Source organism: Benincasa hispida, chromosome 11 (assembly GCF_027475165.1).
Source record: "Benincasa hispida cultivar pf3 chromosome 11, pf3_genome.v1.1, whole genome shotgun sequence".
Taxonomy (NCBI): Eukaryota; Viridiplantae; Streptophyta; class Magnoliopsida; order Cucurbitales; family Cucurbitaceae; genus Benincasa; species Benincasa hispida.
In genome coordinates, this window is record NC_143488.1 from 16,755,511 (window position 1) to 16,827,599 (window position 72,089).

Consider the following 72,089-nt stretch of genomic DNA (forward strand, 5'->3'; position numbering starts at 1 on the left):
AAACCGAATGCCACCTCCAATCAATTTTGGGATGTTATAAATATCATCCGGAGAAATCAAGAGGATTTGGAGTCTAAGTTGGATTCGTTGAATGTAAGTTTAAATAATGCTTTTGTTGTTCAGATTTTTCGGGTGCTGAATAATCGTAAGATTTCTGCCTTTCGTTTTTTCAACTGGGTTAGAGTTCAATCGTGTAAATTTCCTTGTAACTCTGATGTTTATAGTCTACTTATTGATAATTTTGGTAGCTTAGATAATTATGAGGGGATTCTTCCTGTTCTGATTGAGTTCAAGCGGAAAGGAATTGATCTAAACCATAAAGCATTTGAGTTTTTACTTGTTCAACTACCAAATGAAGATTCAATTAAGATTTCTGTTGAAAGACTGGTGAAGTTGTTGAATGAAGTAGGAGGATCTTGTAGAATATCTGGGGTCATGGCATTGATTGAGATGTTCTGTTCTCGTGGTTCTTTCGGATTGGCCAAGTTTGTGATTGAGATAACTGAGAGAAGAGCATCTTTCTGCAATATCATTGTTCGAGAACAGTGTCGACGAAGCAATTTCGAAGGAGCTAAATGTACACTTGATGAGATGAGGCAAGTGGGTTACCCAGATGTGGGGATTCTCAATTATCTGCTTAGTAGTTTGTGCAAGAATGACAAATTTGGTGAAGCTCATAAACTGTTTGAAGAAATGCTCGAAGGAGATTGTCCTCCAAACTCTTTGACATTTGAAGTCATTATCTGCCATCTCTGTGAAATTGGTAATATTGAATCAGCACACAGCTATCTTGACATGATGGTGTCAAGGGGTCTCGAGCCTCGCCATTCGACACACGCTGCCTTCGTGAAAAGCTACTTCAATTCACGGAGATATGAGGAAGCATATCGGTATGTGGTTGACTCTAGCTTGAAACATGTCATGGCACGGAATACAACATATAGTTTGCTTGCAACTCTTCATGAGAAGAGAGGTAACTTAGTTGATGCTCAAAAAATTCTTTCTGAGTTGATAGATGCAGGTCTTAGACCAAACTTTCCACTGTATATGAGAGTTCTGAAGAAGCTTCAGCTTCAAGGCAAGGAAGATTTGGCCAATGATTTGAAGGGAAAATTCAACAATGTAAGTTTTCAAAGTTGCATTCAAACTGGATAATGTCCTTGTTGTTTGATTGTTCTGATTTTGTATGCCAAGATGGAGTGAGAAATAAATGAAGAGCTTAGTAGTTTGTTTACTAATGGAACTTACAAACACGTCAAATGCTTTCCTTCTCTCTTTTTTTTTCCCCTTCTAGACAGATTTTTGGACATTGTTAAAAAAAGTGAGAAAGTTTAGTAATATTGTTGAAAATAAATATTTGCCCTAGACGCGTTTTTGTAATTTATCATGCACCTAGGGCTTCTTACTTGTCTATTTATTTGAGCAATTTCTTGTAATCAATGTATCAGAATAATAATAAAAAATCAGTCATCTATCGTAGTTTTTTCTTCTTGTATTAGGGTTTTCTAGGTAAAAACTGTCTCTTTCTCTCTTTTTCATCATGGTATCAGAGCATGGCGACGAAACCCTAACCATCACTAACGAGAATCAGCCACAATCTTCTTCAACAACCTCTGTCGGAATCAGTGGAACCGCGAATGTCGACATTAATGCAACGATACAGGCAGTCATTAAAAGGTATCTCCAAACCGTGTTGCCAGAGCTCCTTCAGTCAACAGTTCCAGTCGTCCAGCCGATCCAGACCAGTCGATCGTCGCGGCGCTTTCGTCAATCGACGTCGTTCCAGTTGAGTCCTCCCGTCGCTCGCAGTCAACGCTCCTCTTGCTCGCAACCAAGTCCTCCCGCTCAAACCTGATTGGTTTTGCCCAGTAGCCGACGCTTCTCCTGCTCAAGCCGAGTCCTCCTGCTCGTAGCCAATCGGTTTCGCACAGCAGCCGTCGGCCTTCAACCAGTCAATCGGTGTTGGTTCTCTGCAATTGGGCTGAGATGCCTCCTTCGATCAGCGTACTTCAGTCGCGCCAAGCAACAATGGCGCAATTTATGGCTCAAATGAGGTCCAACATCGATTTGCTCATCTTCAGCAACAGATTGTGAATTTCGAAACAGTTCTTGGCAGAAACTCGCAAACAGTCCAACCAGAGTTCTCTGCTATTCTATCGTTGTATTCTAAGCATCCGGTAAATTCTTTCCCTGTTTTACCTACAACAAATTTTCCGTCTAGAAACTTTGCAGGGTTTATTATTGGAGAAAAGTTGAATGACCAGAACTATTTTTTCTGGTTGCAATCAATCAAGATGGCTTTGGAAGGACGTCATAAATTCGGGTACTTGACGGGAGAGATATTGAAACCAGGGCCAGGTGACCCACAAGAACGTATCTGGAAAGGAGAGGATTCTTTGTTGCGATCAGTTCTGATTAACAGCATGGAACCCCAGATTGGCAGGTCGTTACTTTATGCTACAACCGCCAAAGACATTTGGGATGCTGTATAGAAATTATAATAAAAAAGACAGAATACGTCTTGATTGTACACATTACACAAGCAGGCCCATGAGTGTAAACAGGGATCAATAGATGTAACATCCTATTTTAACAAATTATCCCTACTGTGACAGGAAATGGACTTGTGTCAAGAAATGGTGGGATTGTCCTTGTGGGGGAGTTCAACACTACAAAATTGAAGAAACTGATAGAGTATATGACTTCCTAGCTGGGTTGAATTCAAAGTTCGATGTTATTCGAAGTCGGATATTGGGCCAACGTTCTGTACCTTCCCTCATAGAGGTATGTTCGGAGATATGTTTAGAAAAGGACAAATCGAGTGCTATGAACAATCTAGTAATTACATCAATAGATGCTACTACGTTTTCTACGAAGTCTTCCGGGTCTAACAGTGATAAGCAAAATAATAGACCCCCTCCCGTTGCACTACAAGAAGCCCTAACATACGAAAAATCAGTGTTGGAAGCTGCATGGGAGACCTCCAAATAGCAGACGACGTCAGTCACATGACAAATCAAACCCTTGACGTGCTCTTGTGAGTGACTCGACAAGTGGAAACCCTCAGACTCAATCTCTAGCAGATGGCCAAGATAATTCAAGTTCTATTGCGCAGTTAGGTACGGTTCAGTCCTTTGGCTTGCTTAGTGTTCATGGTAAAAAACCATGGATTGTTGACTCAGGAGCTACATATCATTTAATTGGCTCATCTGACCAGTTTACTCCATACTGTTCGAGTGCTGGTAATGAAAGGATTAGGATCGCAGATGGGTCATTTGCTCCAGTTGTAGAAAAATGTCATCTCTCTCCGTTTGAGGGTTTAGTGTTGCGTGATGTGTTATATGTTCCCAAGATTTCATATAATTTATTATATGTCAGCAAAATTCAAGAAATCTAAGTTGTCAGGCTGTTCTCTCACCCGATTATTTTATTTTAGGATCTGAGCTTGGGGACGACGATTGGCACTGTCTGGTGTCACAATCGCACTTTCAAAAGCTTCACTTAGCATTTGTGCGACACTTGTTTTTGCTCACAAACAAGTCAGCCAATTCGAATACGGAATGTCGATAGCACACCAGGTGCCTTTCGCAACCTCCACCCCCATTTTAGAGAAAACGGTTTTAGAAAACGGGTTTGGAGAAAAGGTTTTCACAAATAGTTTGAATGTAAGAATGGAGAAAAGAAAGATTGTAGTAGGCTAGAAAACAATAAGCAAACACGACGACTTTGTAACATACTACTCCGGGTATGAGGAAGTGATGATTAGTCTTATCCCCATATAGTGTATTATGAACAAAAACACATCCGTCACCCTTGCATATGGAAATGGGCGAGCGGTCACTCACTAAGTACATATAAAACTAACTACCTAGCAAAAGGAAATACATAGAATGAAAGCATAGTAAAAAGAGGTGGAGGCGGACATGCAGCCATGGGCAACACACCCTGGACAAGCATGACTGTGACATTCTCCCGCACTCCATTGGTTGATGTCCCCGTCAACCAACTCTGCTTGAACTCAGCATACTGTTGAGTAGTTGCCTTTGAGGCCTTCCACGCGCTCCCAACAAACTTCTCTGTCTTGGAGGCTTATCCACTTCTCCAGGAACTCTTCCCAGCTTGGTCCTGGTCTTTCAGCTCTGTCGCTTCTTCCAGTAAGTCTCTCGTGGGTTTCTTCTCCAGCCATTCTCTTCGTTGTGGCATGCGGACGGGTTACCACCCTACATCTCTCCTCGGCATGGTTGGGATGATAAGGTTTCAGTCTACTTACGTGGATGACAGGATGAATCTCCATCCACAATGGTAATTGCATCCGATAAGAGGTTTTCCCAACCCTTTCGATAACTTCCATCGGTCCTTTAAAGCTGCTCATGAGGCGATGTTCTCTTTGCCCTCAATTTCGAAACTGTCCCAGGCACAAATTTACTCGAACTCAGTCCCCTAGTAGGAACTCTCAGTGTCTAAGCTTCCTTCCTCTCCTTCTCCTCTTTGGAGTCGAGGACTTGTGTAAACTGTCTAACTCAACAACACGACACTGTTCCAAAATACGCAGAATGTCTTGGGGGGGCCTTCTCTTCCGCGGTTTCGACTGACTCGTGGGTAAAGTCCTCTAATTGAAGAGTCAAGATCATCCTTATCCCATTCGGTCGTTTGATCTCAGCATGCACAACGATGGGCGTAGACCCTGTGATCACTAAACACTTTATGAAAGGTATCAGTATTACCTTGTGCTCAAGTAAGAATTCCATTCCCAACACCACGTTAAAGTCATCCATCTTGACGATCATGAAATTGGCAGGGCCACTTCAATCCCCCAACTTTACAACTGTTCTCTTTGTCATTCTTGTAATCGGCAAGGCCTCAGAGTTCACTGCTTTCATTTTATCTACGCCTCCTTCCTAGCGGAGATTTAGTCGTCTAGCTTCTATTTCGAACATAAAATTATGGGTGGCCCCTGAATCGACCATGGTACTTTTGGCTGATCTATGGTTGACCCAAGCATCAACATACATCAGTCCGCCTCCTTGGGATCCTTTTGCTTCTCCTACATCCTTCTAGAGGGTAGCTAAAAATCTCAGGGCCCAACTCGTGGGGTTCTATCTTCTTCTATTTGCACATTCTCGTCTTCTACCTGAACAGATTTGCCTTTCCAGTTCGAAGTTAATGAGGCTTGGAAAGCATTAAAGGTTGCTCGTTCCGGACATTCGCTCGCCTTGTGCTGTCCCTTGCATATATAATAGGATAAGGATCGATAAAAATTCTTCTAATTCTGCCCCTACCACGTATTTCCAGCGTCTGCTAGAGGGGTTTACTATCCCCACTATTGTCTTTATCTCCCCCATTGTTGCTCGATGGACTCGAATCGTTGCACTTTCTCCCTTTATTAGGGGATCTCGAGTGTTGCCTCATCTCTTAAGCTTCATCAATCAAGTCAAACAACTGTTCGACCGCTGCGTATACGGTTGGGAGATCATGTATTCTCTACTCATACAGTTTTGTTTTTGCCCACGATTTCAGACCTTCGACAAAACAGAAAACTGTCTTTTTCGGGCATATCTCTTATGTCCAACATCAATCCAGCAAATTGTTTCACGTAGTCCCTAATAGTACCAATATGTTTCAATTCCCGTAGCTTGCATCTTGCCAAAATCTCAACATTTTCGGGGAAGAACTGAGAACGTAACTCTTGTTTCAGTCTTTCCCACGTGTCGATGGTGCACCGACTCTCTTAGACGTCCATGAAATGGGACCTCCACCATAACTTGGCATCCTCTGCTAGGTGCATCGTCACTAGGGTGATCTTCGACTCTTTAGTCGCTATGTTCATAGCTCTGAAGTATTGTTCCATGTCAAAGATCAAATTTTCTAGCACTTTTGCGTTGCGAGCCCCACATAAGGGTTTAGGCTCAGGTACTTTTACCCTGTTGGGTTGTACCCCCGGCTGGGGCTTAATTTCCCACCGCTATCATGGTGAGGTTAACTCTTGCACTAATGTCCGCGATCTCTGCCCGGATGACATCAATGGTGGCTCGAAAGTCATTGGACAATTCAGTCACCATCTGAATTATCACTCTCTGCGAGCTGTCTAGTTCTTTGACACGCTCTTCTACCGGGGCAACAGAGTCCAACGAATCATCCCCATGCTCGAGAGGCCCATTCATCGTAGCTTTTGCCTCTAGGGTCTCAACCCTTGTCAACAATTCCCTGACGGGCATCCCATTTAAGTGGCCAGCCACCGCATCAATTTCATCGGCCTTGTCAGTGAATTCCTATAATCGAGTCTCTAGGAACCGAATCTGATCAAGGACTTCTATTAAATAGAGCATTTGCTCTTCAATCTCGACCAATCGATCAACATGGGACTTGCCCAACTGCTTCGTAGCAGACATGATCACAGCTTCTCAACTCTACGAGCCGACTTGGCTCTGATACCAACTGTCATAATCACACTTTCAAAAGCTTCACTTAGTGATTATGCGGCACTTGTTTCCACTCACAAACAAGTCAGCCAATTCGAATACGGAACGCCGATGGCACACCAGGTGCTTCTTGCAACCTCCACCCCTGTTTTAGAGAAAACAGGTTTGGAGAAAAGGTTTTCGCAAACAATTTGAATGTAAGAATATAGAAGAGAAAGCAATAAGCAACAACAACGACATTATAACATACTTCTCCAGATATGAGGAAGTGATGTTAGTCTTATCCTCATATAGTGCATTATGAACAAAAACACATCCACCACCCTTGCATATGGAAATGGACGAGCAATCACTAAAAAAAAGTACATATAAAACTAACTACTTAGCAAAAGGAAATACATAGAATGAAAACATAGTAAAAAAAGGTGGAGGCGGACATGCGGCCATGGACAACATGCCTTTGGATAAGCATGACCGTGACACCCAACACGATAGAAGACTCTACTTCCTAATTGATGATACTTCCTTTAGAGATTGTTATAGTACTAGTTTCATTTCTTTGAATTTTTCTACTTCTGAGAGTGATCTTATGTTGTCATTTTCACCTTGGGCATCAGGTCTTCAGTACATAAAATATTTGTTCTTGCATTTGTTTCGTAATATTAATATCTCTTCCTTAAATTGTGATGTGTGTATCCGGGCCAAACAGAGTTGTCTCTTTTTACTCTCAGTCTTACAAACCATCCAGACCTTTCACTCTTATCCACAGTGATGTTTGGGGTCCCTCACTAATCACCACCTCTGCGGGTAAACGCTGGTTTGTCAACTTTATCGACAACCACACTTGGCTTACTTGGATTTTTCTTCTTACTGAGAAGTCCTAGGTGTCATCTGTCAGCAATTCTATGCCATGTGGAAACCCAGTTTAACACAAAAATCACAATTCTGCAAAGTGACAATGGGCATGAGTTTTTTAACAACTCTTTTTGGGATTTCCTTGCTTTTAAAGGAACTGTCTACCAAAGCTCTTGTGCCTACACTCCTTAGCAGAACGAAGTGGCCGAACGGAAAAATCGATATTTGGTGGAAGTCGTTTGTTCTCTCATATTGTCCACCTCCCTTCCATCCTACTTATGGGGGATGCTATTTTTACTGTCGCACATTTAATTAATCGCATGCCTTCCCATGTTCTAAACTTCCACAATTCTCTTGATCGTTTTAAAGAGTCGTATCCGACCACCTGTCTTATCTTTGATGTGCCTCTCTAGGTGTTTGGTTGCGTTGTCTTTGTCCATACCCACGGACCAAATCGCACGAAGTTTACCCCTCGTGCTCAGAAATGTGTGTTTGTTGGGTATCCTCTTCACCAACGTGGATATAAATGTTACCACCCACATTCTCGAAAATATTTCATTTCCATGGATGTTACCTTTCTTGAGGATCAACCGTTCTTCCTTATTAGTCATCTTCAGAGAGAGAATTCTAGTGAAGAGACTAATTGGTCCACTTATTCAGTACCCTTAGAGTTGTCTCTTGAACCTGAACCTATCCTGTTTGTCCTTCCCACCAATCAAATCCCATGGATAACATACTATAGGAAGAATCTCAGGAAGGAAACAGTATCATCTGTCGCTTCTTTGGCTCCGGTCCATGAGTCTGACCAGCATCAGATCCAGGTAGTTATATTCCCGCCACTAATGATATTGGTACTTGTGTTGAGACCAATACTTGCAGAGAGGGTAAAGATGAAAAAAGGTGTTGACGAGGCTGCCAAGGACACCATGGGAGATCTAGAGACAACTGAAAATAACAGTGCTGAGGAAACGACTCCAGAGAATGAAAGTGGTACTAGTAAGGATGAATGTGTGAAAGGTCTTTCAGAAGATGAACCCCTGGAGCAAACAATCGAATATGGTGAAAAACTAGACAATGTGGAGAGTCATGACATTTCTCTCAATCTTCCCATTGCCCTGAGGAAAGTTACTAGATCATATGCATAGTTACATGACGTATAGTAACCTGTCACCTGAGTTCAAGGCTCTTACTACTAGTCTAGATACAGTGATGATACCAAGTAGCATACATGTAGCAATGGAGACTCCTGAATTGAAGGCTGCAGTTATGTAAGAAATGAGGGCTCTTGAGAAAAACGGGACGTGAGATTAGGTTATTCTCCCCGAGGGGCATAAGAAGGTTGGATGCAAATGGGTCTTTACCATAAAATACAAGTCTGATGGGACAATTGACAAATACAAGGCTAGACTGGTTGTCAAAAAGTTTCCTCATACCTTTGGAATAGACTACTCTGAAACTTTCTCTCCTGTGGCCAAGCTTAATATTGTCTATGTGTTGTTATCAGTAGCAGTGAACAAAGATTGGCCTCTTCATCAACTAGAGGTAAAAAAAAATGTGTTTCTTAATGGGGAATTGGAAGAGGAAATCTACATGAGTCCTTCGGGATTCAAGAGTCAGTTTAAGCACCAGGTCTGCAGATTGAGAAAGTCGTTGTATGGGTTAAAATAGTCTCCAAGGGCTTGGTTTGACAGATTCACTACTTTTGTAAAATTCCAAGGGTATAATCAAGGGCACTCATACCACACGTTGTTTGCAAAGAAGTCGGTCTCAGGGAGAATTGCAGTCCTCATTGTTTATGTTGTTGACATAGATTTATCTGGTGATAATACTACTGAGATCATGAGACTAAAAAATAAAATGGTCGAGGAGTTTGAAATTAAAGGCCTTGGAAAGTTGAGGTACTTTCTCGGGATGGAGGTTACTTGATCAAAAGAGGGTATTTCAGTATCTCAACGAAAGTATACTCTTGACTTACTTAAAGAGACAAGTATAACCCGGGTGTAAACCTGTTGACACCCCTGTGGAATATAATGCAAAGCTTAATAATATGGATAACAGAGTTCCCGTCAACAAAGAGAGATATCAGCGACTAGTTGGGAAATTAATTTACTTATCCCATACTAGACTTGATATATCTTACGTGGTGAGTGTTGTCAGTCAATTCATGTAAGTTCCCTACGAGGAACATATGACGGTTGTTGAGCGTATTTTAAGATATCTGAAGACAACTCCTAGTAAGGGCTTGATGTTTAGGAAGTCTGATAAATGTTGCATTGAAGCTTACATCAATTCTGACTGGACAGGTTCTGTTGTTGACAAAAAGTCAATGTCTGGGTATTGCACCTTTGTGTGGGGGAATCTGGTTACTTGGAGGAATAAAAAACAAGGGATATGTGAAGAGATCTGGTTGAAGAAAGTTATGACGGGATCTGGTTGAAAAAAGTTAGGACGGGATCTGGTTGAAGAAAGTTATGATGGATCTTCATAAAGACAGTGAACTCCCAATGAAACTTTTCTGTGACAAAGTCTATATTAAGTATTACAAATAATCCTGTTCAGCATGATAGGACCAAACATGTGGAGATTGATAAACATTTCATCAAGAAGAGACTGGACAATGGAAGTATATGCATTCCTTAAATTCCTTCAAATCAGCAAATTGCAGATGTCTTTACAAAAAGGTTGCTTAGGCACGACTTTGATCATTGTGTTAGCCAGTTGGGTCTTACTGACATTTACGCCCCAACTTGGGGGTGTTGAAAATAGGTATATAGGACCAAAAGGGCAAAAATTCAAATCTTCACTAACATATATTGAACTGTAAAGGAGGAAGACTTAGTGTTATGCACAAGAGAGTACGGAAGAGATAGTCGATTCAAGTTAGTGAATTTAGATTTTGTGCACCTTTTGAAATTTAAAATTTTGTGGACTCGTATAAAAGAATGAGTTAAATAAGTTTGAGTTTGTAAAAAGAAAAAACTTGATAAACTTAGTAAAATCATAGTTAGAACTAACAAATTTATTTAGCTCACCCTTAAAAAAGAATTTGATAAATTTAGCCAAATTGATCATGCTACAATCACAATTTAAAGAATATCTAAACATCTAAATATTTTTGTGATTAGATTTCATCTAATCTTTCATACTACTTATGCTCAATGTTTAAAATTTTGACATCGATAGAATATCGAAGTCTTAATTTTATGGAAATTTCAATAGAAATATTGATAAAAATTTCGATTTCGATGGATATTTCTAGAAAAATTATTAAAGAAAATAAAAATAAATAAAATTTAAATTTAAATTAATAAATAAACATTAAATGATTTTTAAATAAATCAACGTGTCTATTGTTTATATTATATATACATTAGTGATACTTTGTTGTTTAATTATTGTGTTTCATACATTTTCTACAATATAATAGAAATATCGGTCCACCCCTTATGTAGATATTGAACTCATGGAAACATGAAAATATCGATGGAAATATTGACATGTCAACAGAAATTTAATAGTATACTTATTCCTAGAGTGTTGTGTATCTCTCCACATATTTGCATTTGATTAATTCTTTTCTTTATTATATGTAGACTTCCAGATTATTTAATGGTAAATTACTAATTTTTGAAAAATGCCTCAAATGCAAAAGATTTAAGTGATTTTATCAAGATTCCACGATTTTAGGTACAAAATAATTTGAAGGTTAATCACTTTTGTCTATGAAAAGTAACAAGTCAATTAATATAATCCAACATATATTTATAATTATTATTCATCTTTATTGAGATATGCGCTCCATCGGTTACAAATTTATTCAGTGTATCGTCGTCCTCATCATGTCATTTGCAAGTATATGATCAAAATATACACAAAATATATATCTCATATTATTAAATATATTCATACATTTAAGAAAATATATACTTTATATGAAACGACTATAAAACCATAAAACCCTATAACAACCATAACACCCATGCCTAAACCAATTTCTAGGTCATAATAATTGTAATTCATAGCCAAATCCAAGATTTAATTGTATGAAATACTAGAATCTTAGAAAATGATGGGTAAGGTGACAAATGCCCATGAAAAAAAAAAACATCGTATAATGGAACAAAAACTTTCAACTATCTCCACAATAGTATGATATCGTCTACTTTAGGCATAAACGTTCATGGCTTTGTTTTTTGTCTCATCCCAAAAGACATCGTATCAGTGGAGATAGTTATCCTCATTTATATACCAACGATCATCCTCTTATTTAACCAATGTGAGATTTTGGTTGCATTCTTAAAAGAATTAAATTGTAATTATACTGAAAAAAAAATTATGAAAATCTCTAAACATATTGACCATGGGGAATATGGTCACAATAGGCAAATAAAAGTTGGATCTCATTTAAAGGTCATCTATGCATGTCGAAAAATAAAATGGACTTTTCAAAAAAAAATAATAATAATATAAAACAAAGTGGACAAAATGATGAATGGATTGACGAAATTTCTTTTATCATTCAATAGTTAAAAGGAAAAAGAGTCAATTCTATAGGCGTAGTGGCCAAATTACTTAAAAGAGGAAATTTCCTTGTTTGCGCAAAATAGTTGACATAAGAACTTGCCTCCTTACCATAAATATTTTATCCACAAAAATTAATTTATCGAAAAGAATAAGTTAACTTCATGGATTCATCCAAATTAAACGTATTATTAATTTTTCAAAAATATATTTTTTTTCCTTATGATACAATTTTTATTTTAATTTTATTTAATTTTTATTTTAATTTTATTTAATTTCATACCTTTTTTATAATTTATTGAGTTCTTAATTTTAATTCAATATATAAAAATAATTAAATAAGATTTTTACATATTAACCTTCTACTTATTTTTATAACAAAAATTTAAATAAATCATCTATATAACTCGAACCAACTAAATCAAAATGTCTTATGGTTGGATTCATTATTTAATGAAAGTTATTTGGATTGAAAAAACTTATAACCCTAATAATGGGTCTACAAAATAAATCCAACCTAACCCACAAACATCCCAAAGGATAAATCCCTTCTTACTAATAACCAGACTTTGCTTCTTTTACTAGCAGAATTAACCATTTTTGCTTCACTCAGCTATGACAAGTAAAAAATATATATGTATATATTATGAATCTCGGTCATTTAAAAAATGGCACATGTCTACAATACAAGGGCACCTCTTTCGTTGTGAAAGCAGGGCATGTGTTGTTGATACAATAATATACAAACAGGGGGTCGGTCCTGAGGGAGAAAGGACTTAGGGATTCATATGGGGTATGAGAAGAAACGACTTTAAATTACAGTCACAAAGAAGAAACGAACTGGGAGTATTGCTACCTACTTCTAAACATTTGAATATTGGGACATTCATCCATCAACTGGTTCTTGCAAGGTTGGACTCTGTGTATCAATGCAAAAATTTGAGAAAGGTTTATAAGTGAAACAACTAAAAATGAATACATATTATGACATAAAAAACACAAGAAAGTAGCAAGAAGCAAGAATGTTTTCCAATACGGCCTGATAATTCTACCTACTCTCATTCTACAGAAAGACTATCATACTCAAAAGTTCTAGAAGCAATTAAGCGCAATAGTCTTCCGAGGTCTAGGTGCAAGGCACAAAGAAAAAAGAAAAAAGAGCCACGGGTTATTTTTGCAAGGCGCAAATATATGTAAAAGTACTACCTAAAGAAAAGAAAGCATAGATGAAGTGGAAATATACAAAAAAAAAAAACAAAAAACAAAAAAAAACAAAACAAAACAAAACAAAAAAACAACAAAAGAAACAAAACAGAAAAATAATAATAAATAAATGAACACAAGAAATTTTGCATTTAGGCCGACTAAAATTGACTTTTTTTTAGTTAATAAAGGAAAAATTCTAATTATAACTAATTTTTAAAACTAAAGCGCTTGAGCCGCGCCCAGCAGGGCTTTTTAAAACACTGGCCATACCACAGGCCAGCTTCAATTGGAATTTGTCACACTAAATCCATTTTAATGGAGAAATCAAAAGGTATTCTTCACTGATTAAGAACATCATAGCATTATAGAGTGCCTTCAATTGGCACACATCCTGAGTATGACAGCTTGTTTACAGTTTACAAACAGAAGAAACCAATTTGAATGGATGAAATATAAATGGCAAGCTATGACCAACAAAGATCTTAGAACAAATGGCGACTAATAAGTCCATTATTACCTGCGTCACTGAGAAGTTTTCACAGATGGCGCCAGTAAAAGGTACAAATTCCTTGTTAGCTTCAGTATAAAACCATCTGCAAAACCATATTTTACCATAATGAAGGAAACTCGGCAAGCTAATTCATCCTCTAAGAAGAAATCGGTCACAAATCATCAACCAATACACATTCAATAAAGGAAAAATGTTTCATATCGGTCTGCAAAAGCAACAAATGGAGTAGAGAATTGTTCGAGGAAATCAACGTACTTGCACAGGAAAATTGGCTTTATTCCATTGTCTGCCCCAAGACCCAATTGTTTTCGTCTTTCAAGTTCTTCTTTATACTTGGCAACAGGAAGAACTTCACATGGGCCTCGAATTAAGCCCACATCTAAACAAATATAGCCATCGGACGTATATACCTACAGACAATTACAAATATGAAGTCCATATATGAAACTCTCTAAACCAACCAGTGCAGAAATTAGTAGGTTTCCTGGAGTGATGTTAGCAATCACATAGAAATAGGCCACAACAATATGTACGTTAGATCTGAGTATAACTTCTTGAGGTGCGTGCAAGAAACATATCAGAATGAAGAATCTCATAAAATGCTCACAAGAGATGGCCATACAAGGAAAATGGTGAAATTAGAGAAACAAAAGAAGAAACAAAGTGTACCTCATCTTGTTCAGGGGAGCTCAGGTGGAGATGGGCAACTTCCTTTGGCAAGTCCTCATAAAAGTAACACTTCTTAAGAATAGCCCAGTTCAACCCACTTTCATATTCATGGCTGAAGGACTGCATTAAGAGTAAAGGCTTCCCCATATTACTTCCATGCAATTTTCATAAAATGTAAGAAAACCATATGAATTCGACAATCAACTTAAATACTCAATTAGAATTTTTAAGAGGTATCAAACTATGTTTAACAATTTCCTCGCCTGAAGCCTATAGGGCATCAATTTCCCATTGCTGGATTGAAAAAGAGCAAATTCTTCAACTTTATATGTAACACCATCAACCCGACAGGATTTGTAGTATGCCCTCATATCTAAAATCTGATATGAGTCTCCGATCCATTCAATATTATGCAAGTCATTGGAAGAAGTCCCGGGCTGCTCTCTATTTATGATGCTAGCTTCAAAATTTTCAACATTATTCTCCTGCAGAACTTCATGGCCATCTTTCTTCACATTTGAAGTATCATGAGCACTTGCTGTTGAGGAGGGTATCTCCGGACCTTCAGAAACCATTTGCTGATCAACAATTTGAGGAATGTCAGGGGGTTTAGGGTTACTAGAATTGTCGGCTGTTGTTTGGGATTCTTCTAGAGGCTCTGCTTTCGCTGAGGATTTATCTTCACCTATTGATGCTAGAGAATTTTTAATTTGCTGAGCTGACATTTCACTTGATAACTCAGCAGAAGAGGGTTCACAAACCAGCCCCAAGGATTTGGCTGGAGTATTCAAGGAAGTCGAAGAGGTTGGTTTCTCATCTATGTCTTTTCTAATTGGTAAAATATTATTTCCAAGAATCTCATCCACATTTGGAATTTTGATACCAGATGATTCATTGACATTGATTCCATAGTCAGCAGGCTGAGGATTTGGCAAATCTGAACCTCCATTAGAAACCAACTTCAGCTGACCAGCACTGGCCTTCTGTTCTACGGCTCCTGATCTCTTCTCTGGTGGCTGAGTTCCACTGGTATTGACCGATAATTTTGGTGGTGGGTTACTCCTCATGACACGCCCATATTTAGGAGGTAAAGGCTTCCCATTGCTTATAGTTAAACATCTTGGGCAGTGCCATTCGCCTCTCGGAATTGCTCTCTGATTAGGTGACTGTACACATTTCAAATGATATCCTTTCTCACAAGCATCACATATAAGTACAGTATCAATCTCATTAATGGTAACTTGACAAGTTTGGCAAGTCACAGCCTTGTTCATGTAATCTCTTGAAGGAGGATTCCAAGTAGGATGATCAGGAAGCTGTGGCTGTAAGAGCTTCTGAACAATTTTGACAATTTCATTGTGGTTATTAGGAAGTGAAGGTCCTTGCACAAAATTCATGCTCTGTAAAGGCGGCTGCAGACCAGTAATATTTCCTGTACCAGTTTGAGAAATAGGTCTAAAGCTCTGGTCCCTGGCTGCTTGAGAAGACGATCTTAATGCTCTTGAGTCTGTGGTTCCCTGATGAGCATTAACAGCAGAATGATTGGGAAACTTGTGCTCTGGCCCACCTTTAGCTGACAAGGTGGATTGAGTTTGAGCAGACCAGGTTGAAGCACTCGCCAGAGGTTGATTTACCAAAGAATTAACTGAAAACCACCAAAACATTCAAGAACATTATAAATCCAAAGACAAAGCAACAAACTGTGAGCAAAGACTTTAACTTAACTAGCCACTTGATCATGTTTTATCCCCACTCTCGCTCAAGAAAGAAAAGAATATATGTATATATATATATAAAATAAAAAATATTGAAAATATCAAACGTGAGGTTCCTCGAGTTCAATAAAAAATCACAGGAGTATGCTCTTACACTCACATGTAGGGGTGTACATAGTCCGGGTTGGGCCGGGTTGGAAGATTTTTGTGGACCAACCCAAAAATTCGGGTTGGCTAATAATGAATCCTATTAGTTCTTTTTTGGAGGGTCAACCCAACCCAAAATTTCCGGGTTGGGCCGGGTTGGGTCACCGGTTCTTTATTTTTTTTTTTTAATTTGACTGTTTTTTTAACTTTTATTTATATATTCGGGTCGGGTCAGGTAACCCGAGACCCAACCCGAATTTAATATTTTTTAACATTTTTAACCTAACCCAACCCTTGCGGTTTGGGTTGGGTAATCCAGGTTGGTCGGGTTACCGGGTTTTTTGAACACCCCTACTCACATGCAATACCTTATTGGTTGTGCAAAATTTTTTTTTTTTAAAGAAACTACTTTAATTGAGAAAGATCGTAAGAATACAAGAATGTAGAAAAGAATAAGCCCACAACACCTCACTTAAAGAAAAGGGGTCAAACAAAGCAAAATGTTGCCTAAAGAGTAATTACAAAAGGTCTTCGAAATCGAAGTCCAAAGGGAGACATGAAACTTCACCAAGGACCAAATATCATTGGGTCTCTCTCCAACTCTCTAAACACTTGTTATTTCTCTCGCCATAAATCCCATTACAAAGTGTACACCCAACATAGCAAAGAAAGTGGCCCTTCTCACTAAAAAGCAAAAAAGCAAATGGAGGAGAAACTCCCCAATCAAACCACTGACACTCCTTTTAGGAGCAAACATGAAACCAAGCTCCTAGAAAGAGTGATTCCACACCAACCTCCCAAACTCACTTCTCTAGAGAAGATGATTCAGGTCTTCCTTCACCTTGCAAGGAAAAAATTAGCAAAAGGAAACAACTAACAAAGACAATTTCCACAACAGTCCATAAAGTCTACTGAGTAAAACTTCCCAGGAAAAGAACTTAACTTTCTTAGGAATCTTAATCCTCCACAAAGCATCACAGACAAACTTATTAATGGGAGAGGGATCCAATCCATGCCAAAAGAAATAGTTTCGAGTCGACTCCAAACATGAACATTTTTTTTCCCAAGCCTAGAACCAAACTCTCTAATCAAGGATAAGAAAAGTGACAACCACGGTCATTTCCCTATCAATCAACAATCGAAGAAAACCAAACGAGGAAGAAACAAAGCTCCCTAACCAAACTAGAAAGTCTGAAATGAAACGATGCTTAAGGGAAGACAAATGATAAAGACGAGAAAATGAAGAACAGAAGGGTCTATCCCCCACCTATTGATCCTCCCAAAAATATGTTTCCTTACCTTCCCCCACCACACAACGAACAAGACGGGAGGAGGCGAGCTCTAAAGAAATGTTCTTCTAGAGGTTCTAGGAAGTGCCTTTAGTCCCACTCGAAAACCAGTCAAAAGGATGGGGGTAATGTTTGGTTACAATACTTTATGCCATGAAGATTCAGACTCAAAGGGTAAACACGATATCCAATTTGCAAACAAGGCTCTACAACAAAAGCATATTAAACTCTTCCATCGTTGGGCAAAAGCATATTAAAAAAAAAGAAGAAAAGAAAAAAGAAAATACCTTGCATTTGAGATCCATATGTCCCATTTAATGGTCTTTCAATGCCATGCAAGAGTGAAGACGAATCCCTTCCTTGATGACCAATAGGATATCCACTTGAAAGAATATGTGTTCTGACTTCATTGCTCGGTAGTTGTGCTTGAACCTGTATAGATGTAGAACCAGCGACAGGAACATGACCTGAAGGCAGAGTACCCACAGTGCCTCCCACAGAAGCCGGAACAGGACTTGATTTGTCTGAGGTAAACATCCGTACTGTAGGCAATGGCCCACGACTCTCAACTGATGAACTGAAATTTTTTTGGGTCGGATGGGATCCATAACCTGGAGGTGGGACATATTTCTTGGAATCTTCCATCTAAATGAGAAAGCAAGAAAAATCTCTTGATCATTCACGTTCTTGGACATTACTAGAACATACATTTATTCAATAATATGCCAAACAATTTTGCAGATTATATGAAGTTGAACAAAAGAATAAAAGTTAAACTCCATGCCAAAGAAGATTACGAAAAGCTCTTCAAATTAACAAAAAGAATATTTAAACTATCAAGGTTGTTAACTCGTGAAACGGAACATGTATCAAAATAGAATTTGTGTCTCATGTATCGGAACATATCGTGTATTGTAAGTTTCAATTTGATAAGTAACATTGGAATACAGATATAAATAAAAAAACCAAAAATAGAGATATAAATAGCTAAATTTTGTATAACTTCATAATATTATGGCTGAATGTCATCTTTATTTTTATAAAAAGGGAGAACTTTCAAAGAGTCCACACTAATGAAGTTAACTCTACGCTAATGAGGAGAGAAAAAAACTCATTTGGAAAAGGCAATAATAAAAATAAACAAGTAAAAGTGAAGGTTGTAAACCACTTTTAGTCCCTAAACTTTTATAGAAGTAACAATTTAGTCCCTAAACTTTGATTTGTAACGTTTTAGTGCTTATATTTTCAATTTTATAATAATTTAATCTCTGAACTTTATTATATAACAATTTAGTCCTTGTACTTTAAAATTTATAACGATTTAGACCTTATTGTAGAAATTAGTGCTAAAGTTTGAGATTTCTTGCATAAATAAACGGATAAAATAATAGAGACTCAATATTTTTACAAAATACAAGGTGAACATCATAAAATAATAAAAATTGACATCTAACTTTGATATTTTTTTTTTTTACGCTAGGGACTAAATTGTTACAAATTTGAAAGAACAAATACTAAATTGTTACATACTAAAGTTCAAGGATTAAATTGTTACAAAATTGAAAGTACAAGGATTAAATCGTAACAAACCAAAGTTCAAGGACTAAATTGTTATTTTCAAGAAAGTTTAGGGACTAAAAGTATTTTTTAACCAAAAGTGAATATGGTCAATAATTTTTTTTTTTTTCTATTTATTAAAAAAAACAAGGCCCTAATTTGCAAGGACTTTGTCCCTTTCCTTCAGTTTAGAAGCACCTCCTCCAACAACAACCTAGCACCCCTTTCCCATGCTCCACACAATCCAAACAAGGTTCTCCAATGGTCCCAAAGAAACTGAGCAAACTGAAGCCACTGTTTCTTGGGCCTAGAGTGGGCTCTCTCTCTCACCACATCCGAAAATGTTTGCCAAAATCAAAGTTCTCCTTATATGTTGTGTTGTGTTTTTCTTTCCTTTTATAAATTGGAGAGAGTTGCATAGACCAAGACACAAATCACTCGAACAAGAGTTTTAAGCTCTCAAAGAATCATTCTCTCTAATCTTCTTTGCTTAGAATTTTTTCCTTTTCTTCCTTCAAATGCTCATACACTTCTTCTTTACATAGGCCTTGAGTTTGGCTTTTACTAGTGGAAATAATCTCCATTATAACTCAAGCCCCTGATTCTTGAGTTTGGAAACTTAATAACAGGAGAGAAGACTTGCTGCACATCCATCGGACATTCAAGACTTTTACCAAAGGGTATGAAAGCTCAATTTCCAGGGTATGAAAGCTCAATTTCCCCAAAAGAATCAAATTCCTTGTTTGGGAAGTAGCCCATTCTTGACTTGACACCATGGACAGACTTCAAAAACGCTGTCCTTGGATCAGTCTATCTCCCTTCCGGTGTTGTTTTTGCCAAAAGAAAAAGAAAAAGAAAACCATGAAACACATTAGCTGTATGTTCATCAATTGCCCCTTTGTGGCCGATATATGGTTGGGAGTGCTAGAAGCTTATCACTGGCCTCTGGTATCCCCCAATGACTCTCTTAGTTTGCTAAAGTTGTTGTTTCTTGACCACCCTTTCAAGGCCAACAAAGAACGTATTTGGGCTAGTACCATCTCAATGATTTTGTGAAAGGTTTAGGAAGAAAGAAATGCAAGAATTTTCCAAGACAGTCAAATCATCCAAGGATGTTTTAGAATCTGCCATTAGCAATGCTTTCTGTTGATGTAAAGACATACAGGCCATGAACAGCCATAGTTTCTCTTTTCTGAGAGCAAACAAACAATTCCACAACAAATGATCAAGGCCTTCCTCATGTCTCTTGCAAAGAATGCACCATTCCAAATACAAAACAAAGAAAGAGAGCCTAGGCATTCTTTTTTTTTTTTTTTGATAGGAAACAAGCAAATGTATTCCAACAGAAATGAGAGCACAGCCTAAGGGCAAGGGGTTGAGAGGACCCCTCCCCAAAAGACTAATACAAGAGGGCCTTCCAATTGTTAAAAATCATCGAAAGGCTGTAATTACAAAAGAATTTGGTATAATTTGTGCACCACCAAGAGGCTGTATTTTGAACAAAAGCCCAAAAAGAATAAAAAAAAAAAAAACTTATCTTAAAAAATTCTACTATTTTTTTCTTTCCAAAGACACCAAAGAAGAGACCAAGTGGCACATCTCCAAAGGATCTTTTCTTTACCGCTAAAAGCATAGTTGTCAAGCCCATCTAAAAGCCAATCATCCACCTTTTTTGGAAAACCGCACTGCAACCCAAAAATGCTATATATATTTGACCACCCCTTAAAAGCATAATCACAATGTAAGAAAAGATGGTCCAAAGACTCCTCGTCTTTCATACAAAGGCAACAAATAGAGGGGGAAAGACAGCTATTTTTCAGCTTCGTTTGCAGCTTGTCATGAGTATTTAGACTTCTATATGCAAGAGACCAAAGGAAGAACCTGACTTTTTTGGGAATTTTCAGCTTCCAAACAAGATTAACCAGAGGGAAGGTAATATGCAGGGGCTGTTTCGTAATGTTTAAGAAAGTAGCCTTTGTGGTAAATTTCCCCGAAGCATCAATCTTCCACTTAAGTCTGTCACAGTCCCTCTACAAAGTCAAAGAGTGAAGGACATGTAAAAGCGCAACCACGTCATCCATTTCTCTGTCAAAAATATTCCTTATGAGGCCCACGTCCCATGAGTGATTCGAGGCACACCAACAATCCGCCACCCTAGCCTCCTTGTAGGACAGGGAATAAGTATTATGGAATTTGAGAGCAAAAGGTTGAGAGTCACACCATTTACTCCCCCAATGAGAACCTAACCATTCACTCCCCCATATAAAACCTGTCACGCAAAGACCTTAACTTTCTTTGGGATTTTAACCTGCCATAAAGAGAGGAAATACAAAGGTAATCGAGAAGGGAGAAGAGACAAACAAAACATGGAAGAAGGAATGTCATGAAACCCCTCTAGAAGGATTAGGGGTACGAATACAAACATCTCTTCTCCTTGGCACAATTGTCGCCTCTCTATTAGGCAGAGGCTGTCAGACATCAAAGGAAATTAAAAATGAGGGATTAGAGGAAGCCAACACTGAAGCTATGGAATGCAGCCTTTGTTTGAAATATGATATAATGCAGAAGCAGGATACACAGGCTTATCCCCCACCCAACAATCCTCCCAAAAGTAAGTTTTCGAGCCTCCTCCAACATTATGATGCATACATTGAGAAAAGGAAAGAAAACCCAAAGAAACAACTTTCCAGAGGCTTTTAATAAGGCCTCAAAACCACCGTTCACGCCACTAAAAAAGGTGTGAGTCATGTCACAGCATGTCAATGTCCCTCCTAGATCCACTAACCACCTCCCACTTGATCAGGTGGGATCCTCCCCCTATCAACTCATTCCCAAAAGAAATTCCTCATCACTCTCTCCATGGACTTACTTATCAAGATTGGAATCCTAAAGATTGACAAGAAATAGTTAAGGATCCCTCTTAACATAGATTGAATTAGCATTAATCATCTCCCTTTAGAGAAACAAGCATTTTTTCAAGATAGAACAATATTGTTCTACCTTGCTATTTCTTCACTCTTATGAAAGCCTTTGCCAAACTTATATCTTTAGTGGGGAAGTTCGAAGTGAAAATTGATTAATGGAAAGGCTTGTCTCTATCGAAAGGTGGGCAGCTAACCCTTGCTCAGGTGGTGTTGAGCAGTCTTCCTTGTTATTTATTCTCTCTTATGAGAGACCCAGCCAAAGTTACCAAATGCCTTGATAAGATCGTTAGCAATTTTGTGCGAGATTGGTTCATGTTCAAACTGACTTCCCACCTGTTGAGCTAGAAGTGAACTTCCCTTCCTTTAATTTATGGTAGTTTTGGGGCAGGTTCTTCTCATCAAAAAAAAAAAAATTGTTTGAGTTCATTATGGGATGTGGGAGACGAATAATGTTTTGGGAAGATAAATGGTACAGAACAGAAACCTTAGCTCAAAGAAGAATGATGATTGCTTTTGGAAGCAGTTTGATGGAAAGATTTTTGGCGGAAGGAAAAGATGCTTTAGAGATATGCAACTTGATCCCTTCTTTGGTATGTTATGTTCAGAGGGAAAGAAATAGCAGTTTTTGAAGATACCCTTTTGATTCCTTTTGGCTTTCGGTGCACCACTTGTAAAATAATTGGAGAATGCTCTCATATAAGGCCTTCAGAAATAATGGAAGGAAAGAAACAATAGAGTTTTCAAAACTACAAGAAAAATACTCAATCTATTTGGAAGGCTAAGATTGCCTTTTATAGCAACTAAATTACTTACAACTTGACACAAATTCAAGACTTTCTAGGTAATCATGTGCCTGTGTTTTTCTATGAAACCTTTTCATTCTATATTTCTATTTAATGAAAAGTTATGTGGATCTTCCACAAAAAGAAAAAGAAAAACTAATGGATCTCTACGAGAATAATGAGTCAGAGAACTCGGAAGCAGACTGGAGAAGTACATCATTTTGTCTCTTTCATCGGAAGAATTGAAGATTTCTAGGTTATCAGTAACCAAATGAAGACTAGAATTACCTATCCAGTCTCATCCTACAGGTTTCATCCAAACTAGTTTGGACATAATTAACAGTCAAGCAGAGTAGCATTAAACTGACTTCACGAAGTATCCACAATCGAGCATCAAATAGTATAGGGCAGGAAAGATGAAGAACCACAATGATGAAAGAACATTGGCCTCCTCAGACAAACAAGAGAAAGAAACAGAAGTAGATAAAATTGAAAACCCAGGTAGCAAAGTTAAACACAACAACCCACAATCCCAATAACCCCGAGACAAGCATACTATACCTTCTTCTTTGCCTGCGCCAACTTCTCCGCTATCGTCAACCTAGGACCCCGAAACCCTAACTTCTGATCCCTAGCATTACCATGCAACCCCAAATCTTCAATCAAAGAGCTAATACCTTCCCTTCCCACAATATCCTTAGGAGCCAATCCTTCACAAATCTGAACTAACTTAGCCCTAGCTTCAGCCATTAATTCAACCTCGGCATCACTCGGCTTCTTCCCAGCACGCAGCGCCGTCATTGTGGACATAACCAACACAATCTCAGCGACCCTTCTGAGATTCGGACCCAAGTCGCAACCATTCCGGGGTTTCTTCCTCAACTGAGGCTCCGCAAGTTCATCGTCGCCATTAATCTCAATTGGTCTCTTGTCGGCGATGGGAAGAGTGGGTTCGGCATCAACAACCGCGTTTTCCTCCATGGGTTCGGCCATGGGAGAAGAGGCAAGAGAGGAAAACGAGGTTGAAGGTGGGGTGGAGGGGGAAGGGGGAAGGGGGAAGGGGGGAATTTCAAAAAATTGAAAATTGAGACGTAAGAAATAGAGGGTTTTGGCGGGTAAGTAAGAGAGGGAAGAGTAATAAAAGTGAAAGAAAAAGGAAGGGCGTTGAGTTTTTGGGGGGAAGAGGGAAGGGGTCTGCGGCCGTGTCTGTGGCTGATCTGAATGATTTTAGACGACAAAGAAAGGGTTTGGTTTGATCTTGTTTGGTTTCTACTTTAACTAAACCTGGACCGGGTTTTATATAGACGTCAAAATCGATATGCAATTGTCAATGTCAGAACCGAACCAAACCAAACCTTTTTTTTTTTCCTTTTTTGAAAAATTATTTTTAGATCGTTTTTTTTTTCTTTTGTAACTATTCCTTTTTTTTCTAATTTTTTTTAAATTAACTATTTTTTTATCATAATTTACATCTTTCTTGTGTATAAGGGTTGAATTATTAGTAAAATTCCAAAACAAAAGAAACTTTTTCAAAGCTACTTTTTTATTTTTCAAAATTTTCCTTGTTTTTTAAACCATTAGTAAAAAGTAGACAACAAATGAATAAATTTAGGAGAGGAAGTAGTGTGTATACGCTTAATTTTCAAAAACAAAAAACAAAATGATTGACAAACGATGTCTTAGTTTTTAAGTTGTAAGTTTGATTTTAAATTAGTTTTTAGGTTTCAAATTATTATAATTATACCCTTGAGATTTGAGTTTTGTTTTAATTTGGTATCTAAATTTTAAGATTTATACTTTTGACCTCGATTTTTTTTTACTAAATATTCCTACTTTAATATTTGACGTTAACGTTTATTAAATTTAAAATAATTATGAAGTGAAATTTTAAAATCAATCTTAAGGGCGATGGGAAAATAGTGAGACTTAATTAATTATATTTTTTTATTGTTTAAGTTAATTAATAGACATTAACACTAAGGAAATGTTTTGGGCGAGAGGATATAAGTTACTATGAGTTGCCAATTCAGTGTTTGGGGGCTCAATTTTGAATGTCATTGATGCCCCTGTTGCTAACTCCCATTGGCAACCAACCCCGGCCACATCCGATCACCACGGTCATTGGCCAACTCTGGAAATCTCCACTGATGGCCATTTCTACCAAATCCAACATCTATTATTTTAAATTATTAGTTCATAGTATTTGTATAGTCGTCCTTTATATTGATTTGACACTAATAAAAATACTTTTAGCATAAAACAAACCAAACAAACTTGTATATAAAAACACTTTTGAGAAAGAGTTGCCAAACACATTATCAATTTTCTTTTAAACGGTTTTTATCAAAAGTGTTTAAATGAAAATGACTTTTTGAAAAACGTTTTTTTTTCCAAATTAATTCAAATATAACATTGTATTATAGTAAAATGATAAATATAAACTGAAATTTGGGAGGCGAAAGGAAGTTGTCAAACATATCTACCAGATATAGAATTTGGATGAACGTTTATATTTATATATATATATATATATATATTTTGTAAATGGACTTGGTCATTTGGCGACCCATACATATATAATTTTTTTCCTCGGTTGGTGTCATATAACTGGTCCAGAGAATGTAGCCATTGTTACATATTTTGTGTGTCAAGCATGTAGCATGCCCGTTAATAGGATCATTATTGTATAATTACATTTTGAAAATATTTCACTTATAATGTAAATCCAAATTTGTTTTGTTCCAACAAATCCAATATAATTTTGTTCAACTTAACTAAAGTGTCACATGCAAAGTTTTATAAAGTGATTCATTAAATTTTTTTAAAAAAAATGAAATACATGATCCAAAAGTCAACCCTAAACTCTTCCCAAAACTCTCAAGAGTACATGTGTAATTTAAAAAATAATAATAAAACAAAGTGCACTTTATAGTTTATTAAAAAATATATATATGTAGCATACAAAAGTTTCCCGACAAGAATACTAACTATAAAAATATATTATTTATATTAGGAAAAAAAATTGCATGAAATATCTCTGACATATGAACTTAACTCAACACTCTAAACATAGACATGAATTCAACTCAACGCCTCAAATGACTAAGTAGCATATCCACAAATTACAAACCACCTCTCCAAATTTCTCAAAAGCATTGTAACTTTGGGCATTTTACATCTAAAAAATAGTAATAAAATCAATCAATTTGGTAAACATGCAGCATAAAAAGATAATGTCATTTATTAATTTCATTCACATTCTTTATTCTTTTGTGTCCCACTACCTTTTCATTAATAACTTTACATTCCTACTCTTGATTTTGCATACATAAATGTGACCCACAACTTTTTATCAAATATTTTACAATTTCTCTTCCCTCTCTTATTTCTAGTAATATTTTTCTATTCATCTATTACATCTAATCCTTTTATAAAGCAAGAGCAAAGATTGCAAGTGATAACAATCGTCTTGATATATCTGCAATGTTTCTATCAAGCATGAGATTTAACATGTTTTTGTGACCTACTCGAACTAGTTGTTGGACAACGTTGCTTCATTACATTGGTTTCTAAAGTATAGCGTGAGTTTAAATTTGTATTAACATACTTGATTAAAGATGGTAATTTGTTTACTTTATTTATTCAAAAGTTTTGAGGTTAATCGATATTCTTGCAAAGCCCACATGATGTTGTACTGTCATCTTTGTGTCAAATCATGATTTTGTCATCAATTTGTTTGAAGAAGAATGATTACTCTCCTCTCTATGCAACGAGGGCATAGAAAAAGGTGAAAGGGGACTAGAGTGTGAGGGATATGCCATTGTAATGTCTCCTTCGTGGTTTGTATGAAGTTGTGTGATAGAGTGTTTGAATGCTAGTTTTTTTTTTTCTTTCCTCTTTGTATTGTACTCTATTCTTGGTTGTGGATCATCTATTTTGGTTAGCTGAATAAGCCTAAAAAGAAAGAGAATGAACATCTAAGATATCTTTGTTGATGAAAATTTGTTGGTAGTTTAAGGAAAAGAAGCACAATAGTTTACTGACATAGTTAAACTACTTTGTCAGTGGAATAACTTCGTCAAGTGCATATTACCAACCAACCAACTAAATCATTTAAAAGGCTTAAGGTGGTCTCGAGGCTTTCGCTGATAATGAGAAGAAGCAAGCTGAGACTCTAACCTATGTCAAAATGTACCACCTTCTACTATTTGCATGCAAAAAACTGTAAAGTCAAGTAAAACCATGAATATTAGATCAAAGAAATGGAGGGAAATGATCAAAACAATGGAAGCTCATTGCAGTTAAGTCCTGACTCAAGTGACTGTGGAGGAATTAAGTGATGAAGAATCATAGTTGACAACAAAAGAATATTCAAGAAGTGAATGGCATTCCACGCACACGTCCAAGGTCTTTTTAGATAAAAATATAAGTACCTCGCCCATCTTCGGAAAGTTCTAAAGAGGTTATGCTTGCATGTGTATAGGCACCAAAAGAAACAAGAACAGCTCAAAAAGGGCTAGGCACCAATCGACCAAGACTCTAATTTCAAAGGCAAAAAAAAGTTGGTTGTCCAAGTGAAGAAGGCAACATCTGACCTACCTAAACCTGTGAAAGAGATGATCCCCTAAAACCTTTGGCAGGCCATGATCCTTGAAGCATCGAAGCAGGCGACTAAGGTAGTCATTAAGTATGAGGAAGAAAAAGATATCAAGAGACCAAAAGATCTTTCCATAGTGCTAAAGAGGAAGATGAGAGGAACCAAAAAAGAGGAGGGTGAGAGAAGTCAAAAGAGAAAAATAGGAAAACAAAACTTAATGAAGGCTCCAGAAGAAGATAACAAAACAAAGGGAAAAGCAAAAGCAAGAATGCAATTGAGGAAGATATCCCTCGGTTTGTTTCCACATCATCAATGTAAAATGAAGACCAAGAAAAAAAATGCAGGATGAAAATGCAACCACATTCGAGCTACAAAATAGAAAAGGTAAGGAAGAGGATGAATAATAGCTTGAAGCACCCCTGAACCCCTTGTTTGAGTATGAAACAAATGAGATTAACACCTCAATTGAACCACCAAAATGAGAGGAAAATTGGAACGAGCCACAAGGAGGATCGAGAAAAAGAATCAACCCCTAGTTCTGAAGACGAGGAAATGGAACTACATGAGGATCAAGTTTCTAATGCCTTAAGTCTTACAAGAAAGAGGCATATAGAAGCTGAGGCCGAAAGGACTAGCCTGCCATATGACTTCACTTTCTCAAGAATTGGCTAATTCCTACAAATCACAACTCTAGGCCTAATGAATAGATGTTCCTTTATATATCATATACAAGGCCCTTGATATCAATGTGGAAAGCATCATAAGATTAAGTTCGCGTAATCCAAAATATATTTTAGTTTGGTAATCTCAAAGGTGATTTTAACACACGTCATTATGCAAAATATAACAAAGATGTCGAATCGACAAGTTTACGTATCTGTTTGACAACTGGATAACAACCATGTAGAAAACTCCAAATGTCATAAATAAGAAAGGTACAAAAAAAAAAAAGAGCCACATCGTGTCGAAGTATGGGTCCTATTCAAATCTCATTGCACATGAGCAAACTGGATAGGTCTAAAAAGATCAGCCAAATACACAATATAAGCTACAACTAATTCCCCTTCTTCCTTATTAATCACTCCAATCAACAAATAGGAATCAAAAAACTTTGACGAACAAAACTTTCAAGTTTCAACCACCTTAAGACCTTCTATAGCAACCAAATCCTCCACACAAGTAGACGACAAGTATGGATGCCGCGATGATAGTGGCATTATCGTCCAACAAAACAGCACAAAATTAATCCACTTACTAAACACAGATCCCACGAATTTCAGTTTCTATAATTTATTTCCATTTGTAATCTAAACTCATGTTCAACCAACTTAGAGTTGGACATTCTTAAATGATAAGCAAAAGATGTACCTTGGAATTGTAAGATCAAATATCAAGAACTTTTCTCGATAACATTTTCTATCAGCCTTGTTTCTGGGGCACAAATCTATTTAAATTTACACATCAAACCTGGTATAAAAGCACAAAGGAATTCACATTAGTCACTCCAGCAAGAAAGCAGAAAATCACACATTGGCTGAGGGGTTAGTCAACAATTCCAGTGATTTCTTCAAGTGCTCTACTGCAACTGAAACATCATCAAACGCCAGAGCTCCTACTGCAAACCTCGCGGCCTTGTGTGCCTCGGCAATTTTCTCAGGAGCTGGCTGGTAGTTACTGTCGTAGTGGTATGACTTGGCTGGAGCTAGGGTAGGTTGAGGTTCTGAGGTTGTCCCCTCTCCCCCGTTTGAATGATACTGGGAAGCTGATGGGTAGCTGGTGGGAGGAGGAGTCACTTGAGAAGAGTATGAAGCATCGGATCCTTGGTAATAGGCCGGATAGTGAGGAGGAGCAGCCGGGAGGCTGCTTTCCGAGAAACTCGGATAAGATTGGAAATGGGGATAAGAGTAATTAGGGGAGGTTTCATTAGATGGATAATTATGAGGTAAAGGCTGTTGTTGATGCTCTTGTGAGTAGGATTGGATGTGGTGGTATGGCTGATAAGAGGAACTGTCTGGTTCATTCCTCGGAGGAGGTACATGAAACTCATGGGATGGATAACCAGCTGCAGGGTATGATGGAATATTTGAAGGGTGCTGATTGTCAACTTCATTATGGAATCGGGCAGGCGGTGACGTGTTTAAAGAAGTGTGGTTGTTCATGTTGTCATAGACCTGAGGACTTTGTGGTATATTTGCATGATCGTCATTAGCCTTATCATAAACCTGAGGCGATGAATCAGATTGCGACTGAGTTCTCGTGACTCGAGGCTCTCCTGGTCTTACATCCTATAAAAACAAACATCATGGTTACATTATAAGCCTCAAAATCTCCTTGATAGTTGTTTTACACATGCAGGATACTTCAGCATAAAATTAATAAATAACAATCCAGACGACTTTAAAGGACACTATCAATTGAGTTTCAGATCATTAACAATTTTAATATGAATATATGATGAAAAGTGGACTCAAGCGAAGGGGAGATTAAAAAAAAAATTTTAAAAAAAGCAGCAGAAGACTTCCTGAATGGTGCGATTTTCTCCCACAAAATCTGCAAGACTCCAGAAAAGGAGAGTACTAAATTTAACAAATATTATTCCTTTTTTTTGTGTGTGTTAACAAATAATACTACTTTCTGTTTGTGTGGTCTGTTGTTTATAAACCATGGACATTAGACATCAATATAGTTTTTACTAAAAACCTTTTAGAAGTTAGTTCAAGAGATAAACTAGAGTTAGGCACCGAACCATACATTTGCACTGGTAGGTGTACTTGAAGGAACAGACAGATCATCATCACCAGAAGGTGGACCAGGCTGTGGCTTCCTTCCCTCTTTCAAAGCCTTCCTGATATCAGCTGCTTTCCAGATTGCGTATTTCCGTTTTTGCTCCAGCTGTAAATAGAAATTTTAAAACAATTAAGCAAAGAACTGATTCAGAAAACTAAAACACGGTCAATCAGCAAAGAAGCTTACGTCTGGTTGAAGTGGACCAAACTGGGAAATAATCTCAAAAAAAATACTTGCAGCATAAAATGTTTTTGCAGTGTTCCTGTGAATAAAATCTTGAAGCAATTAGAAACTCAGACACTAAAAGTATGTTTTCTCAATCCATATCCAAATAATGGCTAAAGCACAAAACGTAATGAAAAAGGCAATCCATATCCAAATAATGGCAAAAGCACAAAACGTAATGAAAAAGGGATGCCATTACTTAAATGAGTAAAACCATACACGTACACCCTACAAGTATCCAAATCAAACACTTCAACAAAGATATCGAACATGAGAAACTTCGAGGTAATTATGATCTAAGCCTGCATCTTCTATACCCATTAAGAGAAGTTATGGAAAAATAAGAATGATGCTTAAGCTTAACCAACAACCAGCCTGAAACAGATTTTGGTAAAACTTTGAAAACCAGAACTCTTTTTTTTTTTTCTTGGGTGTGAATCAAACGTACTGCACATAACACACACAGGTAACCAACAACATTCCAGAGGTGAGAAAAGCTAGCTCCTTGGAATCAAGAAAATAAAAAACTCGTTCCAGAACTATTTTCAAAATAGTTTTCAATTTTTTTAGAACAAAAATCAAATAAAAATATGTTTGGACAATTGTTTTTATTTTTTTTTCTTATTCTTCTTTTATTTTTTAAAACACCATATTCTTTTTTTCTTTGGTGTGTTCTCCTGGATAACTTGTATTCTTAGAATAAATGAAGTGACTTTCCTCTTAAAATTATAAATTCGTGAAAGACAGATTTCAATGTGAACAATAACTTATAACATCAACCATTAGAAGTCATCTGATCTAATCCAATCATCGTTCTAAAAGAACTTTTTCAAGTCAAGTCAGACAATTATGAATCTTTGTAACTATTGAAAAGTAAAAGAATTAAAATATTTTTCTATATGAAGGAAAATCATTGGTTCAATGCCATACAAATCTGCTCGTCCAGCATGATCTTGTTTGTCTGCCTTTGCAAAGACATTCAATGCAAAACCCTCTAGATGCAAACTATCATCAGGCCCAAGGTTGAGTGACTTCTTATCCTGAAAACGATAGATGGATTGATCAGTAAGCAGTACGCACATATTGCCAATCTAATGTACAAAGTTACCAACGAGGGACAAATGTGATGAATCAACTCAAGTAAGATTCATATTTCTCCGTGTTCTAATCAAAAGTCCTATGATTTCTTTTTCTTATCCTCTTCTCTTTTTCTTTAATAAGAAAGTAATTCCATTGTATAAATGAAATTATATAAGAGGAAAGTGAAGCCGTAAGCCAAAGAAGATTACAACTCAAAACTCTTCTAAATGGTACTAAGAGAACTTAAAAGGCACATATAGTTTACACCAAATAAGGGCCACAAAAATAAGAGAATCCAAAATGTTACTTGACGAATTTTGTTTCCAAAACCGACCAATACCATCCTATCAAGAAGTCTGAAAGAGGCTTGAATCTTGGAAGAAAAGGTTATTCACAAAAATTGTTAGGCTTACTCTTATTCAATCAGGCCTGAGTAGCCTCTCAAACTATTTTATGTCTCTGTTTAGAGTTCTTAGTCAGTTAGTAATTTCTTAGACTTCTTAGTGCAGTTGGTAAGGTCTTAGAGAAGCTTTAAGAGAGATTTCTTACGGGAGGAGGTTGATAAGAGGAAAGGATCTCATCTTGTGAGGTGGGAGGTGAGGTCTAAGCTGTTGAACCTTGGAGGGTCAGGTATAAGTAACGTAAGGGCAACAAAGCATTGGCTATATGTTATGGCGGTCATGAATTTGACACCTTATGGCACAAGGTCAATGTAAGCAAGCATGGTCCTTAACCTGTTCATGAGTGGACAATATGTAGGATTAAAGGTACCTTTAGAAACCCACCATGATTTAAAAGGTTGAAGGCGACCATGAGACTTTTCCTCTCAAAGAGATGAGGCCATAACATGAGTTAAAAACATTTTTTTTTACCAGCTACCAAACTTTCATGGAGAAAGATAAAAAAATATACAAGGGCCAGAGCGCATAAAAAGACAGCTCATACAAGAGGAGTCCTAATCTACAGAAAGAGTCTCCAAGCCAAAAGAATATCCTAACTGGTAATTAATTACAAAAAAGACCTTAGAAGGCACTGCCACCAAAAGGTATTAAACCTAATATTTTCCCAAAGAACGCCCCATTACTTTTCAACCTCTCTAAAGATCATGCCATGTCTTTCATGTCAAATAGAAATACACCACAAAATTGCAAAAAAAAAAAAAAATAATAATAAATAATAAAGAAGAAGAAGAAGAAGAAAAAACCCAAAGAACTCTCTCTTTAATACTTAATAGGAGGGATTTATCATTAACGTGAGGGACAAACACGACCTCCTCCAACATGGACCAACAATCTCTAACATGCACAAGGGAAAACAACAGAGTCCAAAAACCAGTCCAAATCAATCGCAAAAACTAGCAACTCAAGAACAAATTATCAATATCTTCTTGAGCTTCTCTGCAGAAGATACACCACTAAGAACCCACACATGAAGAAGAATGCCTCTGAAAGCTATCCTAAGTGTAGAATTTTCTATGCAAAGCCTGCCATGTGGAAACTTTGACCTTTGGAATTTCAACTTTCCAAAGAGAGGAAAACACAATGGCTTACAGGAAAGGAGAAGGGGGCATATCAGCAACAAGAAAGGACGTGACAAAAAGCCTCCGAAGGATTAGGGTGCCAAATTCGAGAATCCTTACCCTTGATCAATTTGAATACCCCTAATTAACTCCAGGACCTACCCTCCCTATCCATCATCGATGGGATAACCCTAAAAAAATGGGCACATGGAATGAAAGCTTGAAAATTGAAGCCACCAATGCAGCTAAATCTTTCACAAATGACAAAGGTAGGGGAAGAGGGCACATAGAGGTTTGTCTCCCACCCGACATCCTCCCAAAAGTAGGTATTAGAACCATCCCCAAAGAACTCAAGGACACAGTTATACAACCTATAGAACAGATCCTATTCAAGTAAGGTCGTTCACCAATAAGCATTTTAGAAACTAGGAGAAGGGGAAAATGGCAGAGAAATTTTCAAGGAACTCTTAAACCCAATAAGAAGGGTGAGGACCTTACTCTCTGACAACGATCCTTCTCCCCAAAGCATTAGTTCATTAAAAGAGCATCATAACCATTTAGCCAACAAGGTCTTATTACAATACCTCAACTTACCCTAATCTTCTCGACTCCCTAGTACCTCCTACCCCAACCAAGTGAGACTTACCCCCTTCTTCCACACCCTCCCATAAGAAATCCCTCGTCAACTTCTTTAAACTCTGACAAATTACAACTGGATCTTCAAAACTATACAGCACGGACACTTCTAAAATGGCCACATGTCCAACCCCGACACGCCAAATTATTTTATTATTAAATTTTCTATTTCGGACACGGCAAGCTGCAAATTGTTAAAATTAATTTAAAAAATTGGGGGGGTGCGCATGCCCAAGCCCCGTCATTTCTTAAACCTATTTTAGGGTTTTTTCCCTTTATTTTTTTATTGACCAGCTGCTGAACTCCCACACCCACATCGATTTTTCCTCATTCCTCAAACACAGCCACTTGAAGACCTCCACGCCTCATTCTATTTTTGTTTTTATTTTTTTCCCTTTTCCTTAAATCTTTATTTTCTTTTTCACATTTTTTATTTAAAATTAGAAGCTTTCTTGGAAGTTTTGTTTATTTAAAATATGAAGGCTTTTTTATTTAAAATATGTAGAAGGCTTGTTTGATTCGATTCTATTTTGTTGTTATGTCGTGGGATGACAGTTTCTCATTTTGAATCTGTAAAATAAAATTTTTGATCAAATCACACATTGCAATATACTAAGCCTTCTAATTCTTTAAGAGGTTTATCAAACTAGTTAATAACTTATTAGAACTCGGATATTGTTATGACTTATGACGTTGGACCATTGGTAATCTTATTTATTGTCTTTTTCATGAATTGTGTGGTTGTTATTTTGATGTTTTTAAAGGTAATATTTCACAATATTTTTATATACGCAACATATTTATTTTTGTAAAAAGTATATATATCTATATGTGTGTATATATAATGTATCCCCGACATGTCGTGTCCTACTTTTTTGAAAATTGGCGCATCGCCATGTCGGTGTTGTGTCGGTGTCGTGTCGTGTCGTGTGTTATTGTCTATGCTTCTTAGCTTGAAAACATAAATGAAGTATTAAGGGACTCCACTTAAGATGGCTTGGATAAGAGTGAGCCTCCCCCTTGTAGAAAAAGGCCTTCTTCCAAGAGGTAAAAGACTTCTAGACCTTTTCAAGAACCACTCTCCAAAAAGGCACACCTTGTGGATTATGACCAAGGGGATGCCTAAGATAAGAGGGAAAAAGTTGGTTAACCTCGCACCCCATCGAAGCTTCACGTCTACTCAACTTAGTCGAATCACAATTAATACCCAGAACTAACTCTTATCTAAATTCATCTTTAGGCCTGAAATCACTTCCAAAAAAAAAAAAAGAAAAGAAAAAGAAAAACAACCTGTTTAGGTTCATAAACAAACTTTCCTTCCTAGGATAGAGAGAGAAAATATCATATGCAAAGGGCCAACTCTCTCCCTACCTAAAAACCCTCCCCACAACCCTTTTCAGCTCTAGTAAATGCTAACCTACTAAGGATATCCACAACCACAACTCAATTAGAATGAAGAGAAATGGAGAAAGAGAATTGCCTTGCCTAAGCCCCCTTGTAGCCTTAATCTTGCCCCTAGGGCTACCATTGAGGAGGATGGAGAAATTAACGATTCTAACACACCGACCTCTCCATTTACACCCAAAACCGATTTTACCAATAATCTTGTCCAAGAATCCCCCATCAGTGTGACCATATACCTTCCCAAATCCTTCTTGAATATCCCTCCTCCCTTTTTGTCTTTCCCATAGTCTCCAATAGCCTAGCAGTAGCACTAGATCCAAGATTTGCCTCCAATGATAAAGGCTCCTTGAGAATCCAAAATAGTACTAAGAAGGACCTTCCTTAAACTATCAACTAGGACTTCGGCAATGATCCAAACAAATGGCTTTACAATATTATTTGGAAGGATCTCTACCTCAAAAGGGTCAAGTAATTCATTTGGGAGCTTAGCCACTTATGTCTCAATACTCATGATCATTTGCAAAGAAGCTGTTCCTGGATGGTCACTTCTCCAAATTGGTGCCCACTGTGTAAATTAGATAATTAAACACAAAACTGTATCTTCGTTTCTTTTACTTGCGAGAAACGTCCAAATATTCCAAAATAAGGGGAAAACATCAGAAACTTTCTTGAATTATCTCTGGGAAAAAATGTCTCTCCCTTTGTAATTATAGTTTGAGCAATCTAATACCCGACTAGAGAAGTTTTGCAACTTTAGTAGATGAGATCTTTATTCCCATTTTTTAGTATAATTTCATATTTTCAACGAAATTGTTTCCTATTAAAACAAGGTGTATAGCCAGCTTTTGTTTGTGAGCTTATGATTTGTAGAAGATAATAATGGTATGTAACATACCATAAACAATGACCTGGCCTCTTAACCTCAAATTACGAAATCTAACTTGTGAGTCAAGCAACCCCTTCAAAATTTTGAAATACCTAGTTCCCCCAAGTCAAGGGAAGTTAAAATCTGGCCTAACTAATAAATTGACAACTTCCCTCTAATCTGGCACCTTTCAGAAGAAGATAAAAAGCTTATCAACAGCTGGAATGAACAAGTTTTTTGAATTAAAGTCACGTTTACCTCAATGAAAACGTAATAAATCAATGGTAATGTGAAAAGTGGACCTCATTTGATTACCTCTGGTATTGTTCACTTGTGTACTGCATCCGTACTGACACATGGAGTCCACTTCCAACTCTATAATAAAAAAACGCAAACTGATTGACCAGCAGAGCGTGTTCAATCTAATTGTGTCTGGAAATTACGTCTTATCATTACGGTTACCATTATTGTTACTGTTCCAGAGGAAAAATTATGAATTTTAACACATTTACTATTATCGTTACCGTTAAAATTCATAATTATAAGTAAACGCGATCAAAAGCAATCCAATTACATTTGCGATTCAGGCTCATTACAATTGATCCATCAATGGAATTTCATTATGATCACAACAATTTTCAATTACTTTTTGGTAAATGTGGCCTAAGTAACACATTTTAAAATAAAGTCCCTAGGTTTTGGCAATAACCTCTCTCGGTTCTAATTATAGACCATCCAAAGGTCTCTTTCCCATATAAAGCAGCCGTTACTTTAAGCCAAAGGACATCTGCTTAAAGGGGAAGCACAACAAAATGTAAGCCACCAAATCCATGCTCTTCCTCCAAAAAGGTACCACTAACCAAGGGTCCACTTGCTTTCCAAGTTGTCATCCTCCCACAAGAATAAACTAATTGAATGCAATATGCAAACTTGGCTAGAACCTAATAAGAGAAAGGCAAGAGACCAGAATATTTGAGAGAACAAATGAAACCATTTTCCTATTTCTGGAGTGTTTAAGAAAATTTCTCCCAGATCAATTCCAAAGATATACCAACTCAGGATTGCCATCGGAAGAAAGGCCAAGGTGGACAGAGGACAATTAGTGTTAGCCCATGAAGAGCTAAAGGCCATAGACTGTACGTGAAAAGGGTTACACTTCAAGCCAATATACAACAGCTAAACTTATCGATAGATCTTAAACCCAAGGCTGATTCCAAAATCTACAAAATCCTAAGCAGCCCGTGAACTTTCCATATGTTTAAGCCAATCTCTCTCTCTCTCTCCCCTCTCCATCTTAAATCTCTCCTTTGTTTGTTGTTGATTTAGCAGCCGCTAGGCAACATGTTAAATACCATATACATTGTGTTTTAAATGTTCGCAATTATCATTTTGTATTCAATATAAATATGTGGAAATACACATTAATGAATTTACTACAGGAAAAAACTATAAAGATAACCACAAATACATCAATTTAAAAATGATAAGAAAATGAAAAAAAAAAAAAAAAGATTCACAAAAATAGAAAGGCTGCCTAACAGATATATTTTCCCACTCCCCAAGTAGCTTTGATCGGCCCTGATTCTAGGTAACATGCTATTATTCATTCCATTAAACAAAAACCCATAATAAGCAGTAGTTACAGTTTGTCTGCCTTCCAATATTCGGGACCAAAACATCCATATAATCCACTAACTTGAACAAATATTAGATAAACAAAAGCAGTAAATCCGAAACCTTTTCGAGCTGATTCATGAGGGAAACAAGGAGGGCATTTGTGGTCTTGGTACGTTCGCCCTGTGGAATCTTCAGTCCGCGTTCCATGGCATATAATCGACCTGAACATGGAAAACCCCCAGTCAATCGAGAATTCAAAACAAGAAAGGCCTGGAAGAAGAATTGAAGCTAAGAATTACAGTAATATGCGACAAGAGGTTCATGCTTCTGCAATTCGTCGGCTCGCTGGAGGTAGGGCAGAAGGAGCTTCGCCGGCTCGGTCTCGTTCGCCATGTCCGACTGCTTAGAGGAAAATTTTGATGCTGAGAGTCTCCAAATCTGATACGACCAAAGGTGATTTTCTAAATAAAGAAGAACTCGTTTTTGGCTACTTGGCTTAAGAAAACGGGGGATGGCGGTATGTCGTTGTACCAGAGGATCATTTGGGAGAGAGTAAAGGAAAGCTTTGAATTTTCATCTTTGTTTTAAAAAATATCCCTGTACTTTTAACACTTAGCAATATTATCCCTCAAGTTTAAATTTTTTACGGTTGCCAAATCGAAATCACAACTTAAAATGGTAGACGATGATCTAAAATAATATGGTTGTTGAATGAGAAATTTCGACGAGAGTTGCCACATCATCAATAAAAGTCCGAGTCTATTGAAAAAATTATAAGTTGGATTGAGTCGAGTAATTAAAGCATTCGAGCTCAATCCAATTCAAAGCCATGGTGAAATTTTGGGCTAAATTAAAGATTAAGCTCTAGCTTAGTGTTTCGACCCAACAACAAATGAGCCCAAGCCAACTTTAGCCTAACCCCAATTTGGGCGCAATAAAGTCAAGCCCATGTAAAGCCCATGAAAAAAACCTCTATAAATAAAGATCTTATCTCTTCATTTAGGGGAGGTTGGAAGAATTAAAGGTCATAGCTCTCTAAATATCTGAAGCTCTGAAGCTCTAAGGATCTGAATAACACAACTTCTTCAATGCTCTGAAGATCAGAAGACATATTAAAGTTAAGATCAGGAGACATATCAAAGTTGTGAAGATCATAAGACATACTAAAGTTTTGAAGATTATAAGATATATTAAAGCTCTGAAGATTTAAACTCCCAAAATCCAAGACTTAAGCTCTCAAATTCTAAAGAACTGAAGATTTAAACTATTTGAAGATTTGAAGATTAGAATACTTTAACAAACTAATTGTATCTTCAAAATCTACACGCTGGGGATTCAATCTCCTCAAACTCAAGGAAAAGCTCACAGGCCGATCCAAAATGATCAACAAGCCATAAAACTACTCCAAGCGGGTCAGAAATTTTACAACTAGAGAAAATTCTCCCAATACCAAATAACTCCCTAACTTCTAAAGCTGACCACACCTGAACACTCCTAAAGTTGACCACAACTGAAGACTGAAGTCATTCGAAGATAGAAGCATTCTTTCAAAACCTCAACTTCAAGGACACCACATGCTTCGCTTCCTCAAATCAAGCGTATGTATTCGACTGAGAGAGAATCAGAGGATCAAGTACTAGAGATCCAACCACATTGCATCAAATCAACATCAACACCAACTCAAGTTCAACTCCATGAAACAAGTTTCTCCGGAAGCCTCGTGCGAGCATTAATCATCCAAGAAGATCAACAAGCCCAAAGGTCGATCGTCCAAGAAGATAATCAAGCTCACAGGTCGATCATCCAAGAAAATCAACAAGTCCAATGGCCGATCATCCAAGAAAATCATCAAGCCCAAAGGCCGATCATCCAATAAGATCAACAATCCCAAAGGCCGATCATCCAAGAAGATCAACAAGCCTAAAAGCCAATCATTCAAGAAGATCAACCAGCTTAAAGATTATAGTTTATTTTGAAAGCATCAAAATATTATGTATTAGAGATTGTATTCACTTTTCACAAAATTAATGCAAATACTATTGGGTTTTATGTCATAAAATGCATGGTTTGTAAACAATAGAACTTATTATGAAAATTCAATAAGTTACCTGATAAATACAAAGTTCAAATTCCACGAAATAAATTTATCTCGAAATCTCGTGCAAACAATTGGCACGTCCAGTGGGACCTTTCTACCTCTCATCTCTCTCTCGTAATCCAAGTAAAAAATCGACAAGTGGAACCAAAGAAAGTCGCATCCAAAGGTACCATCACAAGTGATGCTTACATGGGACCTGTCACCCGCAGCCATTCAAAAGAGATCATGCAGGAACAAGAACAGGTTTTGTCCTTACAAAGAAAATCTGGTAACAACTGATGGAATCTTCTAAAGGTGAGATCTTCATCAGAGAAAATCCTTTGTTCGACAACCGTGCTCCTACTTCTAATCAATCGGAGAAAAAAATCACATTTTGAAGTAAAGTCTGTCATGATAGTAGATGTGATGGCCGAGTCAACCATGGCGAAGATGGAGAGAAAGATAAATCTTCTAACGAAAATTCTAGAAGAGCGAGATCATGAAATCACTGCTTTAAGAGATCAAATACAAGCTCGAGAAACTGTTGAGTCGAGTCAATCTCTAGCTACAAAAGCCAATAACAAAGTAAAGATTGTCTTGTAGGAAGACCAACTGCAACAATCTACCTCTGTTGCCGCCTTGTCAGTTCAACAGCTGCAGAATATGATTACAAACTCCATAAGGTCTTAGTATGGAGGACCATCACAATCTTCCTTTATGTTCTCCAAATCATACACCAAGAGAATCGACAATGTATCAACCTCTAAAGTTCTAGCAGTTCGATGGAAAGGGCGATCCAAAACAACATGTTGCTCACTTCATTAGAACCTGTGAAAATGCAAGAACCAGATGAGACCAGCTAGTCAAGTAGTTCGTTCATACCTTGAAAGGAAACGCTTTCGATTGGTATACTGATCTAAAGCTAGAAGTGATTGACAGTTGGGAACAGTTGGAAGGAGAGCTCCTCAACCGCTTCTATAGCACACAAGGCGCACCGTTAACATGATGGAGCTGACGAACATAAAACAATAAAAGGGAGAGTCATTCATCGACTACATCAACCAATGGAAAGCTCTGAGTCTAGATTGCAAAGATAGACTCACTGAATTATCTGCAGTAGAGATGTGCACCCAAAGCATGCACTGGGAACTTCTCTACATTCTGCAAGGGATTCTCATACATTTGAGGAGTTGGCAACACGTGCTCATGATATGAAGCTGAGCATCGCCAACAGGGGAACCAAAGATTTCCTACTCCTTGAAGAGAGAAAGGATAAGAAAGAAATCAAAAACACTAAAGAGATCGTGAATAGTGCCACAAAAGAATCTATGATCGTTCATGTGACCCCGCTGAAATTTTTCTCTAAAGGAAAAGAAACAAAGTTTGAAATAAAGCATGATGTTGGCCAGAAGCGTCGCCCAACTCTTAAAGAAAGACAGAAGAAGGTTTATCCGTTCCTTGATTCTGATATTGTGGACATGTTGGAGCAACTACTAGAGAAGAAACTTATCCAGCTGCTGGAATGCAAGCGGCTGGAACAAGCAAGAAAAGTAGATGATCTTAACTACTGCAAGTATCATGAGGTCATTAGCCACCCAGTGGAAAAGTGCTTCGTGTTGAAGGAGCTAATTCTGAAATTGGCTCGTGAAAATAAGATTGAGCTAGATTTGGATGAAGTAGCTCAGACAAATCACGTCACAATTCATGTATTGACATGAGGAGTGGGGGCGTCCTATGCAATGAGTTTCCATAAAATCCAACCAAAAAATAAGTCACTCTTACTTTATAACGTTGTTTATTGTTTAAGACTGACTATTTCGCTTAGATGACCCAGGTAACTTGATCTTAATCCTGAGCTAACTATAAACTCCTGTTTATTTAAGATTATTCTTAGATTTGCATGAGTGGGGGTTGGCTCAACAGCGCCGGCTCAATAAGCCTCCCATTTCAAGGGTAAGACTAGGTAGATAGCTGGGGACATAGAGTGCAAGACAAAATTCATGCCTACCCAATTTAGGGATAAGAGAAAGGTTGTTCTCTTAAGTACTGAATCCAGGTCTTGAACAAGGGGCTTCACCCTCTCACTGGCCCAAGAAGGATCCAGTTTAATGATTGGATCATAAACTAATTGTTCATTAGAGGATCAGTAGGAACTTAAGGAACAAGACATAATATCAAGGGTAAAACAACATATTGACCCGACCGTTATTATGAATATCTTGTGAAGGGTCGACTTACTGGTTATGGGTAAATCATGTGGATACAAATACATCTACAGTGAGGAGAGTGCAACTATTGAGCTATAGTGGTGTGACTCGATAGTTAACGAATACTGATTAGTTTGGTCTAAAGAGTTTTAGCCAATTAATCTTAACTCGTTGGAGCTCATGATCTGCAGGTCCATAAGGTTCCTCTACTAGCTCGTAAAACATGAAGACATTGAATTGTTAAATTGAGTGAATTTGGAATAATGTCAATTTGAAAAATTGAAATTAGGATTTAGATTTGAATAAGTTCAAAATCAAATTAGGGTTTGTATAATTATATTTGATAGAATTAATGTTTGATTTGTTGAAATAAAAAAAATGGAGAGTTTATAATATTTAAATGTTGATTTAAATATTAAATACATGGATAGGATTCATGTTTAAAATTAAGTGTGTGATTAATTTAATATTTGATATTAAATTAATTAATTAATTAAATGTGTTCAATTAATTAAAAATCAAATTAATTTTCAATTTTAAATTCAATTTAAGAAATTGAATTTTGTAATTTTAGATTTGATTAATTAAGAATTAATTAAATCAAAATTTGATTAATTATAGAATTAATTAAAAAGAAATTGATTTGAAATGGAAATTGAGCTTTAACGTGGGAATTTCCCATTTTTTCCTCCAAGCATGAGGTGTCTCTTATGCAAATTCACACAAATCCCACCATCAACTTAAAGTAGCTACTGGCCTGGTCAATCTTCTGAAGTGTTTGCATGCTGGTGGTGATAAAAACTCCTAAATTGTGAAGAAGAAGTGTTGCTAGAAAAAAAAGTTTTCTGCAAGCTTCATTTTCTTCCTCTCAAACCCAGAAACTTTACCTTATAAATTCACTCAAATTTGAGTTCCACCACTCAAATTCAAGGATGAGAATAATAGAGAAGATCTCTTGGTGGTTCATTAACGATTTGGAGCTGAATTGACGTGAAGAGCAACTTGGATTTGGGAAAGTTCATCAAAGGTATGTTGAAAATGAAACCCACTTTATTTTTCTACAAAAGCATGCTTTAGAACTCAAATTAAATGTAATCAGAGTGTTTATTGATTTTGTTTGCTTCCGTTGCATGCTTGTATATCCTATCAGGTGGCAACTTCAAGTGTTTCAACACCATCTTCATCTTATGATCAAAGAGAAAGCTTCATCCAGATTGGGACTTTTGAGCCTATAATCGTTCGGTTTCAACAAGAGATTCTAACAACGGATTTGGGAAGCAAATATGATCCTATTGATGATGACAATGAAGGGTGGATAGTTTTGACTCATCAAAAAAGAAGATAGCCAAATTTCACCCAAAAAGAGTCGCGCTCCTATCAAAGTTATGGAAGAAGGTACAAGACTCATAAAAAGAAAGGTAAAAGGATGGTATGGAAGCCTAAGCTTACTAAGGAAGAAGCAAGGACTTCCCCAACTTCGACAACCTATAATTTTGGCAGAATTTCTCCCAAGAAACTTCCTCGATAATCATTAAGAGAAAGTATTAGAAGTTACTGCATGTCACACAGTCGACATAGTGGAAGTCGACAACAATCATATAACTACTGAAGAAGTTGATGATTCAAAAGAAATTGAGCAAAGAATTTTTGTCTTCGATCATATCAAGCCCTTCAACTACTCGATCTTCAGATTGAGTATGGCCATGATAAAAGAAGAAAACCAATGTCCAACGACTACTTCAACTCGAACTTCAGCCTTCAAAAGACTAAGTATATCCACATCAAGGAAGGATGAAAATCTTGAAGGCAACATCATTTTATGAAGAAAACAATGATGAGAAGATTCACATTTGTGTTCCTTCACGCATGAAGAGGAAGTTTTCTATTGATATAAATACAGAAGGTCCCTTGATGGTGAAGCCAAAACTCATCATATTGACGAATCCTACAAATGAAAAGGATGATCAAAGCCATGATGAAATTAGAGCTTATGAAATTTAAATGTAGAAACTCCTCATCGCAAGAGCCTAAACTGCATGTTGCTCATAGCCCGCATGAGCTTAAAAGGTGAACGACCTAAAAAATCTCTTTGTTAAACTACGTTATGACTTGATCTTTGTCATTGTAAAGGGTACATAGGTAGCTTGAAAGAAACTTCAAGTTCAGTCTAGCAAAAAAAAAAAACATTTGAACCACGTCATAGACTTGATCCCTTTCTTCAAGGGTATATAGGCAACTTAAAGAAATTTAAGTTCAGTCCATAAGAAAAGGTACCACAATCACCCTACTTATGGTGCTACTAAAGGAACTCGATTTACAGAGAACCTATGAGTGGAAGCGGATCGTCCAAATCTCATTTCGATTGAAAACAAACATTTACAGTAAACCATTCAGATTATGCATCTTAACTAAAATTATAACATGCTTTTGAAACTAGAAAAGGAGTTCAAGTGATTATACATTTTATGAACTCTTCTTCACGTAAATCCCTCGAACTGTCACGAACTACTCGAACACTCACGAACCCCTCGAACAGCAACCAAACTCGAATCAAAAGAAAAAGACACTACCACTTGGTATCCTCGGTATTCTCAAGGTGAGAATCCAGGAGTGGTGGGCTCTGACTATTTGGTTAGGAGGGAGTTTGTGAGATTAGAGGAGGAAGATGATTGAGAAGATGCACTATCGTATAACAAAAATTCTTCGATCGTGTAGATCTTTTTACAAATCGTGTAACTTACTAATGGAAAAAATAAAATCTTAGTTTATTTATCCCATTTTCCACAAAAACTACTTAACTTACCACTAAGGTAGTTAGAGAGAAAAATGGATTAACTATCCAAATAATTAATAATATAAATAAATATGATAATTAACTTATCATATTATATTTATAACCTATAGTTTTAATATTACATCATATACAATATAAATTATAGTTCTTTTTATCTATTTTATGACATTTAATATAAATCATATTTGTATTAAATTTAACAACTATTTGAATCTCATTCAAATAAATATTTCTCCAATTAAAATATAATGTATCAAATACATTATATCAATTATATCATATATAATATAATCAATTTAATTATATCATATATAATCAAATTCCCTTTTATTAATTTGAATATTTCAAATTAACCCAAAAACTGATTCTCAAATAAATCCTTTTGAGTTGCCAAGAGGACCTTCTGGACCAGTAGCTTGAAGCTCCAACGGTACATAAATAACTAATTAAACTCTTTAATTACATTATCCACCATCGGTTAACTGTCTAACACTTCACTAAAAACTAACAACTGCACTCTTCGCACTATAGATATATTTCTATGTCCATTGGATATAAGCAATCAATAGTATGATGACCCTTCACAAATTGCTCGTGTACAGTTGGACCAAATTATCGTTTTGCCCCTGTAGTTACATCTAACTTTTTAAGTACCATTGATCCCTCTAATGAACAATAGATCATAGTCCCATTATGATTAAACCCTGTCGGGCCAAGAAAGGATGTGGCCCACATTGTTCAAGACCCAGAATCAGCCCTTAAGGGAGCAATTTATCTACTTACCCCTACTTCAGGAAAAAAGTGAATTTCGTCTTGTGTAGCTGAGTTCCCAACTCCCCAATAAGACGAATTCCCAAAATGGTAGGCTTGTTAAGTCAGTAATGTGGCCACTCTTACCCATACAAATCAAAGGACCGCCCTCATAGGCAGGAGTTCACAACTCACTCAGGATTAAGGTCATGTTACCTATGGTCATCCTAGTAAAATGAAAGTCTCTATTATGAACGGTGTATATAATGAGATTAAGCATTTCGTGATTCGGTCTTATACAAATTCTTTTGTATAGAATATGTATAGAATATCTCCACTCACATGTCTAATATATGAATGATCAGGATTAGATCATTTGTAGTACTTTACAACATTTGTAACACCTACAAAGCGGGCCATACTCATAATGTCACTAGGATAAGGTACTCAGCCTTATCTATATACTACAGACCATTTAGATTATCACTTAAACACGATCCACCTATATGTCTCATATACTACAGGCCATTTAGTTTATTGGTTTGTGATTAATGCAACTAAAATATCACATATTTCATAGAGAAAGTGAATAGAATATCAAATATTATTAATCACATACAAGTTTGTTCCTACAACGTTTACAAACTATAGAACCCTACGAGATTTAGGGCATCAACCCCAACAATCTTCCACTTGTCATAAAGCTAATGAGGTGTACAAGATAATCAAATTACAAGTACACAAAACAATAAACTAGGGCATAACATGTCCAATACAAGATCTCCCACTTGCCCTAGACCAGGCGTGGTCTGTCCCATAGACCCATACTACAGACCATTTAGATTATCACTTAAACACGATCCACCTATATGTCTCATATACTACAGGCCATTTAGTTTATTGGTTTGTGATTAATGCAACTAAAATATCACATATTTCATAGAGAAAGTGAATAGAATATCAAATATTATTAATCACATACAAGTTTGTTCCTACAACGTTTACAAACTATAGAACCCTACGAGATTTAGGGCATCAACCCCAACAATCTTCCACTTGTCATAAAGCTAATGAGGTGTACAAGATAATCAAATTACAAGTACACAAAACAATAAACTAGGGCATAACATGTCCAATACAAGATCTCCCACTTGCCCTAGACCAGGCGTGGTCTGTCCCATAGACCCATACTCTGCAGATGACCTTCAAACACTGTAGCCGTGAGGGCCTTCGTAAATGGATCAGCAACGTTGTGCTCCGAAGCTATCTTCTTGACAATCACGTCCCCCTCGATGCACAATCTCTCGGATGAGATGATACTTCCGCTTTATGTGCTTATCGCGCTTATGACTCTTAGGGTCATGGGAATTAGCCACAACACCACTATTATCACAATAAAGTGTGATAGGCTTAGACATGTCTGGAATAACTTCCAGATCAGTTAGGAATTTTCTGAGCCAAATGGCCTCCTTAGCAGTTTCACAAGCCGCTACATACTCAGCCTCCATGGTGAGTCCACAATGCACTCTTCCTTGGTGCTTCGCCATACTACAGCCCCTCCGTTAAGAGTGAATACTGATCTTGAAGTGGATTTCTAAGAATCCCTATCAGTCTGAAAATCAGAGTTTGTGTATCCTGTAAGGATCAAATCCTTAGAACCCTACACAAGCATGTAGCCCCTCGTTCTCTGTAGATACTTGAGGATGTTCTTAATGGCTGTCCAACGATCATATCCTGGATTAGATTGATATCTACTAACTATCCCTACTACATAGCAAATGTCAGGTCTAGTAAATAACATCGCATTAAACTGCCCACGGCCGATGCATAGGGGACTCGTCTCATTTCCTCAACCTCTTGAGGTGTCTTAGGACACTGTTCCTTAGACAAAGTAACTCTATGCCTGAAAGGTAATAGGCCCCTCTTGGAGTTCTACATCGAATATTTGATCAACAACTTGTCAACAGACTATGCCTGAGACAGTGCTAGCATTTTGTTCTTTCGATCTCAAAAGATCTGAATACCAAGAACAAACTGAGCCTCTCCCAAATACTTCATTTGGAATTGGGTCTCTAGCCAGTTCTTAACTGTAGTCAGTAAACCTACATCATTCCCAATGAGTAAGATATCATCTACATACAACACTATGAAAACTACTGAACTTTTTATGATCTTTTTGTAAACACAAGGTTCATCAACATTTTGGTCAAAGCTATAAAATTTTATCATAACATCAAATCTTATATTCCAAGATTGAGATGCTTGTTTCAATCCATAAATGGACCAATTAAACTTGCAAACCATTTGCTTGTAACTTTGTATTATGAACCCTCAGGTTGCACCATATAAATGGTCTCCTCAAGATTGCCATTCAGAAAAGCTGACTTGACATCCATTTTCCATATCTCATAGTCATAATATAAGGCGATGGATAGGGGGATCCAGATTGACTTTAGCATGGCAACAGGCGAGAAATCTCCTCATAGTCGACTGCCTCTACCTGGGTATAACCCTTTGCCATCAATCTAGTTTTGAAGGCTTGTACATTCCAATCAGCACTCTGTTTCCTCTTGTAGATCCATTTACAACCTATAAGTTCAACCTCGTCAGGTTGATCTACAAGATCCCAAACAGAATTGAAGTACATAGGCTCCATTCCGAGATCCATGGCTTTGATCCATTCATCTTTGTCCACATCCTCCATTGCTTTCTTGTAAGACAATGGATCCTCAACCTCGCCATTAGCTACCATAGCTAGGATTTCAATTAAACCCATATAGCGAATAGATGGGTTCGCAACCCTCCCACTACGTCGAGGTTCTCTCAACACTTGAGGTAGATTTGACCTACTAGATGAACCTACTTCAACAACTCTTGTTGAGGTACTAGGCTCTTCAACAACTCTTGTTGAAGATTCAGTAGTTTCTTTGGAAAGCTCATTCAACATGATTTTGCTTATAGATTTGTGCTCCCTTATATAATCCTCCTCAAGAAAAGTAGCATTTGTCAATACAAACACTTTATTTTCTTTAGGATCATAGAAATAACCACCTCTCGTTCCCTTGGGGTAGCCTACAAATAGGCATAACCTTAAACGCGGTTCCAATTTCTTAGGGTTGGCCTCAAGCACATGTGTTGAGCAGCCTCATGTTCTGAAATGATGTAAACTAGTTTTACAACTGTTCCATAACTTCAGAGGTGTTTTAGCAACACTCATAGAGGGAACGCAGTTCAAGATATAAGTTGCAGTCTCCACTACATAACCTTAAAACGAGTCAGGTAAAGAAGTGTAACTCATCATAGGCTGAACCATGTCTAACAAGGTTCGATTTCTCCTCTCTGATACACCATTCTACTGAGGTGTACCAGGTGCTAAGAGTTGTGAAACTATTCCATGTTCTATCAAATAGTTCTGGAAAGATGAAAACAAAAACTCTCCACCTCGATCAGATCGAAGTGTTTTAATAGTTCTATTTAATGCGTTTTCAACTTCAGCCTTGAATTCTTTGAACTTTTCAAAAGACTCAGACTTTTGTTGCATTAAATAAATGTACCCATACCTCAAATAATCATCAGTGAAAGTGATGAAATATTCATCACCTCCCCTGGCTCTTACATTCATCGGACCACAAAGATCTAAATGCACTAGCTCTAGAGGCTCTTTGGCCTTATGACCTTTTCCAGTAAACAACCTTTTAGTAATTTTGCCCTCCAGGCATGACTCACACACAAGTAAAAAAATTTCTTCTAACTAGCTTAGAAGTCCATTCTTCATCAACCTCTCAATCCTGTTGAGATTAATGTGTCATAATCTTATGTGCCAAAGATGGACATTTTTCTTAGGAGAAATTCTTATTCGTTTATTTTGAGTTACGAAAATTTTAAACATCTCTATGTTATGGAGGGCATTTTTTGCTAACGGCCTTAGCACATACAAATTACTTTCCAGTTGTGTAGAACAAATATCAACTCCATTCTTAATAACAAATACTTTATTATAAGAGAAAAATAGTTGATATTTTTTGCATTCAAGTAGACACTTTACAGACACTAAGTTCCTCTTTAAATCAGGAACTACAAATACATCATTTGAAATGAAAATTTGTTCTGTAAAGTTAACCTGAGACCTTCTACTGCCACAGCCGAGACGACGTGCTCGGTTCTAACTCGCATTGTCATTTCACCAGCATCAAGCTGTCGCTAGGAACTAATTTCCTGAAAAGAAAAACAAACATGGTTAGTGGCACCAGAATCAATAATCCAGGCAGAATAATCATTCTTCACTAAACAAGTCTCTAAAAAACCTGATAATCCGACCAACCCAGACTGCTCAACCTAAACCGTAAGGGTTGGGTTGAGTTAGATTTTATTTTGGTTTGGGTTAGGGTTAGGTTAAAAATTATTAAAAATTTAAAATCCGAGTCGGGTCTTGGGTTACTCACTTTCGAGATCGAGTTAAATAAGCATTGCATCCTTCCTTATGAATCGAAAGTCGAAAGGAAAGTAGGAAACCCTCGGTCCCTCGTGAGTCGCGATCGCATCTGCCGCAGTCCGCACGTCACGCATCGTGTCGTCCGCCAAAGAAACCCAAACCGCCGCATGCTTCGCTCGTCCTATAGTCTGATGAGACTCCGAATGAAAACTCCGTCCATCCTGTCGTCCTCGTCCTGTCATCCTCGCACTTGTCCCTCCGAACAAAAACCCTCACCTTCTCGTAGATCCGACCTACCCTTTCGTAGATCCGGCCTCATGAGTCACCGCTTTCGGCTTAGACACACCCTTGGTATGGACTTGGAGTTTTTACTTTTCATTTAGTTCTTCTCTTAGACATTTGTACAAATATTTGAAATAAAAAATTAACTTGTGCTGTGACAAGATTTGGAAAACTTTTGGCAATGTTAAACTTTCACTTTCTAGTTTCTTCGACATTTGTACAGATTATTGTGTTGTACTGTCCACAAAGTTTTTATTGAGGTGTTATGAAGTTTGTTTGAAAATGCTATTGCTAAGGGACTAACATTTCGCACGTGTTTAACCTTGCAGTATCTCGAGAACAGTTAGATTCTTCAAAGTCGTCACAACGAACATGGAATCAGATACGACCGAATCACCATTTTCAAACTGCATCGTGAGTAAAATAATTTAATTTTTATTGTGTACATATACTGTTTATGTGTGATTGATGATTGATCTTTATACATGAGGTGTTCTGAGTTAATTGAGAAGCTAGTGTTTTTTTTTTTTTTTAATTGTATAGGTAGGTGTAATTAGTTGTTTACTAGTTTCATTTATTTTATAGATGGACAGCAGTAGTGTTGGTTGGAAAAGAGAGAGGAAAAATATGCATCTTATGCTATGCGTTGATCTTCATGCGTCGATGGTCATGCGTTGGACTAGAAAATATACAATATGTGTTTAAGCACGTATGCGATAACCATGCGTTCCTGTCACAAGTTTTCTCTCTCGCAAAGTATAACGCGAAAGCAAGTTTCTCGAGATGATCCAAGGTCAAACATAGGGACTTGTAACTAATTAATGTTTGTGAAGTGATACGTTTGAGGCGATGAATAAAAGTAAAAATAAGTTAATGAAATATGCGCTACTCCTACTCCTAACTAAACAGATTGAGCAATGGAAGTTTAACTATGAGGATTGGTAAAGATGCAACAGTTGTTAACGCATACTAATATTCATTATGTTAGGTCAGCTCGTCACACTAATGCATCGCACACCTCTCAGTGGCCAGCCGCATGCCTATATCTCTATAATGCATGGTTGCGTTGAGCATAAGATCATGCCTATCTCTAGGAACAAAGCTTACTTTGATTTAGTGTGTTCCACTACTCACCTTTTTAGGCAGTTAGTTGTGGCTAATCAACTCATAGACAAGCATTGCGACGGCTTCTAGACAAGCATTGCTACCGCCTCACACCAAGCAAAGAAGATTAACTCACTATGCTCCTGCAACGCACACCTCTCGATGGGTTGCTAAATGCATCCTATCTCTAGGAAACATGACTGAGTATTCGACTACCTTTGATAACTAAGCGATGATAAGGAAGAAGAAGATGAAGAAGATGGAGTTGAAGGAACTAAGAGATGCATTGATTACAAAATGTATTAATGTCTTAAGCCAAAATGTAATACAATACAGAGATAAGAGGAGAGATGGAAGGCTAGATGAAAACAACCTCTTGCTTTTCATCCGAAATGCGTCAAGGCTGCTGGTGGCGCCATGGATGGATGGTGGAGAAGTCTCTCTCGAGCTCTATCTCTGACGTAACTCTGGTCGTCACTCAGAATGGGTTGTGGAGGTGAAGAATCCTCAAAGAAAATCTTGCTCATGCTCTCATCTGTGATCGCAAGGATCTGCCTTAGGGTAGAAGCTCGGATACCTTGAATTTAGATTCCAAGGCTCTATTTATAAAGCTGAAATGCCAACAGCATTGGTGGTCTCGCTTTGAATCATTGCCACTTCTGACGCAGTAGGTAAAATGTCAACATCATCTTATCTTTTTGATACTCCCAAGGTGTGCGTTCATGCTTGTTTCTCTTGAAGTATCAACGCATTCCACTCACTTTGCGATAGATCTTCTATCACGGTTATCACTCTGTAGCTGCGGCATTCCATGCGACGAACTGGTCTTCATGAAGATCAATGCATGCGATCAACTTTGCGATGGTCTGGGATCAACGCATGCGATCGATTCTAGTGATTGCTACAAAATAGATATTTTGATGCCATATAACGCATGATATAGGGTTAGCGAGGATTTTTAGTACTAGTCGACATAAGCTCACTTTTCACATGAATTCTTAGTATTATCAACGCATATTTTTCTTGTTAGCTCTCATAATTCTAAGTAAAAGGCTATAATAGCTTGTATTTCTACAAGCTATCAAGTAATGGTAATGTAAGTGGAACCGGTAATAATGAAATGCCTCCTCCTTCCCCTCCTCCCCCTTCTAATGTTAGCCAAACTCCTAAAAATATACCACCCCTACCTCCCAAGTCCAATCGATAGAGACCTAATAAACCAACTTCGACTGTGTGGGATCATTTCACAAAAAATGGAAGCGAGTTCTAATGATGAAGGTAGGTGCAAGTGTAACTATAGTGTTAAAGATTACGCATGTGATAGTAATACTTGTAGAACTAGTACTTTATAGAAGCACTTAAGAAATCAATGTAAAAAGTACCCATATAAAGAAGAAGAAAAAGGACAAACCACCCTAACTCTCGTACCTTCAACTTCAAATGATGGAAAATGAGTCAATGCTAGTAATTTTGTGACAACATTGTTTAGCCAACAAGCGTGTAGACTAGCATGCCCTAAGACGATAATTATGAATGAGTCGTCATTTAAATTTGTTGAGACAGAGGGTTTTGGACACTTTTGTAGTGTTTAATGTCCTAAGTTTGATGTTCCATCGAGAGTCACAATCGCTAGAGATGTATATCAACTTTATCTTGAGGAGAAAAAAAGTTGAAATCATTTCTAGTTAAAAGCTCTCAAAGTGTTTGTCTTACTACCGACACATGGACTTCGCTACAAAATGTGAACTACATGGTCATCACTGCACATTTTATTGATTCTGAATGGGTTTTGCATAAGAAGATTTCGAGTTTTTGTCAAGTTGCTAATCATAAGGGGGAGACTATTGGGAAGATGATTGAGAGTTGTTTGTTGGAATGGGAAATTGAAATTTTTTTTCCATACCGTTGATAATGCAAGTTCTAATGATGTGGCTATTTCTTATGTTAAGAGAAGACTTAAAATTTGGAAATGAGTTGTTTTAGATGGAGAACTATTACACATGAGGTGTTGTGCCCACATTATTAATCTTATTGTGAATGATTGGTTGAAAGATATGCATGATTCTATTGTTAGTGTTCGTAATGCTGTGAGATATGTTCGATCATCACCTAGGAGATTGTCAAAATTTAAAGCTTATGTAAAACAAGAAAAATTCAATGTAAGGCTCTTGTTTGTTTTGTTGTGGAAACTAGGTGGAATTCTACTTATTTAATGCTTGAACATGCAATTAAATTTGAGAAATCTTTTAGAACTTTAGAGGAGGAGAAAGAGGAGTAAGATTTTGTTGATTACTTCGTGGAAGATGACTGTGGAAATAAAAGATTGGGGCCCCTAAGTACATCTGATTGGTTGACTGTAGGTGTGTTTATTAAGTTTTTAAAAAGGTTTTATGAAACCACCACAATGATAAGTAGATCTTCATATGTGACTTCTAATGTTGGCTATAAAAAAATTAATAAAATTCAGTTTACTTTAAACAAATGGAGCAACAATACCAACTTTGTTCTAAGTATGATGGCTATGAATATGAAGATAAAGTTTGATAAGTATTGGGGTTCGCTTGAAAAAATGAATAAATTGATGTTTATGGCTATGGTGATTGATCCTTGGTACAAGTTTAAGTACTTGAATTATTGTCTTTCCAATGTTTATGATAGTGATGTGGTTAAGTGTAAACCCCGAACTCTAAGTTTCCTAGATAAACATGTTAGCTAAAGGAATATTATAATAAATATTTAACTAATGGGAATCTATGTATATTTATAGGAGTTGTGGAGATAGGAAAGAAAAAAAATTATATTAAATGAGGAAGCTCATTTATTGGTTTGGCTGGAGGCACTAAGTATGGGTGACATGGTAGTTTAATCCTTGAACTCAGAAGGCGGCAGGAAGATTAAAAGAAAATGAAACTTCAAAAGTATGGTTTCGGCAATTGGCATGAGCAAATTTAGTGAAATCAGTGCCATTAGAAAGCTGAGAGAATCTAGTTTTCAAAGTTATCGTCAAAGAAAGATTGCAAGAGAAGAAGAACAAAAAGTGAAAAATTTGTAGAAGAGGCAGAATCTCGAATTAATCGGGGCCTAAGGTGAAGACTGGAAGCTCTAGGAAAAATTATAAGAAATTTTCGACTGAAATTTTAAAGTAAGAAAGTTAACCCAATTCTAAACAAGTTTGTAGTAGGAAGCTTTTTGAAAAGAGTTCTGGATTTTGAGTTATGAATTTTTGAATTTGAAACAGGGAATCTATGCAGAAGCAAACAGCTCACCGTAGAGAGCGAGAGCGAGATAAAGGGCATGAGGATCTCGCTCATTATGATAATCTCGCTAATTTTTTGCTGAAGATCTCGCTCAAGAAGGAAATCTCGTTGGAATTTGTGCTGAATCTCGCTGGTAAGGTGAGTATCGCTAGGATGAAAGTTTGCTATGAAAAGCTTGATCTCGCTCATGAGGATCTTGCTCATGATGAGGATCTCGTTCATGAGGAGGATCTTTCTCATGAGGATGAATTTACTCATGATGATTATCTCGCTAGTAATGCTGTCTTTGTTGATGAAAGTTCCATTAGTAAATGAACTATTTGAGGTATTTTACTAAGAATTCTAAGTAGTTTAACCGGGAATTATGTCCTTTCAGGCCAAGAAGAGCTAGGAGAGGCATATAAACCGTTAAGAGCCCCGACGAGCTGTGAGTGACTAAGTGAACTTAATCTTTTTAATACTTATACATATAAGGTCAAGTATGTTACAATAATTTTAATGATGAATTTATACTCCCTCAAGTAACAAATGGTTGAAGAATAGCTTAACGTATGTTCCCCGACTTGTATATGTGTAACTCAGGCCAATGTATATGTGGTCAAATCATTACAAAAGTTAAGTTTCTAATGTTGAAATATGCTTCCTAGAGGAAGGCTATGATAAAATGAGTTCTTGTGTAAATGACATGCAGAGAAATTTAATTTGATGCTATGAAATAACCCGATACCGAAGGACATGGAGAATGTATTTAGGTAATAATACCTAAGGTATTGACGGTACTTAGAAAACTCTACGTGCACGTAGGTAGTTCTGAATGAGAGGGAAAAGTATGGGTCTCCTAGGCCATATACCATCAAAGGGAAGCTGAAGTATGAGTCTCTTGGCCAGTAAAAAACATTGGCAGCTAGGGCATTATAGGCTTGTTCTCAACTAAGAAACAATGATGTTAATGATGCCTAAGAATGGTTTTAAACTATATTTAGAGAAAGTTGCTTAAGATACTCATCAGTATATTCACATTTTTGTAGTGATGTAATACATGATGTAATATGATTCTATAGTCACTCACTGGGCTACTAGCTCACAGATTTTCTGTGTTTCTCCTTTTTAGGTAGCGGTCAGATTCCTCAAGGTTGATCTTGCTGCTGCTTGCCACTGAAAGGCCCGACTTGTTAAGGAGAACTTAGGTTGATGGCCTGTTTATGTACACATGTTTTGAGAGGGACTAGGACTTTGTTAGAAATGTTTGGGCCATCTGTGAATATTTTGCTGTAAATGTTATGTCATGGTTGTATACATGTGTTTATATAATCCTTGTAGAACCTTAGGAGGCTTGCTGTATGCGTATACTATTAATGTTTAAAACTAGTTGGTATTTAGATTAGAAGGCTTTGGTGGTGGGTGCTGGCAGTAGGGTTAGTAACTACCACGGTCATATCCTCTCCAGATTGAAAGGGTAATCTGGGAAGGGGTGTGACAAGTTGGGGTGTGACATTAAGGATATGGTTGAGAGTGTGAAATTATGTTTGTATCGTCTATATAACTTTTATAAATCACATAACACTTCACCCGAGATAGTTATAGTACCAGTGATTCTCAACAATCAAAGACTGTCACTATAAATGAAGATGATCATAGGGATGGGGTGGACAAAGAAATAGATGATCTGTGGATAACTTTTAAGAGATTGAGAGAAGAAGAAAGTTCATTGGAAGTGGAGAATGATTTGACTTCTTATTTTTCTGACGAGATTATAGAGGATAAAGATGATTTTGAGATATTGTACTGGTGGAAAATGAATGGCTACAAATATCCCATTTTATCAAAAATTGTTCGAGATGTTCTGGCAGTTTCGATATCTACAGTCGCTTCTGAATCTGCATTTAGTACAAGAGGGAGGTTTCTTGATTCCTTTCAAAGTTCTTTGACTCCAAAAACAGTGAAGGCCTTGATATGTATACAAAATCGGATTCGTGGCGGCTGAATGTTATTAGATCTCCATCCACAACTTAAAGAGTTAAAGACTTGTGAAAATATTTAGTCAGATAATTAAATAAATTTTTTATTGTACATGTCTAACCTGTTTAATGCTCAAATAATTAATATATTTAATTTTGCATGATTTTTTTTTTTGTAGAGAACCCATCATCATCTGTTGTTTTGAAATAAGGAATTGGATTTGGAGAAAATTGATGATTTTAATGGTAAGTTTTAGTACCATAAGATCAAATGTTATTATTACTTATAAATAATCCTCTTGGTTTAATGTAGTTGTAATTTTTTAAGCATTGAGAAGTGAAAAAACTAGAGATGAAGAGGAAAACTCAAGTCATTGGTCATGCCTTGGAAGGATTATTATTGAACTTGGAATTTTATGTAATAGGCCAATAATTATTATTAAACTTGGACTTTTTGTTTCTATTTTGAATGATTTTGAATGTAGACTTTGAATATTTTGAGTAGAGACTTTGAACATGAACATTTGAATCGAATTAGTTGAGGAAGTCTCTTTGAAGTTTATGTTGAATTTATGGTGGTTGTATTTTAATGTAAATGCTAAAATTTCACATAGATTACATTTTTTTTTATTATTAAATTCTTATTAATTGATGTAATATATTTAGAATTAGTTCACTTTTATAAATATGAAGGTTTATTGACCCATAAAAATCAAATAGTTCAATATAAAAGGAAGTAACGAAAAAAACAGTCAAAATTCAAAAAAAAAAAAAAAAAAAACCGGTGACCCAACCCAAAAATTTTGGGTTGGGTTGACCCTTCAAAAATAAACCAATAGGATCCATTATTAGCTAACCCGAATTTTTGGGTTGGTCCACAAAATTCTTCCAACCCAACCCAACCTGGACTATGTACACCCCTAGTTTGGTCTTCTTCTTTTTTGCCAAATATCTGGGGCAGTTTCTCTTCCAGTGTTCATCTTGGTTGCAATGAAAACATTTTCCCTTGTCAACCCGCACTAGTTGTCTACCCCTTGAAGCAACAAGTTGTGGGTTAGCAAGCGCCTTAACCCTCACCACCCTTCTTCTTCTTCCATTTTCTAGTATAGGAGGAAGAAGATGCAAACTTAGTTCCAGAGGTTGAACCTTTGTGATTTTTTTGGGATGATGAAGCAACATTTGCTTCACCCTTCTTCTCCTTGCTTTTCAGCAAAGTTTGGAAAGTCTGCAACTCGTTGAGTAGAGTTGTAAGGTTGTAGCCAACCCTGTTCAAAACAACGTTGCTAACAAATAAAGGAAGCTTTCTGGTAAGGATTCTAGAATAATGCTAACCTGGCTGGCCTCATTGATGCTAGACCCGTTTATCTCAGCCACGTTGAAATGCAACATCATATTGAGAACATGTTCCCAAACAAATGACCCCTCTTTCATCCGTGAGTTGAAGATGTACTTAAGAGCATCGTGCCTGAGCTGTGCGGACGGTTGTCTGAACATTCCCCTCAGGGACTCCATGATCTCGTGTGCAGTGACCATGGGCTCATGCTTCTTAGCCAAAACTTCGTTAAGGCTGGCCAAGATGTACGCTCGGGCCTTCTTGTTCATCCATGTCCAACACTCATACACTTCTCAAATGTTTCGAGCAACAGTAGGAGGTGGAATAGGAGGACACTCCTCCGTAAGGACGAAGCGGAGATCATCGATGATCAGTATCATGTTAATGGTGTTTTTCCAACTAGCGTAATTTTTGCCAGTTAACTTATCAGCGACAAGTAAGCTTAAAGTCGCAGTAGCCATATTAAATTACTTAAAAATGAACAAACTTAATTAAGTCAACTTGCATTAAACCACTTTTAAAACCAATCATGTTTTAGCAAAATAGTCTAGTATACCATAAATGACATCTATTTTGCAATAATGCTTCAGTGAGGCAGGACAAAAGTCACCGTAGGGTGATCAAGTCCCCATTCACTGAAATGAGACAATCTCAACCATTAGACAGAAACAACTCCTTGTAACTGAATCTGATAGTCATCGTTGTTCGGTCTAGAATTTGTTAACATCCTTAACAATTCTGTGTAAGTGTAACCCCTCATTTTAGATCTGAGAGTCTTGCCCTAATGAGCCAACCTTAGGGAAAAGTTGATTGGTGCAAGAGACTAAAGCAATCCTATCCATTTCTGGAGATCAAATAAAGAGTTGTGCAAAACTACCATCCTTTAGGGGGACACTCACAATGTCATGAGGCAATGCACAAAAACTTTATCCAACCTAATGAGAGAGACCGTAGGATATGTTGTCACACATCCAACTCTCACTTACTATGAACATTCTTTCCATTCACCTTGGTATTGACTTACCCAAATGCCACCCATAGGGGAACACCCTTGGTGCCTCGAGGCCGATGATAGATCTCACAGTGTGAACTTTTAGGGAGAAACGTGTAGAGGTTAAAGTGAAGTATCATATACTCCAATTACCTCCCACTGAATGTTCTACCTAGGATTCATTAACTTTGAAAATTCGGCTACTGATTTTAACTAAATGGTTTGTTTAATTTGCTCAAAAACAACATTTGCTTTTGATGATTAAACAACTTTGATTCAAGTCTTATTAAACTCTTTAACAGACTTTCATCAAATTTGCATGCATGTAACAAATCTATCTAATTCACCTTTCTAGGTAGGTTTCCAGGTAGAGGTGTGATGTTTTCATCGACTTAAGTACCCCAGCCTAGCCAGAACCAGCATTAGACAAAAGGTCCCTTATAGATACATTTGTTACATATTTAATCTTTTATTAGAAATCAATTTAATCCTATTAAACTTAGATTTCTAATCTCATTAGAAATGTGATCTTAGGTCTATCTCAATTAATTTTAAAATACTTTTATAAAATGATTAAAGACTAAGGTTTACATGCAACTCTTTTTTATTGATTTTAATTCTAATTTCATTAATTATAACTTTATAAAAAGATGAAACAATTAAAACCAAACAACAATGCAAGCTATACATACATAAGTTATTTATAACAATTATAAATTAATCTAAAGCAGTGCAATGCTTCATGCAATGTTCATTCATTACTAATATATAACTTTTATATAATTAAGTAATGAACTAAGCTATAGCATATACTCCATACATACATTCAACCTTATATTATAACATTTATAATATAAATGATGCACGGATATGCTATAATGCATGCATATATTAGAACTTTTATATTATATGATGCACGAGCATGCTTTATGTAATTTAAATCATGCATACTAATATATTATAACACTTATAATATAGAATGATGCATGAAATAAAATACATAATCTATGGTGGGTTTCAATATATGATATACATTATGGCATATATAATAAACATACATCACATGCATATTTAATAAAAGTTGATGGACCGGGATAGTTAATCTCAAAAACCGTAAAAGAAAAGGCTAAACTATTACAAAAGTTGAGTCCACCAGTTCGGAACAAGTGAACCAGGTCTTGAACCACTCGCCTTGAAGCCTTGCAGCTTGATCGTGTAGCAAATCTCCTGATCGTCGAGCAACGAGCGTCGAGTATAAATGATCATGTAGCAACGATCACGTAGCTTTGGACTATGCGATGAGCATGTTAGTCTACACAATCGAGTAACGTGCGTCGAGTATCATATACTATGCGATCGTGTAGCTAATGACTATGAGATGAGTATGATAGTTTACACAATCGTTTATATATTGAGCGCCTTCGCGATCATGCAACCAACGCAAATGATCGTTTAAACAACTCTACAAGATCGCATAGCATTAGCTATGCGATCGTTTAGCAAATACTATATCGTGCAGAAAACTCTACACGAACGCATAGCCAAGTCTAAACAATCGTTTAGCTTTAGCTACTCGATTCAACCACCGTTTCATCTTCTCTATCGAAACGTACTGTAACCTTCACGTCTAAAGCTTCATGAACAACTCAAAGCTAAAACAAATACATACTTGATTGTAAGATTTAATGCCCAAAAACACAGGGGCCCTTACAAATTAACTTTTGTAACTTAAACAGAAAGCCAAAACAAAGATTACTACCCCGTAAACATCAATCAACAAACCATCCAATTACATCTAATGATTAAACACAATGCAAAAATTAAAACCCACCAAACTGTAAACGATTCCAATAGACTTGGTTCTCTACACGATTAAAGAATTTTTTCTATACGATAGTGCATCTTCTCAATCTTTTTCCTCCTCTAGTCTCACAAACTCCCTCCTAACCAAAATAGTCAGAGCCTACCACTTTTGTTTTCTCACCCTGAGAATACCGAAGAGTCACACGACAGATTGAATATATTCATCCATGTTGGGGGCAACACAACAAATTGAAGATGTTCATCCCATTAAGGAGCTAACATAGTAAATTAAAAGTACACACTTGGAATGGCGCTTCGCTTCCTTTTTGAAGTCAAGTTCGGAGGCTTCACCCCTTCCTCTTTAAAGTCAAATTTGGATGTTTTGTTCCTTCCTCTTCGAAGTTCAAGTTTTGTGCGACTTCCCTGCCTCCCCTAAAAAATTTTATTCCCTGCAGCTTTGCTTATTCTCTAAAAGGTCTTGCAGTTCTACCTTCTTTACAAAGATGTTGGCGTTGCTGTTTCTTCATCTTCACATTCGAGGATCAGATTTCTGCTTTGATGGTTGCACCGCTGTTTTTCCATCTCCGAATTTGATGGTCGCACTGTTGCTTCCCTGTCTCCAAGTTCGAGGGTTACATTATATTTCTCCAACTCTAACTTTGATGGTTGCATTAATGCCTCTCCATCTCCAAATTCGATGGTTGCACTATTGCTTCTTCGTCTCCAAGTTCAAGGGTTGGATTGTATGTCCCTCCATCTTCAAGTTCAAAGACTTTGTCGTTGTTCCTCCATCTTTAAGTTTATGAGCTTCGTCAATTTCCCTCCATCTTCAACTTCAGAGGCTTCTTCGATGCCCATCTACAAATTTGAAGGCTTCGTTGATGCTCTTCCATCTTCAAGTTCAAAGGTTCCATCGATGCTTCTCCATCTTCAAGTTCACAGGTTTCATTGATGCTCCATCTTCATGCTCAAGTTTAGAGGCTTTGCAATGGCATCTTCATGCTCAAAGTTGCAAAGATTCATCGGTGTTTCATCAAACTCAAATGCGGAGCATTCGCCGATGCTTCGTCAAACTTAATTGCAAAGGATTCGCTGATACTTCAAGCTCAAGTCTAGAGGAGTCATTGATACTATCAAGCTCAAATGCGGAGGATTCACAGATATTTCAAACTTAAAATGCAAAAGATTTGCCGATACTTCAAGCTCAAGTGCAAAGGATTCGTCGATGCTTCGTTAAGCTCAAATACGGAGGATTTTTTGATATTTCAAGCTTAAAATGTGAAGGATTCACCCATACTTCAAGCTCAAGTGTAGAGGATTGGCCAATGCTTTGTCAAGCTCAGATGCTGATGATTTATCGATGCTTCATCAAACTCAAATGTGGAGCATTCGTCGATGTTACGTCAAACTCAAATGCAGAGAATTTGTCGATGCTTTGTCAAACTCAAACGCGAAGCTCTCGTTGATGCTTCTCCATCTTTAAGTTCAGAGGCTTCATCGATGATCCTCCTCTGAAAGTTTAGAGTCCGATTGATGTTTTTCCATCTTTAAGTTCAAGATCGACGTACATGGCCCATTTCCATCTTCAAGTTTCAGATCAGTATTCATAGCTTCGTTTCCATCTTTAAGTTTAAGATCGGTGTGTATGGCTTTGCTTCCATCTTCAAGTTCAAGGTCGATGTGTCTGGCTCCGCTCCATCTTTAATTCCATGGTCGGTGTGCGTGGCTCCGTTCCATCTTCAGGTTTAAGGTCAGTGTGCATGGCTCCATTCCATCTTCAAGTTCATGGTTAGTGTGCATGGCTCGGCTCCATCTTCAATGTCTCCATCTACGAAGTCATGACGTGGCTTTGCTTCGTCTCCAAAGTCATGGCGTGGCTTCGCTTCAACTTCAAAGTCTGTCATTGCTTACTTCATCTCCAAAGTCTGGCGTGGCCCGCTTCATCTCCAAAGTCTGGCGGGGCTCGCTTCATCTCCCAAGGCTAGCGTGGCTTGCTTAATCTCCCAAGTCTGGTGTGGCTTGCTTCATCTTCAAATCTAGCGTGGCTCCACTTAATTTTCACAATTCATGTCGGTGAAGTTTTTCCCTATCTCCAAAATATTGGTGCAGCTTCGCTTCTCTTGAAAAATGTTGGTGTGGTTCCACCTCATAGGCTAGATCAAGTTTGGTCTGCCTAGCTCCACCTCATATGCGAGGAAAATTCTGACCCGTCCGACTCTGCCTCATATGCGAGATCAACTCCGGTCAACCTGACTCCACTCAAAAGCTTGATGGCATATTCTCCCCATCTTCTAAGCTTGATGGCATATTTGCCTCATCTTCAAAGTCGGATCAAGAAGTGATATAATAGGGTAGACCTTTCTGGGGCCATCCCTAGATTGATTGAATGGGGGAGTTTTAAGCCTTTCTTGTAACGACCCGACTCCCTAGAACTTAGGTAAGGCCGTTACTAAAATAAATGCATGCACATAATTTAAAACGACGCTCAGTTATTTGAAATAAATGCTAATTAAACAAGAGAAGTTCAAAAGACATTTATTAAATGTAATTGTTAAAACAAATAATAGGGTACCCAAAATTCTTAAAGACTAACAAAAGTATATAAAAGAAATAATCCTTAGTAATAAATTTTAAACAGTAAAACTAAATATTAAGAGGAAAATAAGGACTCAAATTTCAAGGTGCGAAAGTGAAAAAAAAATCTAGTCCCAGTGACACGATCACGAATTCCGCTGCGCCATCGCCGATGCATCTTTACCTTTTCCTGAAACATCAACATAAGAAAGGATGAGTATGAAATACTCAGTAACTAACTCTACCACTGGGGTCAGGCTAGGCATCTATATCATCTAGATACCCACCTATGGCACATAAACACATGAAACAGACAAGAGACTGAGTCCTATCCTATTGTAGTTGAGTATGCCCACAAAACTGGTGAATCTCGAAGGAAACACAAAACTGGTGAATGCCGGAGGAAACACAAAACTGGTGAATCCCGAAGGAAACACGAAACTGGTGAATCCCGAAGGAAACACAAACTGGTGAATCCCGAAAGAAACACAAAACTGGTGAGCATCTAACTAATCAATGAGGATATTCACACAGTCCCAACGTCAAAGAATCAACACCGTAAAATTCTAAAACATACATGAAATCCTTGGTACTATGGCTCCATCACATACACATAATCTTCAACAACATATTATACAATATTCATGTAAACCTTACATCATAATTCTACAACATACAAGTATGCCTCAACACCAGCAGATCAGACGTCGACATATGAAAACACATACCATCACATACTAACGATCAAGTGTTTAGGTGTATATTTAAACAATTCAGAACTCGTGCCAGAACATACTTTGATTCAGGTCATACTATCAATCAACATGCTAACAATTTACCATAACATACACTAACCATGCTAGCATACAACTAAAGCCTGGCCCGTGGGCAGTTTCAGTGATAAGATTACTTACCTCGAAGTAAAAATTATATCTAAGCGACAAGCAAATTAATCTTCCTCCTAGCTTAGATGGATCTTGAATTAGGCCTAAACATAATCCAAATTGCAATTAATAAAAGAGCTTAGTTCCAATAACCAAATTAACCAAATAACTCCCAATAATCTTACCCAAATGCTTGTCAAAACCACAACCAAATCCTCTTGACAGTATACTTTTAACTTCAAAATTTCTCCAAAACTTGATTTTTAAAACCCAAACAAATATGTGTCAATAGATCGAAGTAGAACACCATTAGCCAATAAATCCAATTAAAAAAAAAAAGGCACAATCTTACCCAAATCCACAAGTTCCGACGACCCTTACTATTGGTAGCGCAAACGACGAGAAACGACGGATTCGAAGCATCTTTGCGTGACTAACGGCGAGCGACCTGGCTATTGGGTTGTGAATCTTCAAATCTAGGCGTGAGTGACTGTGGAATCTCGTGACTCTGGGCGACGACCTGCAATCCACGGAGACCAGCGCAGGTTGGTGAGTGATACCGTCGGGGTTTGACGATCAAAGACGCTACTGATCCCGTGAATCGAGTGGCGGCGACTGCTTCGTGGCCCAGACGACTGAAGGGAGTCGAGTCGACTTAGGAGGCACGCCGCTGAACAGATGCTCACGGTCGGAAGAGGGGAGGCACGACATTCATGGGTTTGGACGGAGGTGGCATGCGGTTGGGAGGAAAGAAGAAAGAAAAATTGAGGATGGTGGTGTTGGCGTGCGGTGCGAGGAAGAAGAAGGAGAAGGGTTGGTGGGGGTTTAAAAAAATAATAATAAGGGTTGGTGGGGGTTTAAAAAATAATAATAATAAATGTAATAACTAAAAAGGAAGGTATAATTACAATAAATTCTTTCCATTTCGAAAGGAAAATTAATTTCTGCCATAACTTTCACATTGAAGTTCAAAATTGAATAATTTTCTGCCAAACTTAAATTCCCGCATTTATACTTGAGATCCAAAATGAATTACCAAATAATAATGTTACTGAAATTACATTATTATATAAAACAATGTGTGGGGTGTTACATTTCCGGTGACCCCATGTTGATCAAGATACACAAAGGTTAACCTTTCCGGGGTCATCCCTAGGTTGATTGAATGGGAGAGTTATAAGCCTTTCTGGTCCCCATGTTGATCGAGATATACAAGGGTAGACCTTTATGTGGTCATCCCTAGGTTGATCGAATAGAGGAGTTGTAAGCCTTTTCGCTCTCCCTCCCCCTCCCCCATGTTGATCAAGATATACAAGGGTAAATCTTTCCAAGGTTATCCCTAGGTTGATCGAATGGGGGGAGTTATAAGTCTTTTTGGGGCCCTCATGTTGATCATGAAGGAACTCTTATATAAGAGTACCTATGAGCGGAAGCAGAACTTTCCAATTCATTGCGACAGAATTTCCACATATACATTCAATCATATAGATGTGCATTCAGCACGCTAAATTACTGGCATGCTTTAAGGATCAATAAATAAGAGACCAAGAGATCATACGAGTTGAAGACTTTTCTTCACCGCAAATCTCACTTTCGCTGAAGCGGCAAGCTATCATTCAGCAACTCCCAATCGTCTACCTCGAACAGTCTCCACAAGAATAGAAGGAAATAGGGACGACACCACCACTCGGAGCCCTCAGTATCCTCAGTATACAACGATCAAGCAAGTAGGACAAAGGCTCGTCTATCGTATAGAAAAAATTCTTGATCGTTTAGGTGAAGTATATGATCGTGTAGGAAAAGGTAAGTGATCATCTATACGATCGTGTAGGAAAAAACTAAACGATTGTATCGTCTATACGATCGTTTAGAAAAAATCGGGCGTTAAACAATCGTTTAGTAAAAGGTAAGCGATCAATTAGTGAATAGCGCGCGTGGGTGTAAGCGTTAAGCAATCGTTCAGCACTATCGTATAGGCTCTGATTTTAAAACGCGACACACTTCAACACTATCTACAAAATAATGCTTAACATACCATGAGCTATTTAAGCGTCTCAAAGCGATACATCATTTTACTCATCCGTTATGAAAATAGAAGAGACACCGACCAATTATCTTATAACTGTCCAATTAATAGATAATAAATATAATCACATTATATTCATAACCTATATTAAATATCATATATTAACCATAGAATTTTTCTTCCACTAGATATAAATCATATTTATATCCAATTTCTCTAAATTAATGTATCTCATACATAAAGTTAATTATATCATATATAATTAACTAGTTCAATTATATCATATATAATCGAACCCCCTCTTGTCAATTTGAACATTTCAAACTGACCCAAAAATTGATTCTCAACTTATATCCAAGCTAGCAAGGGGACCTTATGAACCTATGGCTTGAAGCTCCAACAGTACGTGAATAACTGACAAAACATTTTAGCCACGATATCCACCATCCGTTACCTGCCAAGCATTCCACTAAAGACCTTCAACTGAACTCTTCTTACCATAGATATATTTCTATGTCCATTGAATATAACCAATTATCAGTACGATGACTCTTCACAAATGCTCGTAAGTACGTTGGGCCAATTTACCGTTTTGCCTCTGTAGTTACATCTCACTCCTTAAGTACCACCGATCCCTATAGTGAACAATACAACAAAGTCCTACTATGTGTGAACACCTCTCGGGCCTGAAGGATCTCTTTCCGTGAGTTCCATGAGCACGTTCGGATCACTTCGATCTCATCGTGACCAAAATACAATAATATACATTCAACACATACAGTTATGCAAACAACAAGTAATTATCAACATGATACGAATAACAAATTAACAAAGGGACAGAGTTCTATACCAGTTGAAGACGATCTTCAATCTTCGGAACTCTAATGCAGGGGAAAACCTCCAAGTGATCTACCAACGCCCGGTGAAAACGTCAACTGCAGCAGCACGAACAACGCGAATTCACGACCGCAATAGGAACGACACCACCACTAAAGAGCCCTGGGTATTCTCGGAGTGAAAACCCAAAGGATGGGCTTTGGTGAATTTGGTAGAGGAAGGAGGAAACAAAAATCGTGTAGGCGATAAGATAGTATAAGGGAAAAAGACTGCTATCACATAGCAGAGTGCTTATCGTTTAGGAGGAGCTACACGATCGTGTAGGACTTACTGAACGATCGTTTAGGAAAAGGTACACGATCGTTTAGTAAAATTGGCACACTATATGATCGTTTTGAGAAGTTATCCGATCGTGTAGGCGACAATGTGCGGTCGTTTAGCACGAGGTGGACGATCGTTTAGGCAGAGAAGAGCTATCGTATAGTCTCTCGATTTTCTTAAGCGATCGCTTAGAATAACACCAGCGCGCTCTCACTTGTCTCTTTGGGCGATTGAACGACGAGCGATCAAAATGAAAACCTTTTTCATTTTCATTCATCGGTTATGCTAACTGACGCTCCCCACTAACCCACGTCCGAACGTGAAATTTGGATTAATTATCATATAATTAATCAACTAATTAATTAATAAATATAATCATATTATATTTTTATCCTATAGTTTGATATCACATATCTACTATAGTATTTTATCCTCTACTTGATATAAATCATATTTATATCTAATTTCCTCCAAAATAATGTATCTTATACATTTAGTCAATTATATCATATATAATTAACCAGTCCAATTATATCTATATAATCGAATTTCCTCTTGTCAATTTGAACATTTCAAATTAACCCAGATACTGGTTCTCGGCTTTATCCAAGCTACCCAGGGGACCTAATGGACCCATGGCTCGAAACTCCAATGGTACGTAAATAGCTGACTAAACTCTTTAGCCACGAGATCCACCATCCGTTAACTGTCAGACATTCCACTAAAGACCAACAGCTGAACTCTTCTTACCACAAATATATTTCTATGTCCATCGGATATAACCAATCATGAGTACGATGACCCTTCACAGATGCTCGTAAGTACAGTTGGGCCAAATTACCATTTTGCCCCTATGGTTACATCTCACTCCTTAAGTACCACTGATTCTCTAATGAACAATACAACATAGTCCAACTATGTGTGAACACCTCTCGGGCCAAGAGAAGGTGTGTGGCGCCATATCGTTCAAGCCCCAAAATTAGCCCTTAAGGGAGCTATCTATCTACTTACCTTTACCTCGAGGAATGAGTGAATTCCATCTTGTGTAGCTGAGTTTCTAGCTCCCAAATTAGACGAATCCCCAAAATGGTAGGTTTGAATCTGTGAACTGGCCACTCACACCCATACAAATCAAAGGACCACCCTCAATGGCAGGAGTTCCCAACTCACTCAGGATTGAGGTCATGTTACCTATGGTCATCCTAGTGAAGTGAAGTCTCTGTCATGAACGGTGTTATATAACGAGACGTTAACACTTCGTGGTCAGGTCTTATATAAACTCTTTGTATAGGATGCCTCCGCTTGCATGTCCCCAACACAAATGATCAGGATCAGACCATCTGTGACAAGTCACAACACTTGTGACCATTCCACAAAGTAGGCCGCATCCATAGCGTTACCAGGATAAGGTTTCCCTCCTATATCCATCTATTATAGACCATTTTGGTTATCACTCAAGACATGATCCACTTGTATGTTACCACATACATGCTTGAGTCATATACAGATAACCAGGAATTTTATGTTTATTGGTTTGTGGTAAAGCAAATAAAACAAGTAACTGAGCAATAATACAAGATGTAAAGTAAATATCATATATTAACAACTCAAGCGTTCGTACATACTGTTTACAAACTATAAGACACCAGACTTTAGAGCATCAACCCCAACAGGGCCATGAGAAGGTGTGTGGCGCCATATCGTTCAAGCCCCAAGATCAGTCCTTAAGGGAGTAATCTATCTACTTACCCCTGCTTCGGAGAAGGAATGAACTCCATCTTGTGAAGCTGAGTTACCAACTCCAAAATCAGACGAATCTCCAAAGTAGTAGGTTTGAGTCGGCGCTCTGGCCACTCGCACCTATGCAAATCAAAGGACCACCCTTAATGGCAGGAGTTTCCAACTCACTCAAGATTGAGGTCGTGTTACCTATGGTCATTCTAGTAAAGTGAATTCTTTGTCATGAACGGAGTTATATGACAAGATATTAACACTTCGTGGTCAAGTCTTATACAAACTCTTTGTATAAGACGTCCCTGCTCGCATGTCCTCTACACGAATGATTAGGATTAGACCATCTATGACAAGTCAAACACTTGTAACTATTCCACAAACCGAGCCGCGTCCGTAGCGTTACCAGGATAAGGTTTCCCTCCTATATCCATATACTACAGACCATTTTGGTTGTCACTTAAGACATGATCCACTTGTATGTCACCACATACATGCTTAAGTTATATAAAGACAACCAGGGATTTTAAGTTTATTGGTTTATGATAAAGCAAATAAAACATCTAAATGTGCAAAATCAAGAAGTGAAATAAATATCATATATTATACATCACAAGCATTTATACAAAATGTGTTTACAAACTATAGAACACAAGACTTTAGAGCATCAACCCCAAACAATTGAGATATACAATGGTAGACCTTTCCGGGGTCATCCCTAGGTTGATCGAATGAGGGAGTTGTTAGCCTTTGTAGGGCCCCATGTTGATCGAGATATACTAGGGTAGACCTTTCCAAGGTTATCCCTAGGTTGATTAGACCTTTCCAAGGTCATCCCTAGGTTGATCGAATGGGGGAGTTGTAAGCCTTTCCAGGCCTCCCCACGTTGATCGAGATATACTAAGGTAGACCTTTCCGAAGTCATCCCTAGGTTTATCGAATGAGAGAGTTGTAAGTCTTTCCGAGGCCTTCCACGTTGATCGAGATATTATAGGGTAGACCTTTCCGGGGTCATCCCTAGGTTGATCGAATGGGGGAGTTGTAAGCCTTTCCGGGCCTCCCATGATGATTAGGAAACATGAGCACAAGCGACGATACAATAGGTAGACATTTTCGGGGTCATCCCTATGTATGTTAAGGAGACGATCATCCAGAGGGGCATTGCTGCAAAAAAAAAAAAACAGAAAAGATCAAAAGAAAGAAAAGAAAGAAAGGAAAACAAAGAAAAAAGAAAAGAAATAAAGAAAAAGAAGGAAAATTGAAAGAAAAAATAAGGAAAGAAATGGTGGAAAGAAAAGAGAAGAAAGAAAACATAAAAAGAAGGAGAAAAAAAAAGAAAAGGATGAGATGAGGATAATGGAGCGGTTTAGGATCCTATTTATAGAGGTTCCACACGCGCGCTGCCGCCATCCGTCCAGTCGGGCGAGGCGTGTGATGATTATTTTTAATAAAAAATATTATTTAATTTTTTTATTTTTACTTTTTTATCAATCCGTCCGCGTTTCGTCCACCCATCCCGTTTCGTCCGCGCATATTCTGTGGCGGAGCGCCCTTCTCGCTACATACAGTTCGACGCTAAAGGCCTATAAAAGGCAAGATCTTCAGCAGTTCGTAACATAGAATTCATTTCTTCATTTCCCACTTCATTTTTCCTCTCCTCCTCCATCTCAGCATTCTGAGCAATGAGTTTAGAAAAGGTGTATGTTCCATTCGGTAACGGTGCATTTTCGATTGGGTTTCATTTGGCTGTTTTGTCCTGGGGACGACGTGACACTTTTCAGACCTGCTTGCACACTTGGGCAGAGCCACGAAACGTCTTAAAGAGAGTGAGCTCCGCGACTCAGCCTATAACGAGTTTCTGTTTTGCAGGATTTTTCCCTTCGCTTGACCGTCGTGCCTTGATGGTTTACTGTTCGTCGTTCTGAGAGTTCTACCGTTTCCAACAGTTTTAAGACGTTTTCTTCATCATCAATGGCCCTCAATAGCAATAATGACATTATGATATATGACCTCAACCATCCATTCTGGTTTGAATGAGCAAACTTCAAGCGGCGGAAGCAAAAGATGTTGTTCTTCCTCACCGTCAAGAAAGTTGTCGAAGCTTGTACCAGTGCTAAGCCGATCGTCCCTTTAGAAAAACCAACTGAACAAAAGATAAAAGAAGCTGCTGACTGGGAGGAGAAAGGCTTTCTATGTAAGAATTTCATTTTAAATGGTTTGACTGATGATCTGTATGACTACTACATTACAATGAAGACAGCGAAGGAGGTCTGAGATGCCCTACAAAAGAAGTATGACACCGAGGAGGCCGGGTCGAAGAAATATGTGGTTAGCCGTTATCTCAAGTTCCAGATGATGGATGACAAATCCGTGGAGGCCCAATCCCATGAACTCCAGAAGATAGTCCACGAGATAATTACTGAAGGTATGCCTCTAGACAAACAATTCCAAGTTGTTGTTATTATTGATAAACTGCCCCTTTTGTGGAAGGACTTTAAGAACACTTTGAGGCCTAAGATCAAGGAGTTCTCCTTGGAGAGTCTTATAACCCGGCTAAGGATCGAGGAAGAAGCTCAGAAGTAGAACCAGAGGGAGGAGGTGAACGTAGTACCTGGGAAACCCGCCTTTGCCATGGTAAAACCTAACAAAAAATCTAAAGGGACAAAGAGGAAAGGTCAGAACCGTGGCTCCAGCAACCAAAACCAACAGAAAAAACAGAAGCCCCCTTCAAGAGAAACGGTATAGTTCCTCTACTTTAATTGTAATAAACCTGGGCAATGGCTAAGAACTGTAGGAACAGGCATCGTCCTGCTGGTCAAGCGAACCTGACAGAAGAATCGATAGTTGCCATGATCACAGAAGTAAATGTGATTGGTGGTTGTGAAAGGTGGTGGATAGACACTGGCGCGACGTACTATGTCTGTCATGACCTTAGTCTATTTAAATCTTATACTAAAACTAAGGATAAGAATATTCTGTTGGGAGATCACCACTCCACGAAAGTTACTGGAATCGGTCAGGTGGAACTGAAGTTTACCTCTAGGAAGACCCTTACATTGAAGGACGTTTTGCACACTTCGGAGATACGAAAGAATTTGGTTTCGGGCTATCTCCTCAACAAAGCTAGGTTTATTCAAAATATAGGGGCAGACCTATATACCCTTACCAAAAATAATGTATTTGTAGGGAAAGGGTATGCAACTAAGGGAATGTTCAAATTAAATTTAGACTTTAATAAAATGAAATCTTCTATGTATATGTTGTGTTCCATGAATATTTGGCATGCTAAACTCTGTCATGTGAATAAGAATTTAATTAGTAACATGATTAGGCTGGAAATGATACCTAAGTTATCCACGAATAATTTTGATAAATGCGAGTATTGTAGTCAGGCTAAAACTCA

At 37.5% G+C, this 72,089-nt stretch overlaps 3 protein-coding genes across 6 annotated transcripts in view; 1 reads left to right on the plus strand and 2 right to left on the minus strand.

The window, feature by feature from the left end:
- Positions 1–3,414, plus strand: part of LOC120092118 (putative pentatricopeptide repeat-containing protein At1g26500) — a 3,931-nt gene extending 517 nt beyond the window's left edge. The window contains exons 1-4 of one of the 4 annotated variants that reach the window (XR_016524213.1): positions 1–1,122; positions 1,551–2,177; positions 2,295–2,443; positions 2,616–3,414. The exon at positions 1–1,122 is cut by the window's left edge and continues 517 nt beyond it. Coding sequence is in view for 2 of the 4 variants with exons in the window: in XM_039050330.2 (XP_038906258.1) it covers positions 1–1,122; positions 1,500–1,571 (1,194 nt within the window). In the remaining 2 variants the exon portion in view is untranslated. Of the gene's footprint in view, positions 1,123–1,499 lie in introns of all 4 variants that reach the window. The other 3 variants (XR_016524212.1, XM_039050331.2, XM_039050330.2) reach the window with 3 other exon arrangements.
- A 9,004-nt stretch (positions 3,415–12,418) lies between these two features.
- On the minus strand, positions 12,419–23,844 carry LOC120091039 (uncharacterized). Its single transcript, XM_039048837.2, has 7 exons — positions 23,157–23,844; positions 17,620–17,977; positions 14,445–15,826; positions 14,182–14,301; positions 13,768–13,922; positions 13,519–13,594; positions 12,419–12,714 (listed from the first exon to the last, which is right to left on the minus strand). Exons 1-7 carry the CDS (start codon positions 23,586–23,588, stop codon positions 12,682–12,684), a joined length of 2,556 nt encoding a protein of 851 aa, XP_038904765.1. The 5' UTR covers positions 23,589–23,844; the 3' UTR covers positions 12,419–12,681.
- Positions 23,845–28,457: 4,613 nt separating this feature from the next.
- Positions 28,458–37,906, minus strand: EXT-LIKE (hydroxyproline-rich glycoprotein family protein). The gene is made up of 6 exons (XM_039049466.2): positions 37,625–37,906; positions 37,446–37,546; positions 31,135–31,244; positions 30,166–30,241; positions 29,944–30,084; positions 28,458–29,477 (listed from the first exon to the last, which is right to left on the minus strand). Exons 1-6 carry the CDS (start codon positions 37,716–37,718, stop codon positions 28,716–28,718), a joined length of 1,284 nt encoding a protein of 427 aa, XP_038905394.1. The 5' UTR covers positions 37,719–37,906; the 3' UTR covers positions 28,458–28,715.
- Positions 37,907–72,089: the final 34,183 nt, after the last annotated feature.

Bases quoted from the DNA above. Each gene is read 5' to 3' on its own strand.
- EXT-LIKE (XM_039049466.2), bottom strand. From the start codon at position 37,718: ATGGCGAACGAGACCGAGCCGGCGAAGCTCCTTCTGCCCTACCTCCAG. The intron at 37,547-37,624 runs GTAATTCTTAGC...TTCCATGTTCAG, and splicing joins ACCTCTTGTCGCATATTACT to GTCGATTATATGCCATGGAA. The intron at 31,245-37,445 runs GTTTCGGATTTA...TATCGTTTTCAG, and splicing joins TCATGAATCAGCTCGAAAAG to GATAAGAAGTCACTCAACCT.
- LOC120091039 (XM_039048837.2), bottom strand. From the start codon at position 23,588: ATGGCCGAACCCATGGAGGAAAACGCGGTTGTTGATGCCGAACCCACT. The intron at 13,923-14,181 runs GTACACTTTGTT...AATTGTCTGTAG, and splicing joins GCTCCCCTGAACAAGATGAG to GTATATACGTCCGATGGCTA. The intron at 13,595-13,767 runs GTACGTTGATTT...ATGGTTTTGCAG, and splicing joins AAGCCAATTTTCCTGTGCAA to ATGGTTTTATACTGAAGCTA.